The 60948-nt window shown below is 37.8% G+C and overlaps 4 protein-coding genes and 1 pseudogene across 17 annotated transcripts; 4 read left to right on the top strand and 1 right to left on the bottom strand.

Moving 5' to 3' along the window:
* Positions 1 to 476: 476 nt before the first annotated feature.
* LOC112290837 (uncharacterized) lies at positions 477 to 16345 on the top strand. 9 transcript variants are annotated; one of them, XR_016501870.1, is made up of 26 exons: positions 477 to 938; positions 1523 to 2705; positions 2814 to 2897; positions 3149 to 3268; positions 3537 to 3650; positions 3915 to 4097; positions 4256 to 4326; positions 4444 to 4518; positions 4653 to 4740; positions 4882 to 4940; positions 5070 to 5133; positions 5237 to 5302; positions 5381 to 5913; positions 6029 to 6098; positions 6204 to 6269; positions 6363 to 6442; positions 6559 to 9043; positions 9174 to 12191; positions 12322 to 12429; positions 12547 to 12719; positions 12867 to 13137; positions 13280 to 13401; positions 13680 to 14100; positions 14447 to 14496; positions 14867 to 15345; positions 15550 to 16345. XR_016501870.1 is itself a non-coding variant. In XM_090248427.1 (24 exons), the coding sequence occupies exons 3-24, from the start codon at positions 1728 to 1730 to the stop codon at positions 13969 to 13971; spliced, it is 9120 nt and encodes a 3039-aa protein (XP_090104553.1). In that variant the 5' UTR covers positions 477 to 938; positions 1101 to 1227; positions 1523 to 1727; the 3' UTR covers positions 13972 to 14377. The 9 variants fall into 9 exon arrangements, 5 of the variants coding, with proteins under 5 accessions (XP_090104553.1, XP_090104559.1, XP_090104565.1 ...); XR_016501871.1 differs by lacking the exon at positions 14447 to 14496; XR_016501869.1 differs by having other exon boundaries at positions 14447 to 15345.
* LOC112290894 (uncharacterized) lies at positions 14169 to 17724 on the bottom strand. The gene is made up of 9 exons (XM_090250739.1): positions 17636 to 17724; positions 17402 to 17551; positions 17207 to 17279; positions 16564 to 16776; positions 16111 to 16178; positions 15886 to 15992; positions 15530 to 15699; positions 15074 to 15313; positions 14169 to 14906 (listed from the first exon to the last, which is right to left on the bottom strand). The coding sequence occupies exons 1-9, from the start codon at positions 17722 to 17724 to the stop codon at positions 14598 to 14600; spliced, it is 1419 nt and encodes a 472-aa protein (XP_090106865.1). The 3' UTR covers positions 14169 to 14597.
* Positions 17350 to 20056, top strand: LOC112290885 (uncharacterized; annotated as a pseudogene). Its single transcript, XR_016501874.1, has one exon. The product of XR_016501874.1 is annotated as an uncharacterized LOC112290885 (transcript).
* Positions 20057 to 20162: 106 nt separating this feature from the next.
* LOC112290873 (dynamin-like protein ARC5) lies at positions 20163 to 30612 on the top strand. 3 transcript variants are annotated; one of them, XM_024537692.3, is made up of 20 exons: positions 20163 to 21287; positions 22764 to 23165; positions 23557 to 23928; positions 24035 to 24219; positions 24361 to 24525; positions 24658 to 24780; positions 25124 to 25345; positions 25459 to 25592; positions 25933 to 26025; positions 26402 to 26465; positions 26836 to 26884; positions 27077 to 27159; positions 27337 to 27494; positions 27809 to 27869; positions 28164 to 28226; positions 28566 to 28666; positions 28773 to 28830; positions 29166 to 29501; positions 29737 to 29901; positions 30115 to 30612. In XM_024537692.3, the coding sequence occupies exons 2-20, from the start codon at positions 22781 to 22783 to the stop codon at positions 30226 to 30228; spliced, it is 2931 nt and encodes a 976-aa protein (XP_024393460.1). In that variant the 5' UTR covers positions 20163 to 21287; positions 22764 to 22780; the 3' UTR covers positions 30229 to 30612. The 3 variants fall into 3 exon arrangements, with proteins under 3 accessions (XP_024393460.1, XP_024393452.1, XP_024393470.1); XM_024537684.3 differs by lacking the exon at positions 20163 to 21287 and adding an exon at positions 21379 to 21739; XM_024537702.3 differs by lacking the exon at positions 20163 to 21287 and adding an exon at positions 21776 to 21917.
* Positions 30613 to 43148: 12536 nt separating this feature from the next.
* LOC112285264 (bifunctional nuclease 2) lies at positions 43149 to 45403 on the top strand. 3 transcript variants are annotated; one of them, XR_016501860.1, is made up of 3 exons: positions 43149 to 44463; positions 44699 to 44735; positions 44886 to 45403. XR_016501860.1 is itself a non-coding variant. In XM_090248420.1 (2 exons), exon 1 carries the CDS (start codon positions 43431 to 43433, stop codon positions 44448 to 44450), a length of 1020 nt encoding a protein of 339 aa, XP_090104546.1. In that variant the 5' UTR covers positions 43149 to 43430; the 3' UTR covers positions 44451 to 44463; positions 44886 to 45403. The 3 variants fall into 3 exon arrangements, 2 of the variants coding, with proteins under 2 accessions (XP_090104546.1, XP_090104543.1); XM_090248420.1 differs by lacking the exon at positions 44699 to 44735; XM_090248417.1 differs by lacking the exon at positions 44886 to 45403 and having other exon boundaries at positions 44699 to 44882.
* The last annotated feature ends 15545 nt before the right edge of the window (positions 45404 to 60948 follow it).

Here is a 60948-nt window from a genome sequence, read left to right as displayed (position 1 = left end):
GACTACAGAACACGAAAACCAGCTTGGAATTTTCGAATAGAATGTGCAAAAAGTTCCGAATTGTTCAAGCATGCATTGACGCACTTGTTCTTATTTAAGTATCCGTTTGCCTTTGGACTCCTAGAACGCAGCCACGTTTTCGTGAAGGCCCAATTTATCCATTCTCAGTTCATGGATGAGTTGGCTCAATCGAAAGAGTGGAAGAAACGAGGCATATTGTTTCATGAAGGCGGCTGGTTGAAGAAAAAGTCTTCAAGCCTGCTTCTCCATATTTATTTCTGTTTTGGCAGGGAAAATGAATATCCATTATAAGAAAGCCCAAGCCTCTGATTCCGGCAACATTCCTTGGGAGCCGCGTTTGAGGGACAATATTGAATCCAGGTCCCGATACCTCAATCTCAGTAGATAAGATCTGGTTTAGGACATAGGACGTGGGAGTGCGAGCCTTGGGGTTTTCTGCGGGGGCTGGACTTGCAGAGCTAGCACCGGGTGACAGTATTGCAGAGGCAGGTCGTTCTTCTTCTGCTGCTCTCTCCATCTTCTGTCCATGTCCGCTTGTAACCGTTGGCTCGCCCTGTTTCTCAACGGTAGACTGTCCCTCCGATTCTCTCCCTAGGGACGAGCTATCAAAACTGTCGCACTGCGAGGATTCTGATTGTGTTACCGTCGCTATCTACTCAGAACGACTAAAGTTCTTGTGAGTGGAGCCTCAATTTCGTCTGGTTCGAGTCGGTGCCTAATCTTCAAATTTGGTTGTGTAGTTGTTTTCGATTGCTGCTCCGTTATGATGACGGAGGCGTGGTGTACCTACCTGTGTGAGAGCCGTGTTTCGACATTTATCATGGAACTCGTAATGTAGTCGGCGCATGTTTGAGTTTGTGTGATGTCCAGTCGGAGCAGCTGTGGAAAGTTTGATCGAATCCTCCGCGACTAATCCGGTAAGTGCTCGGTGAGCTTCCACTTCGAGATTTCCTACACCGACGTCCATGTCGCGGGCAGTGAGCACGTTATTTAGGTGCTGGAGTGTTCTGTCCGTGATGGAATGCTAGCATTCTGGCGAATCGTGCTGAGTTCAATGTAGCGCGTGTCTGTCAATCCAGACTAGCGGTGTGGTGTGGTTGTTGGAGGCCGAAGGATGAACCTGACGATGTCACGCGCATGGGATGCGTCTTGCTTGGGAACGGTCCCGTTTTAGCTTTTGCACTTCAACGCTGTAATGAACGAAAGGTTGGCGGTTAAGTCGCTCCACAGATTGGAAGCTTCACACTGGAGATTGCATTTTTGTCTTCTTTAGACCCTTTTCATCTCTAGAAATGGATTTTATCAAGCCGCAGGAGGTGAAGTTAAGCTTTCGAAGAGTGTACTGTATAATGTATCCTGAGACGTTGTGATAGCTGTCTGTCAATATTTGTTAGTTTTTCGACGAAGAGTCCGAAATGTTGAAGGCACGACAATCTGTGACCGTTCTCTGGTAGTGCCAGCGTTGCTTACGCCATTTTGTATACTTGGTGTAAATTTGCAGGCGTTCACATGATAGAGTGTCTTATATATCGTGATGAGTACCTTGGTTTAGCCATCTGAAGTGGGAAGAGGTCCATGGACACCGGTGGGTCGCCCAGCCTGCCAATTTCGGCCGCGAAGGTGGAACGAACATGTGGCTAAGGTGGTGATGCTATCAGTGTAGCTGAAACAGGGGGGAGGCGGAGCACTGAAGTTAGGAAGTCCAAATGGTGAAAGATACGCCAAGTGTTCGCTCCTCCCTCAACTTCAAGAACAAGTCTCCATCGAAGGTTAAGGAGGCGACAATGTATAGCATTTCCCCTGCGCGCCCTCCTTTCTCGGCCGTCTCTGTACTGGCACGAGATAATTTGAGTGCTGCGAACTTACCGTCAGTTCAGCCTGCTTCTAACACTTCAGCGAAGTTGCATAGGCGCAGTCCGCAAGCGAAGACTAGGGGAGGCTCCTCTCAATACATTTCTTATCCGCATTTGGAAAATGTTGATTCTAACATCGGATGCTCTTCGTGCGCCACTAGTTGCTCTGATAAGTTGAGCCCTTCTCATGGCACTCCATTGAAGAATAGTTCGAAGAGAAGGTCAAACAGCACACGTCTGCATTCGAATTTAAGTGATTTTGAAAGCGTGCAGGGAGAGTGCGTTTCATACACTTCCTCAGATGTCAGATCAGTGACATCTAGTAGCGATGAAGAAGCCACAACTACTGACGATTCTGATCCTTCCCTGACATCCGGAAGCGAATCTGAGAATGCTTGCCGTCTGAGACAAGCATCAGTAAGAAGACAAGAAGGGCTCAGAAGAATGTCGCTTGGTCCCAAAATTGAGGCTGCTGTTACCAAGCTAGAGAAAACACCCTCTAAACCAATTAGACCAGTAAGGATCAATGGAGCCAATCTTGCGAGCCCAGCCAGCCTACGAGCTGGCGTGCAGAGAGCACTCCCATTGCAGCCGAACATGAAGGATTCTAGCCAAGGTCAATATCATTTTGACCTTCAAGTGGATCCTTCCTTTTGGGACGATCACAATGTCCAGGTTGTGATTAGGTGTCGACCTCCAAGTAGCAAGGAGTCTGTGAAGCAATGCTTCACTAGATGCGTGAAGCAAGATGGACCTCAAGCCATCACATGGCTGGGCCAGCCCGAGACTCGCTTCACCTTCGATCACGTCGCTGGTGAAAACATTTCACAGGTTAGGACTTAGCGAAGCTCGAGAATATCATGTCTCTTAGCATCGGCAGAAACAGCGTGCAATCAACATTTGGTTTCATGCTGATGAGGTATCCATTGACTTGTGCAGGAAAAAATATTCCAAGCGGTTGGGTTGCCCATCGTCGAGAATTGTATGGCTGGCTACAACAGCTGCATGTTTGCTTACGGCCAGGTGAATGATTCATTGCTTCCAGGTTGAACAGTTGAAATTATCCCTAGGCATATGCGTGGAACTATGTTTGCTTTGCACAAATGAGCTTGGCGGTTTCGGAAGGTTATAAGTCCGTTCGTCGAGATGATGTTTCAGGTCCCTACTCTTTTTAGAGCTTGCACATGCTCAACCTTCTTCACAGACTAAGTGAAAAATAATGTGGTACGGAAACTTATTAATTGAAGGGGGTTGAATATATTTGCCTGCCTTAGACTGGGAGCGGCAAGACCCATACAATGCTTGGAGACATTTGCGACCTCGACGACCGGCCTAATGAAGACCGGGGGATAACACCTCGCATCTTTGAATATTTGTTTTCAAGGATTCAGAAGGTGATAAGACTTGCGCATTCATCTCTGTGGGTTTTGAGTCCTCTCCATTCTTGCACTAACCACCATGTTAAGGTTGTAGAACCAGTCAAAGCTCAACAACGTGGGGTATTACTGATGGTGTCTCCACTGGGTTATACTTGGGCACCCTGCAGTATGTTAGCATCACTGAATAGATCTCTACGCCTTTCGAAAGGTCCAAGTAGGGGGCATGCCTGCATTACTGGTGAAATTGATATTGTAGTAGCTGATCTAATTTGGGAAAACGCAGGAAGGACTAGCCCGGCAATTGGAGCAGCTAAGATATGTTTGCAAGTGTTCTTTTCTGGAAATCTACAATGAGCAGATTACAGATCTCTTGGAGCCTTCCTCATCAAATCTTCAAGTATGTTCTTTCCCTTCCGTGAGTTTAACATGTTAGGTACCGTTGAATTTTGCACATGGTCAAGCTTAGCTGTATTGCTGTTTCGTGTTGTACCTAAATATGTTCTTTGCGGACGTGCTAAGCAGAATTTGCACTTAAATTTTGGCACATATTCCCACTAAAATTTCTAAATTGTGTAAGATCAGCTCGAATCTGTTTCTTTTTCCATAAGATCGTGTATCATTGTTGATCATTTGCACCTCAATTTTTCTGTGCGATTGATAGATACGAGAAGACTCAAAGAAAGGTGTATACGTGGAGAATCTCACAGAAACGGCCGTTAGTAGCGTTCAAGATGTAGTCTCGCTGCTCTTGAAGGGAGCTGCCAACAGGAAAGTTGCCTCTACCAACATGAACCGAGAAAGTAGTCGGTCGCACAGTGTGTTCACTTGCACTATCGAAAGCAGAGTAAGTGATTTGCACTAGCACATCAAATTCACTCAAATCGTTTGAACTCCATCAATGGAGCTCATGTGCATCAATTTCAGTTTTATTTCCGTGTGCAGGACCTCCTGAATTTTTGCATCGACTAACATGGCTACTTGCACTGGATCATTTATTCGCAGTGGGAAATCAATTCACTAACAAACATGCGCTTCGGACGCTTAAATTTGGTGGACCTTGCAGGATCGGAACGGTAATAAATCAACCTGTGTACCGCAGCCTTACTATTCCCCTTGGAAGCATGTTTAGCTTCTAATTAGAGCTCTTAAACCTATGAATGACGTAGAGAGCTCGTTGGCTGGAATTGCAGACAGAAATCTTCAGGGGCTGAGGGGGATCGTCTCAAGGAAGCTGCCAGCATCAACAAGTCACTTTCCACTCTAGGGTAGGCTCACATGGTCGAAAGTGCGATTCAGTTATCTCTTCAGTTGCCTCTTAGGTCGAACAATAATGCATTTATGTAAAATCTCAGTATCACGAAACGTGTGTTCTGCTGATGAGCATAGTGTTATGTTACAGGTTGGTGATAATGATTTTGGTGGACGTTGCAAATGGAAAGCCGCGCCATGTGCCTTATCGTGACTCGAAGCTCACGTTCCTTTTGCAGGTAGGACTTGTCCCAGAGTCATTGCTTTGTTTCTGTGTGAAGTTGAACATTGCCCTCAATCAAGTCGCACCATCGCTTGTACTGTCGTGCGATCTATTAACAGCCTAATCCGTACAGCTTGAGTACCCGATTTGGTTGCAGGACTCTCTCGGAGGGAATTCCAAAACTGCTATTATTGCAACAATCAGTCCTTCAATTTGGTATGTTACATCAATCAGTCCCTTGAATTTCAGCTTGCCTCCTATTTTTTGAGGTATTTATCAGATCTGCGCTTGAAATGTACAGTGGGGGTGAATGGCATCTCACTGATTACCACTTTTCTGTGGCAGCTGCTCAATGGAGACCTTAAGTACACTCAAATTTGCGCAACGCGCCAAATTTATCCAGAACAATGTATGTCGATAGCCCTTGTAATTCGCTTCACTGGAGAAAAAGTTATTTCAGTTAGTTAAGGTCTTGAGAAAGAAAGAATTAATAACTAGCTAATTTTGTGCAGGCTGTTGTCAATGAAGATGCATCCGATGAAGTGCTGGCGTTAAGGCGTGAGATTGTGCATCTTAAGGCAAGCCCGAGACGTCACTTTGATTTTTGTTATTATTTGAGATTGAAACAATATCATTATACGATCTCTCAAACACAGCATGAATGTTGGGATGACATTGTGGAACAGGAGGAAGTGGCAAGATTGCGCTGCCAGGCAATCTCAAGCATTAGGAAGGAATGCCGACGAGAAAGCAATGAGTTTTTTCGGATGTCAGTGACTGGCAGGGATCTGTTTGATGCAGCAGAGAAGGAGTGTTCCGATGAGGGGGCCGACCTGAAGTCGACTGAATTACTTGAGAAGATCAAGGCTCTCGAAGCAGTCTTGGCTGGAGCGTTAAGACGGGAGCATATGGCGGAGACTGTTACGAAAAACATGTCCGCGGAGATTGTTAAGGCCAACAAAGTGATTGAGGAGCAATTTATCGAATTGCAGAACTATAAGAATCTCTTGCGAATGCATGCTGAAGAACAAGCTCGCCTTCAATCAGCTGAAGGAAAAGAGCCTTTATCCGACCCAGGGATGCATGCAACATTTGCAGAAAAGCTGAAATTTGCGGAAAGGCTTGAGCAGTATCCTACTGTCACTAAATTAGAATTGGAGAACGTCCGGCTTAGAGAGCAATTGCACAGGTAGTTGTCCTTAAGGCGTATCTCGCTTCTTGCCCGAACTTGCGCAAGCCAAATTCTTGAAACCTTATACCTCGTGGCCTGGGCTTTGTAACATTTTGAAGCGTGTGTTATGCAGTTACCAAGTATTTTTCGATTCTGGAGAGAAGGAAACAATGTCTACAGAAATTCAAGGTTTACGAGACCAGGTACTAATGGTCTTCAGCTCGCTTACTTCGTCTGTATTAGGGCTTGTTTCATGACTTGAAATCTGAAGTACCTTGCGTGGCTTTGTCCTGCTGACTTGTGCTTAGATTCTGGAACTTCTCGATCGTAAATTCTCTGCGTCGCAAGGCTCGCCATCTAAGACGATTGCAAAGGTGTGTACTTGGATTCGAAACCATACCAGCTCTGTTAATGAATCTGTAACTTGTTTGATATTTTTTTTTGACACTTACGTTTATGTGATGCAGAATGAGAGTGACCGCAAGGAGCTCGAAACATGCCGCAATGACTTGACCAAATGCTTAGAGGCCAGTGCTCAACTGCAAAAGTAAGTAACAGTATTTTCTTCAAGAGTTCACCTCGTTTCACTTTTCTATTTTTAAGATCCCCCTAAGGGAACGTTAACCTTTCGGGACTTTGATTATTTTGTTTGATGTGATGTAGGCAAGTAGATGAGTTACAGGGACTGGTCAATCAGTTAACGGAGCAATGCGCCGGGATGGAAAAATTTAAGGAAGAAAATAAATTCTCACAGACTAGGTGGGAGCATGCCTCCTCTCAGCTCTACCACGATCTTCTGGAAGGGGAGCGGGTACTTACCGAGGTGGTACTAGAGATGGACGAAATCCTTGGTGAGGATTGGTTGCTGAAAAACATGCAAGAAAAATCTGTGCGCTGGTCAATTGAGTCGAGTAAGTCACTAAAGGACGTGGATGTTGAGCACGACTTCTTTAAAAGGGGAGATTCGTGTTCTACGGATGATATATTCGGAGAGAAAAGAAACTCTCGGAGGAAGAAGAGCTCTGGCTTCACTCCAAGAGTGTCAATCATGGCTGATGAGAGGCTGAAGCTGGAGGGCATTGTTTCCCGCCTTGAGAAAGAGATTGAGGAGCACAAGAAACGGCTTCTGGAAGCAGACCAAGCGCAGGGGGACTTGAGGAGGCTGCAGGGAGAAAATCTCCGGCTCAAGGAGGAAGTGGAAGCATTGACTAAGAATTTTGTAATTGCATCCGAACTCTTTCAAGACAATGTGGCTGACCTCAAGGGTGAGATACAAGAGCTTCGAATTATGTCGCAAAAGGAGTTGGATGAATTTCGGAGAGATAAGTGTGAATTCATGGAAGATATCGAAGCTTTGACTTTGAATTCATTGGGGTTCTTCGAAGATAATGCTGACTTGAAGGGTGAGGCCCAAGAGCTTCGACTTCAGTTGCAAGAACAGAATGAGGCATTAGAGCTCTCGCGAGCACTGACTGTTGCTCTCGAGGAAAATCTTCATAAAGCAGAACAGGATCAGAAAAAGCTGGAGATAGAGGAGAGAGATAAGCTTGAGTTGAAGGAGCTCGAGGATTTTGCTAAGAATTGCGTGAAGGCATCAGAACTCCTTACAGGTAGTGTGACAGACCTCAAGGGTGAGATTCAAGAGCTTCAGCTTAAGTTGCGAGAGGAGTTTGAAGAAGTTCAGAGAGAAAAGAGTGAACTGAAGGAAGAAATGGAAGCTATGGTTAAGAATTCATTGGAGTTTTTCAACGATAATGCCGACTTGAAGGGTGAGGTTCATGAGCTTAAACTCAACTTGCGGGAACAGAGTGAGGCATTAGAGCTGTCGCAAGCACTGACAGCTGAGCTTGAGAAAAATTTGACTGATTTAGAGCAGGTAAAATCGCACCAAGCGGAGATCCTGGAATTGAAAGTTCAGGAAGCATCTCGTATTCAGGAGGAATGTCTCAAATTCCAGAAGGAAACCGTGCGTCTGTCTCTGGAATCTGAAGACTTCAAGAAATTTTTTGAGCAAACAGAACAAGCTCTTGTGAGCATGACACAGATCAACCTCGAGCTCACAGAGGAAAACGCTCAATTTAAGTTTCAAGCTGGCAAGGCTGGGGTTCTACAAACTACTCTTGTGGCGAAGAATGTAGAGCTCGAGGCTGTGCTCAAAACGTGTCAGCAGGAGATTTCAGAATTGGAGACGGAGATAGAACGACTGGAGCTTTCACTTCATGAGGTGGAATGCCGCTATCAGGAGCTTGAAACTACCTCGAAGGCTGACGAAGAGGCTATCGCAGCGGTTGAGTTTGCAAAGCAGAAACTTGACAGTGAAGTGAAAATGGTGAGTTCGAAGTTGACATCAACCGATGCGGTGCAAGAAGAGCTTCGCATGACTGTGAGCTTGCTTCATGTAGAGCTTGAGAAAAAGATTCAGAGAATAGGAGAATTGGAACTTCAATTAGAGTCCAAGGCAGAACTTCTAGCTGCTTATGTTAAAGAGTTAAAGTTAAGCGCCGCTGACCTAGAATCTCACCAAATGCGGATATTCGAGCTTGAGGAATCTCTTGAAAAGAAATCCAAAGCCATGGAGTTGTTGGAGGAGGCACTGACGAGTGCTACAGCAACTTGTGACGCTGTGAGGAGTGAGAGGGATGAAGCTCGAGTTTTAGCGGATCAGCTGCAACTTGAAGTCGACTCAAGTGGCGTAGAACTTCAGGAGCTTCGAGACAGAGTTGTTCTTAATTCCTTCGAGCTGGAAATCTTTATGGATGTGATGGAATCGGTCAGTAGTAACTTTCAGATCAGGTCTCAGACTCTGTCACAGGAGCTAGAGCATGAGCGTGTTGCTTTGGGAGAATTGCAGCATCATCTCCTTTCTTTGACCACTACTCTGGAGACGAACCATGCCGCATTGTGTGAGTCCCGAATCAAAGAACAAAATTTACTGGCGGACCTCCTAAGGGTAAGGGAACAACTGTCCAGTACTGAATCGGACGTACGCGAAGTATGCGAAGTCAAAACTATCCTTGAAGGAGAGGTATTGACGATTTCTGAAGCCTTGAAGAACAAGAACCTTGAAAATGACGTTATCAAGGGGGAAATTGCTGCGGTTCAAGCGCAGGTTTTAAATTACCAACGCATCACTACAGCCAATGAACTGGTGAGCACTTTGCCAACGGCGGTCTGACTCCTCAACATCTCAAGAAAATTATTTGTTGCTCCGTAGGGTTCTTTGTCGTTTTGCACGCGTCTGTTCAAGCGCTAATTCTCTAATATTTACCTTGTTACAGAGATTTGGAACTGATGCCCAGGCGATCACACTGTTAAATGAGACGATAGAACATTTAAGAGTTCAGCTTCAGAGGAAAGAGGATCTTCTACTAGGGCTTGAATTTGACATAAGTCTTCTTCAGGAGCACGCTGCGGAAGACACCGACCTCAAACAAGGGCTTCTTGAAGCGAATATTCAAGTCGGTGAGCTTCAAGGGAAGGTGCAGATCCAATGGGAGGAGCTGAAGGAACTGGCCTTGGCAAAGAGTAACATCGGGGAGCAGTTTGCTCGCCTTTCTGCGGACATGGAGCTTAAGAAGGACCAATTGTCAAGATCTGAAATGCTTGCTGCACTTAAGACTGAAGAAAGTCGAGCACTAACCTGCGAAGTTTCTCAGCTGCAAACTAGTTTGAGTTCTTTGGTAGCCGAAGTGGCCGAGAAAAATGAGGCACTGGGCTCCCTTGATAAGGAGTTGGCACTCACGAGGCTTGCATTAACGCACATGTCAGCGGAATGCGATCACAAGAATGAGTCACTGATGTCAGTCCAAAGTGAATTGCTAAGTGTATCAGCTGAAAAGGATGACTTAAGAGCACAGTGCTCGATTTTAGTGGAACAGGTAGGGTCCTTACAAGGTAAAACAGCGCATCAAGTTGCTGAAATGGAAGATATGCAAGGAAAGCTTTCATTATTCACTACGACAGAGACTTGCTTGCAAGAACTGAAGTTGGAGATACAGACAATGTCTTCGCACTCTAAGTCACAAGAAGCTGCGTATAAAGTTGAGCTGGCTCAAAGTAACGAAAGGATTCAGCAACTGAACTTATGGCTTTCGAATGCAAGCGAAAGAGCATTTGAACTTACACAGGAGCATGGCAAATTGGAAGCTTATATCGCTGAGTTGCAGACAGTCAAAGATAGCTTAGATGCTCAGCTGGCTCAAAGAAATGAAGCGGAGAAGTCATCGCTATCTCAGGTTTCAACGCCTTCAGAGAGTACCAACTTGTTTCTTGCTGAAAAAGAGGCCATGAAATGCGAGATCGATGACCTTCAGAGAGTGAACTGTAGCTTGAAGACGGGTTTGGCATTGAGGGTTGATGCCATGGTTCCTCTAGAAAGTGAAATTATGGTGACAAGGAACCGTCTTGCACAGTTAGAAGAGAAAGTAGCTGATCAGGAGTCTACCATCTCCGCCTTACAGGAGAAGCGCCATGATATGGAGATAGAAATTGCTCTCAAATCTGATGCTGTGAATTTAGTGGCAGCTGAGCTATCAGCAGCGCAAACTGTGATCAGGTCCTTAGTCCGAGACCTGGAGGACACGAAACAGCAGGTTGCTGCTTTTGGTACAGAACAAGTCACTCTGGAGGCCAAAATTGTGCAGGAAGATAAAGCAATACGCTCAATGAACGTCGAATTGACTGCGGCGAATGAGGCAAATTCTTGTCTAGAGTCGCTTAGATTGAAGCTTGCGGAGGTTGAAGTTCAGAAAGGTGCAATTGAGAAAGAACTCCGTACTGCCAACAGGCGACTAATCGAATTGCAGGATAAGTTCCAGGAAACGGAGAGTTTAGCTGCTTTGAAAACTGATACTGCCAGCCCAGTGACAGCTGAGTTGTCAGCAGCACTAGCTGTGAACAGCTCACTTGCTCAAAATTTGAAGGACGCTAACCAGAGGATTGTGACTCTTTTCACTGAAAACGAATGTCTGGCTACTAAAATCCTGCAGAAAGACGACGAAATTACATCCGTTAAAACTGAGTTGTCGGCAGCGAGTAACGCCGTCATGTGTCTGGAGTCTCTTAGATTAAAACTTGCGGATTTGGAACTACAGAAGGATTCAGTTACACAGCAGCTTGCAGAAACTGAAGAATCAAATAATAGTCTGACTTTAGAGCTTGCCGAAAAAATCAAAGCACTAAGCTCATTACAGGATGAGTTTAAGATAGCGCTAGAATCCTCCACTGCCAGCCGCAAAGTAATCAAGACAATGGAATCCGAGATCAATGCGTTGCTGTTGGAGAGAGATTCTTGGCAGACAGAACTTAACCTTCAATTATCGACAGTAATCTCTTTGCAGAGCGAGTTGGTTGAGGCAAGATCATCTGCACAGTCGTCGAAGGATAGTATTGCTGCCTTAGAGTCGAAAGTTGAAGCATTACAGACCGAAAGGGACAGCATGAAAATCCAGATGACAGGGTTTAACTGTGAGTTCACAGAGGCTCTGAATAGCCTTCAGCTCGTGGAGAATGATCTATCTGAATCTAGAAGAGTTTTGGATTGGGTCTCAGCCGAAAATGCTGCTCTGCAGGCTCAGGTTGTGGGGCTGCAGTCCGAGAAAGGAACCTTTGAAGAAGAGCTCTCGTTCAAAATAGCATTGATTATGTCGCTCGAGGCAGAATTAGTAGCAACAAGCTCATCTTGTATGGATTTAAGGAAAGCGCTGAACTCATCCGAATCGCAAGTTGCTGACCTCCAGACCATGAAGGCTGCTTTGGAACTAAAGCTTGCTGAGAACAGGGCTTCTATCAGTTTACGTGAAAGTGAGTTATTGTCAACGAACACTGTGACGATCTCCAAGGTCCAGGAGAGCGATGAGCTTATAACCCAGGTAAAAGCTTGGCAACAAAAGTGCCGCGATCTGGAATCTCAATTGGACAGCTTTAAGGCACAGGTTAAGCAGCAAGATCTGCAATTGGCTTCATTGGAGGAACTATTAGCTCGTGAATCTGAAGCTCTTCGGTACATGACTGACTCAGCGAACCATGCCACACAAGAATGTGACTCTTTAAAATCAGAGGTAGATGGTTTGAAGGAAATACTCTGCACGAACGACACTGCATTAAAGGAACAGGAGGCAGCGTTCAAGACCCTTGAGGGGCACCTTAATTCTGTCGGGAATGAAACTGAGAAGCTCCGGGCTTTAGGGTATGAAAGAGATCAGGCCCTCGTAGAGATCCAGGCCCTGCATGGCGAGCTCAGAGCAGCCCAAGCACTTGTGGCCAGTCACAAAGCCTCTGCGCTCGAGGCACAGAAGGTAGCGGTTGAGAGTGTGTATCTCTCAGTGGTCTAATACCTGATCCTCTTGATTGCATTGTGTTTAATTAGAGACGTTTCATCAAATGTGGTAGTTGATTGTAAACGTGGTGGTTCTGGTGTTGGTGCAGTTTGCAGAAGCTAATATTCTACGTGCCAGTGGGAAGGAGGAAGAAGCCAGAACACTAAGAGTGTCTGTCTCAGCGCTCAAGAATCAGAAAGACACTTTGGAAAAACAGGTAAAGAATCTTTGGTTTGAACCCTCTGCACGTTGGTCAATGCACGCTTACCAGGTGTGTTTGTTACTTGATGGGTGAGATTTATTGAAATGCTGAGAGGCAATGGTTCGTATGCAGTTGGAGGCCACGAAGAATGAAGCTGACAGACTTCGGCTAGCTCGTGACGAATTTGAGATGGAACTCCAGGGCATGAAGAACCGGATGACAATGCTGCAAGCCGTGCACAGCACTGGTTCACGAAACTTCAAGGGATTCCAAGCTGCACAAGCTGCGAGCCTTGATTTACAAAAGTAACACATTATTTCCAGCATTTTTCTATCATGCGTCTCTCATAAAAGCTTCATTAAAATCTTCGTATCGTCCAAGAAGCTTCGAATCTGTCAAATGCTGCCTGTTCGTCGACTCACTAGTTTCATGTTGCTTTATTACTTCGTCAGGAGGCTGGAGGAAAAAGAGGCGGAAGTGTCTCAGATGTACAAACGAATGACTGCACTTCGCAGCCAGAACGAGGCTCAATCAAGTCGGTTAGAGGAAATGGAGGCAGAACTTACTCACGTGCACCAGGAGCTTGACGATCTGCAGTCTCAATGTGAAGGCAAAGATGCCCAGCTGAAAGCCTTAAATGAGCAGCTCAAGGAAGCTGAGACGCTTACTCAAGATGTGATGCGAGACCTTCACAATGTGAAACTGGATATCAGTAATTATGCTGTGAGTACTACAACCAGATCAAGTTCCTGACCGAAAGTTCTGAAGCTCATTCTTTTTACTTGCAAGTATTGAACAATTCTTTCGGCATGTATTTGCTTGTTTGCCTTTACCTTATTCGAAGGAGTTGTAAATTATTATGCAGTCGCTTGTAAGTCAACAGCAGCTGGAATTAATCTCTGAAAGAGCTCGGCATTCTGACAATGCCCGTGAAAAGGATGAAGAGCTCTCCAACTTACAAACGCAGCTGAATCAAGAGCGTCAGAAGTAAGTTTCATCTACTGAATCCTTGCCATTTAATCCTATATCCCTGTTCTATTGCTGTTACTATTATCATTATTATTATGATTATTATGGTTATTATCATCACTGTTGTTATCATGGTTATTATCATCATTATTATGGTTATTGGAAATAATTTATGGATTTCTTAAAATAGGACAAGATAATTTGGTCAAGCTAGTATGTTAGCAACCATTGCGACGCTTCATAAGATTTTATGATATCGATCTTACTGACAGAACCTCGTGTTGTTTCTATGGTAGTTGGATGGTGGAAATGAATCACAAGCAGGCTGAGATTGTCGTTGCTCGTGTACTATCCGAGAAAATGAGGCAAAAGAACAAGACACTCGCCGCCGAATACAAAAGACTTAAAGTTGATTATCAGGGGAAGAAGAAAAAGCTCAAATTCCTAGAGCAACAGCTCACGCAGCTTACTACCGAGACTCGGAGATTTTCTATGGGTACGGAGAGCGAGGCCGACTTTGATGAGGTGCAACAATTCAAGGCCCTCCTTGCTCAGGCTAATGATCATGAACGTGCACAGCGAAATTAACTAGATTCAAACAAGCCACCAACATTTTACCTGAAATGTTCTCTTCTCAAAATCCAAGGGATTGAGCTCAGGCGGATCACGTCATGTGCCTCTCTCTGCTCCGAAACTCCAATCAAGAACATTCTTTCGGTACATTATCCGATCCTTACACCGATCAATGCACACCTACTGTTTCCCTCTCCACTTTTTACATTGCAATGTTTGAACTGTGCTTACCATCCTACTAGCAATGGATTGCAGGAATTGTATAGAAAGTAGAAGATCGAGATCTTCATTTGTACAACACGGCTGTCTTACAATACAGCCGATTTATGAGTATAAAGCTCATGATACATCCTCTTGGACTGTACGATTAAATATGTAACAAATGTCTCAAGAAATTTCAGTCAGCTTCATTCCTCTTCCATTCTTGAAGTGTTACACCTCTCTGTACATAACCCTATTCTTCTAACTCTCTTCTAATTTGTGCTGTAAGATGGCGTTCTGGGAACTTCGTTCTACTTGATATCAGGCTTGGAATTAGAGGTATTCACTTAAAGTTAATTGCTGCTCTCCGTCAAGAAAGGAAAACTTTAGGTCGGGATTGTAGCTGAAGATATAACTATCTTAATTTTTGTAACTCTTATTTATTTGTAATTGTTCTCATGTGGCTGAGTATCCTTGCAAGCTTTGTCAGTAGTCAACGCATACTTAGTGTCACTGCTGCTACACCCCCCACGGTCACTGAGTTTAGGGCGTGCAAAGATGTCATTACCTCTCAATTCGTGTGCTTTGGCATCACTGACCGGATGCCGGCATGGTCTATGTGTGTTAGACCTGTCATCGCTTATTAAGTCCGCTTTGTAACCTACAAGATCTTGGATCTTTTTTCTGTGATTTTGTCGTCCATCATCAGGATCGTTTCCAGCAACGCAGTGCGGAATAATCCTACGCTCCTGCAAGAATTACGGATTCTTAGAGCCCTATCCCTTCACTCCCTCAAATGTTAATATGAAAAGATAAAAACATCTGTCGGGAGAAAACAGAAGTGGCGGTCTCATCTCGAGTTGAGGATCGTATTGAGAACTAAGTGAGACCTAAAGACTTCAGTGCTGCGGAGTACCGGTGGGGGAGAAAAGGCCGGAGAGAATCGAGGGGGGATGCCGAATAGGTTTGTGTGGCCAGCCAGCTCTCTAGCTTTCAAATCCGATACAAGAGATACAGGAAGCCCATCTCCCTGCATCTCATCTATCACACTGCCGTACAACATCCTCTGCCTTGCCCATGACGATTCCGACTTTGGTCCCGGCGGGTCCAGGTACTCTGGTCCTCCAAGCGTGAAATGGCTCGCCAATTTCTGCGGCTGAGGAGAATGATTACCGTCAACAGTTTAATGTGAGTCCAGTTGCGTCTGATAGCTTCGTACTTTCAAATGATCAATAATGTTAGTGAGACTTAGCCTACATGGCACTGACAATATCGCTATAGGTCACCGAAATTGTAATATGTTTCTGTAACTTCAATAAGATAGGGGAGTAAACGCAGGACGATTTCTCTTTATTGAACGAAAATAACGTACATTCCTCCGTATCTTATCAGGCGGAAGACGAATCTCTTCAGGCAGATAGGGGGGCATTGGGGGCGGTGGGGATGGCTGAGAAGGATTTAAGAAGGCCCCGAATATGTTGTGGCCTTGGAGCTCGCTAGTTTTGGAACATGAAGAGGGCCGCTGAAGACAATCGTAATCTCCTGACCCCAAGTCATGTCAGTTCTCATGTTGCATGGTAGAAGGTAAACAAAATTGAAGCAAGTTCCTTACACTCGGAAATTAAAATGTTCGCAACGACAACTTCAGACACAAGTTGTAAGTAGCATCATTCAAATTAACAGTCCGTGGACATGCATAGTGAGGAGTTGCAACCGCAGGACAACGACCAGTTATATCAGACCCTGCACCGCCACAGTCCTGCTTCATTGGAAACTGTCCTCGAAATACGTCGTTGCTCGACAACTCTCTCATTTTACATTCCGAGCTTGGCCTCCTGCATCAACTCAAGCACGGTCAGTACGCACTGCTTATCTACTGCTGGCCTCGGGGCAAGTTCAACTGAAGTAACGCAAGCTGCCGTTATAGAGGCGCCCCGATCGGTATTAAGATACCGTTTGATCTTCGATAGTATTTCATAAGGTCGAGAGCTCCCGAATAGTTTAAGATTGTCTCCTCCAGGCTGCAGGATAAGAAATTCCTATCAACAATAGAATCCGATTTATTGTTCCACATCTCGTAGAGCTATTTATCTTGTAATATTTTGCACAGGGGTACTCTCTATGCTCGGAACGTAGCAAAACCTAAAATTTACATGTTCTCAATCAACACAAATTTTCTCCCGCTAAAGATCTCTGAATGGCCCAGCGCAGCTTTGGTGAATTCGCTTTAACGATCCAAAGATAGCGAATATCATGCAGTACCTGGTGATGGTGATGGTGATGGTGTCTTAGACACCTGCATTCTGGACGGGGATTGGCAGGCTTCAATCACCGATTGACATGGTGGTTACATACGGTGAATTATAACTGGCAATGATTGGTTGTGCCTGTGTCGAAAATGTCTACCTTCACAAAGTTTTTGTGACCACGTTGTTCGATAACCTGGTCACTCGGACAACTTGAATCTCCATCACAAGAAGCTAGCCCTATGTCGCTCTCCATCTCCTGTGGCGTACGACAACTGTGCCCGTGACAACACTTGTCTGGAAGTCTGGTGTTGCCCCTCTTGTTCCATGTTGATGAAGCAGAACAATCCTTGTGTTCAATGTTTTTGATTTTCTGCATCGCCAGGAACAGAGTAGGAGTTTATACTTCGCCGATGTCCTATTCACTTTTCCATACCAACCAGACCGTATCAAAAGATATTCTTTCGCAACTCATCTTCCCACATTTTAAATAGCGATTGAAATGACGGCGACGTTTTACTCTGGGTTCAATTCATCACATTTCCCAAAGCTCGAGAAAGAGTAAAGCAGGAGTAGAGTAAATCAGAGAGTAGATTCCAATGATCCCTTCTCAATGCTACTGTGGTGCGGTTAGATACCTCCACACCAACCACCTTCTTAAGTTATCTCAAACCTTCGCAACGGTACTCGAAACCCAATATCTCAGTCAAAAGATTAGTCACAGCCACATTGACCGACACTAACGACGCTTAACTCAAGGAGCTTTACAACTAAGCTCTGATAACCGATTACCGTAACCCTACAATGCAAACTGATTGTACACGCTCCAGCTGCCAATTCCCACAACTTATTCGCGCGCAATGTAAACAACAAACTCTGTCGGACGGTAATTCATTACCCTATTGTATGAGTGCTGATGAATACCCACGTGTCCGTTACGTAAAGATTGTACGCAAAACAGATTATCGTTTAAGATTCTCGAAAACACTGGCACACACTTCGCCAATACATTCGCAAGAATAGAGCGATGGTCCACAAACTGGCCACAACCCAGAAATTGGGACAGTGGGATTCGGTGATGCTCCAAAATAGGATCAGAATCGCCAAATATGAAGAGACTAGAAGTGCCCAGTGCTACCCACTGCCACCTGCCCTCACAGTGTTCAAAACGACAATTAATTATTGATATCCTCGGTGGGAACTCTTGAGCACGGCTTGCATCACCACTTCACATCTCGGGAGGCGCAATCATCATCCCACGATCACAAGCGTGGAATCCGAACTCCAAATCCATTCCAGAGTGACCCAACTCCGTCTTCATCCCTTCCGGCTCCCATTTCCAATCCAACTCACGCTATCTCACAGCCACCGCGCAGCCGTGGGTTGAACTCGAAAAAGGCCTCCGAAATAGGTTTTGGTAATGAGATGCGAGTCTTTCGATATGCGAAGATAGGAGAGAACGAGAAAAGCGTGAGGAGTGAGCGCTGGTAGGAGTATGGTGGAGGAGCGGAGGATTGGAGTTGTGGCTGCGGGAAAGAGCTAGGGCAGAAAAGTTGGGTGGTGTCAGCGATGGCGGGGAGGGAGGGAGAGAGTAAGAAGAGTAGGAAGGCGAGTGCGCAGAGCTGGGACAGTTGCGAGAGTAGCGATGTGTCGGAGTCGGAGGACGAGAGGAGCGAGGAGTATTGCGAAGGGGGCTACCACCCTATCCGCATTGGCGATTGCTTCGACCATGGCCGTTACGTTGTGCACCGCAAGCTCGGATGGGGCCATTTCTCCACCGTCTGGCTCGCCTGGGATTCCGACTCGAAGCAGTATGTCGCTCTGAAGGTGCAGAAGAGCGCGCAACATTACACGGAAGCGGCCATGGACGAGATCACAATTTTGAAGCAGGTTGCGGAGGGCGACTGGAACGGTCGAGGGGGCGTCGTAAAGCTATTGGATCACTTCAAGCATGGGGGACCAAATGGAACCCACGTGTGCATGGTTTTTGAGTATTTGGGGGACAATCTGTTGACGCTCATCAAAGCTTATAATTACAGGGGTATTCCGCTACCGATGGTGAAGAAACTTGCGAAGGGGATTCTGATTGGGCTCGACTACTTGCACCGCAAGCTCTCGATCATTCACACTGATTTGAAGCCAGAAAACATCCTGCTTCTCGCTCCTTTGGATCCCACCCAGGACCCTCGGAACTCCGATTACGTGCCCGTGGATTTACCCGCTTCGCCACTGCCATCTTCCAGCTTGGGGAGCTCCCCGAACCTCTCCAAGAATCAGAAGAAAAAAGTGAAACGAAAGGCAAAAAAAGCAAGTGGTAGTAGCAATGATAGGGATAGACAAAACGTTGATACATCTCCATGTCTGCGTGTGTCCGAGGTGAGCTACGAAGAACCCAGAAATGATGGGATTGTAGAAGAAACAGACAAACTGCTAAAAGATGAGAACGGCGAAGGCGTTTGTGAGGAGCAATCCACTGTGAGTGAGGTACCCAAGAGTGAGCACAGGTCGGCTCTTCCAGTAGATTTGGAGAATCTCGATTTGCGATGCAAGCTAGTTGATCTTGGAAATGCGTGCTGGACCTACAAGCAATTCACCGCAGATATTCAGACTCGCCAGTACCGCTGTCCCGAGGTCCTTTTGGGGTCAAGATACTCAACTCCAGCAGATATGTGGTCGTTCGCGTGCATAATTTTCGAGCTCGCCACAGGTGATGTACTCTTCGATCCACAGAGTGGAGAGGACTGCGACAGAGATGAGGATCATTTGGCGCTGATGATGGAATTGCTGGGCCGCATGCCTCGCAAGGTCGCTTTATCAGGAAAATACTCCAAAGACTTCTTTAATCGACACGGAGATTTACGCCACGTTCGGAAATTACGGTACTGGCCTCTGGATAAAGTGTTGATGGAGAAGTACGAATTTGATGAGGAAGACGCAGTGCAGTTTGCTAAATTTTTAGTGCCGCTACTGGATTTTGTACCGGAGAAGCGGCCCACGGCAGCGCAGTGCCTGAAGCAACCCTGGCTTGCGTCAGTTACCCCTTCGGCTGAGGAGGAGATGAGGAAAGCTGGCGACACTGTGCAGGCAGGGCTTCGCAATCTTGCAATAACTTGTGGTGGGATCGCAGAGACCACCTCTGATGCCACTAAATTGAAGACCACCTCTGATACCACTAAATTGAAGAAGGTTGTGCGTAGCGAAGGCAGTGGGAAATGAGGGTTGCCATTTCACGTATGAACCAGTTTACTGGTTTAGGGTTTCATTCTGAAAGGTATCTTCAAGTCGTTGCGCGTGAGTGCCATATTGAAGCATAGCTCTTTAAAACAAAGCATTTTGTATTGTGATCGTTGTGGTTGATTTTTCACTGCTGCAAGGAATAGCTATGCTGCGGGGACCTTTGATTAAGCGCCTACAAGCGCGAGTTGTGCGTTGCCTATTGGCTGTGTAGTCGGAAAACGTTCCGAACGAGCAAACTGTGCTCATATATTAGATGTACGTTAGGCTAACCTCAGTTTCCCAGCAAGATTTGGTTCTAAGATCTTGTTCTGGATCCCTCTGCAGAGCTCTGCAAGGATTGTTGACAAAGTTCCGTTAACAATTTTAAAGGATGAATCTAAAATGATTTTGCTTGCCTAGAAGGCAGATGACTCACACTAACGTTGTTCGGTTCCAGTGGAAGTGTTGATAAGATACAATCTTTCTACGAAATGGAGAGGAATTTTTTTGAAAACTTGCCATCACGAACGTTGTAAAGAGAAACCTTGACAAGAAACTGAGTGCTTCTTTTTCATTGGCACTGCTAAGTGTACATGAAGTGAAAGGAGTCTACACAACCACATTCAGTGGATTCAGTGGATAAAGAATTTTTATCAAGAACCTTGCTCATTTGGACATTGATATAGTCCAGCTCTGCGCAAATCCTCGTGTGGATAGACATCTACTCACAGGACATCTCCACGATACGAACCTGGGATGTCGTGTTGAAACCCAACCAATAAACTATCTTATGGTTTCAATGTATACTCGAATCCAAGGCTAAAAGACCAATTTCATTGGAGTGGCTCAAACAGCAAGACAAGTTGCACATAACAAGAACAAATCACAACCCAAGAGAACATGGGACTGAGGCCCTGAGGCACTTCTCCTGGTGGAATCTCTGCTGCTGCACCCTAGTCAATTGTCGCCCTTCCTGCAGCAATCGTTGGGTCAATCCCAGAAGGAGTAACCTTAGCACAAGGACAAGAATAATCAGTTTAGCTTAGATATCGCATCCTGCAAGTCATGCCCTCCGCATTCAGCAAATTTTGCACCCTTAAAAAAATACCCACAAGATAAGGTCACAGAATTTCAGGATGGTTGAAGGACCTCAAGATAAGGCCAGTTCAGCATCACCCACGCACACACGCGCCGGCGCGCGCAAACAATAGACTTCACATTGTTCATCCGAACAATCAGCACTAAGCCTCTAAACCATGAACCAACAACTGTTCCTGATTTTCTGAATTTCTGATTTTCTTCACAACAAGGATGCCCATGTTATCACATTGAGGTAGACAAGCTCGCTCATCCCATGATTCGAACTGGAAGAGAAGCAAAATTTTCGACTAAGCAATGCAATAAACGTGAACAAGAGCAAATCTGTGTCGACATGCACCCAAAATCATTGTCGGCATCGCATGCAATGCATCCCGGGCTGTCGCCTGCGAGCGACGCTGCCTAGTGTGCTGTTCAATCAATCAAATAAACAACAAACTAAGGGAAAAGGAACATGCGCCACAATTGGAGTGTTAAAACCGCGCCTTCTTCAGTCTGATGGGTGTGAAGGCACTAAGGTGTGGCAATTGAGGATTCGAGAGGCGAGTGTGTCAGCAGGGACGTTGTGAGGTGGGTTTGTGTGGCCGCGGCGGACGCGCTGAGGTGGACCTCGCCGTCGATGTATAGATTTTGGACGGAAAAACCTTTGTAGGGGAATGCTTTGATCAACCACTGTGACAGAACTCTCAGATGTGATTCTACGTTTATTGTCATCTCGCAAATCATTCCGCTTGTTTCCGAATCAACCGCCGGATTCAGATTTTGATCACGTGAGGTTTTCGGGACTGGCTGGATTGTATCCTGGCCCATGTGGTGTCTTTTAGGTTTTTTTTTTGGGGGGGGGGGGGGGGGGGTTGGATACAGAGTCGGTGAATGGCGAGGGTGTCTTCTTCCCTCGTTGTACTCAGCTGAGAGGGCATGAGAGGGATGGTTCGTGTTTGTACGTTGATAGTGAGGAGGTGATGGTGGGTTGAGTTTCCTCCGGGTTCCCGTTGGTGCAGTATTATCGGGCCTCCTTCAAGGTGGGTCGGGGCGGGGTTCTGCTCTATGTTGATTGTTTCGATCAATGGCAGCTGTCAAGCATGATTCTGGGTTCTTTGATGGTTTTGAGGTGCTTAAGATTTTGAAGAACTTGGAGTTTGAGGTGTCTGGAATGTGCTGGAGCGTTGTCGCAGTGATGCTAAGCTTTCCTCTTCTCCTGTGGGTTCTCCTTGTACTTCACCTGTCATTCTCCACTCTTCATCTTCGCATCAGCTTTTCATCACTGATCAAGTCTAGGTCCCGTTTCTCCGCATTTGTGTAGCCTGGGCTCATTCTTTTCTGTCGAGCTGAGCTTTTCTGCAGGTTCCTACCTTCTTTGAGCTCAATCTCATTCTCGTAATCTATTCCGAACATTCGTGTACTTAGTTCTTTTACGCTTTCTTTGTCTTTCTTGGATTTTACAATCCCGCTAGCATGTTGGGTGTGATTAAAGAAATTACCTGAGCATTGTTCAGTTGTGGAAGGAGTTTCGGAGAAACGCCGTTCGCGAATTGCCTCTGTTTCCAATCCCAGGTTGCTCTTAGGGTAATTATAAGTGTTTGAGAGAATGCTAACAGTATATCTTCACTTCTGTTGCGGTTATACTTACTTCCCTTGTCATTCGGATTTTTCTCCTCAAAATTCAATGACAATTGAACCTCATTTCTTGGAATCACGGAACAAAACTATTGTCCATGATTAGTCTTCTCGAGTTCAGGCCACCTCGTTTTTTTATTTTTTATTTTTTATTTTTATTTTGAATGTGTCGTCGCACTCGGTAGAACTGCAAACATATTGCCGTTCCTGTATGACTATTTTCGCGTGCTTTTGAATTCAAATGATCAAGGACTATCCTATGACAGTTTTTACACGCTAACAGCTTCAAATTGCGCGATCTTGTCCATAATTTTTAAATCCAACTGCAACTGTTCAAACTGAAAATTCAGTGCCTACTGCAACTGGATATATTTGCTCGATCTCTTGCATCGATGACTTATTGTGTCTCTATGTGACTGCCGGGATCAGGCTGAAATATACAATCTATGCACTACCGGGAGTTTGAAATGGACAACGCAGTAGGTGGCGACTTGCCACATACCCCTCCAAAGGAGACTAGAGCTGGTGTAGCGGAAAGATGGATTACCTCTCAAGCCAGCACAACGGCAACCTTCTCTCAGAGCAGCTCCGCAAAATCTTCCTCCGTGGAGAACTCGCCCAAGACGTCGTCTTCGTCGTGTGCAAACAAGATACCTCCACCTGTGTCCTTAGATCCACCAGGACAAACACAGCCTTCCATTTCCGCTGGATCTCTTTATAATTTCTCCTCTTCTGCTGGAGAGTCCTCATCTATGGGGCCCTTGTCCAATTTTGCAGGTCCATATCTGCATTCTTTTTCTTCAAACATCCACAGCGGGTCCATATCCTCAAGTCAGCTCCCTAACCCCTTGCTCTTTTGTTTATACATGCAATTCAATTGATTTGTGAACATTATTTTTAGCGCGAATCGATTTGTAGTCTTTCCACAAAGCTCCAGGCTATTTAGCTCGAAGTCCGTGACTTGAATATAGCCTGGAGGCTCTGAGACCATTGAATATAAAAATGTTTACAAGAAATGAAGAGCTCCGTCATACTAAGCTTCGCTTTTCATAGCACTTGTGTCCGGCGACCATGTTTTAGTTTCGCATGGAGCCTTGTGTTTCCAGCCGAGTGTAGTTTAAGTGGTCTGTTGTAACATCACTACCTTAATTTGGTGTATGGAACTTGCAATCGGATGTTCGATAATTTCACTAGTTCTTTTAACAGGTGACTTCCCTTGCAGGTTTTGACTTTGGATTTGGTATGCTCAATTCGTCTCCTAACACACTCTCGACATCAAGGATGTTATCGCCACAGCACAGCTTACAATCACCAAGTCATATTGGTCAAAACTTGACCCTGAAGCCCACCAAATCAAAAATTCCTGGGAACACGAATCTGCCAAATGGCTTGACCAAGCACCACCAACATTATCGTGGAGAACCGAAGGATGGATTTAAGGACTCCCTTCATGATATTTTTGCAGAAAACATTTATCCTTCTTGTGGCAACGAAAAGCTGTACGAGGCATATAACGAATTGCACAGTTTGGCACAAGATTTTCACAAACCGTTCGATGCTCCAGCGATTGTTGTTGTTGGACATCAGACTGATGGTATGATACCGTCACCGAGATTCGTGGTATTTGTCAATCGTTGCTTAACAACAGTGAAACCTATCTCTTTGCACTCGATCTCATTTTCAGATGCTTGATTTTGCAGGGAAGAGCGCCTTAGTGGAAGCCCTCATGGGGTTCCAATTTAACCATGTTGGTGGAGGAACAAAGACTCGCCGGCCCGTTACCTTACACATGAAGTACAACCAATCCTGTACTGAGCCTCGCTGTTACTTGATCACTGAGGACCGTCCACCGCGGGAGGAGGAGAATAGCCTAGAGGAACTGCAGGTAGGGTTCAAAATGGCAGCCGTGTTCGTTGCAGCATGCTTGACCTCAACTCATACTTCTGCTAGAATTTCAATGAACATCTGTCTAATTTTCATGTAAGAACTTCAAAAGTCAAATTGATTTAGTTTTGAGGTGCCTCAGGCTTACATAGAAGCGGAGAATTTGCGGCTCGAGCGTGAAGTCTGTCAGTTTTGGGAGAAAGAAATTATCCTCAAGATTGAGTACAAGTTCTGCCCAAATTTGACGATTATTGACACTCCTGGCCTAATCTCAGCAGCCCCCGGTCGAAAGCATCAGTCCCTTCAGGTAATTAGAAACTTTCCCTGTAGTTCTTTTTCTTCTTTTATTTTTATGTTTATTCTTTTATGCCCAAAATGGATTTCGAATTTTCATAGCAGAGCTGATCATTATTTGAGGTTGATTGGTGTGCTGTAACAGTCACAAGCCCAGGCTGTGGAGTCACTGGTGCGCACAAAGCTGCAGCACAAGGAGTTTATAATATTGTGCCTTGAAGATTCAAGTGATTGGAGCAATGCCACGACGCGGAGCATTGTTATGCAGGTATGCTACCGTGGTATCGATCATTCTAATGTTGAAAGGCAGTTTATAGAATCACATCCAGAATGCAAGGATGACTGTACCTGTATGTAACCTTTTATTCATGTCCATATTCTCAAAGGTGGTCACCATCGTATTTAAACTTAGTTACTTTTGTGGTTCTAATTGGACGAGGTCTACACCATTTTGACGAATGAAGCTTTTCCAAGATGACTTTGTGATTTACACCACATAGAAATTCAATATCTTGATTTAAGATAGGATTTGGACCTATGCATAAAGCTATGATTCAATTTAGTGTGTTGGCGTCCAATTAATGAATACTACGTGGTGTCATGATCTGCAGGTTGATCCAGAACTCTCTCGAACTGTCATTGTTTCAACAAAGCTAGATACTCGCATTCCACAATTCGCATGTCGCGCAGATGTGGAGCTTTTCTTGCGACCTTCCACGCGATTACTCGATGGCAACATCTTAAGTGGATCTCCTTTTTTTACTTCTGTTCCCTCAGGACGAGTTGGTGCTAGTCGTGATTGTGTGTACCGCTCAAATGAACATTTCCGCGAGGTAATTACTCATGTCGATAACTTGACACTGGTTGTTTGTTCTTGGATTGAATTCTCATTGCTTTTTCTTCTCGACCATGTATTTATAATTCGTGACACTTCAATTTTCTCCAGGCAGTAGCTTCACAAGAGGCAAAAGATACTGCTGTATTAGAGGAAAAGTTGGGCCGTCAATTGACGAAGGAAGAGCAGGCTCATGTTGGAGTTAGCCGTTTGAGACTGTTCCTTGAGCAATTACTTCAGCGACAGTGAGTGTATGCCTATTGGAATAGGCCGAACTGAACCACATGTGATAATGTTCTTACGTTCAGAATTGGTTTTGTTCTTTGTGTAAAAACATTTGCAACAGTCTACCTCAACGCACAAAATGTCTTGTTTTGATTTAGTTACATATTGGGCTCTCTAGAGCTTACATTCCTTCTGCAGTCTTGTTGTAGTGCACTCATTCTTTCTGACTAGCTCTAGAGAGCTAATTACTTCCTCAATATAACAGAGTCTGATGTCAAAATAGCCGAATGGATATCATTTCCGTATCTATAACTTTGCATTAGCTTATTGATAAGTAACGATTGTACTATGTGATTGAAGGTATCTGGACAGCGTGCCCACTATTGTTCCACTCCTGGATAGAGAATATCGAATTGCGTTACTTAAACTGCAACAGACAGTACAGGAGCTCAGGTATTGTTTAGAATTCAGGCATTGCCTCTAATGTTTTAGTTATCTCCAAGCTCCATTGCGTAAGGCAAGGTAACTGGAGGGCCTACAGGATGAATTCTCGTTTGGTATGCTTTGGAGTTCATGTATATCAGTCACTATCTATTTACAGGTAAAGCATGTTGTACACATTTTGCTATCAAAGCTGTTCTCAAGTGTATGGTATTGGCATTCTACATCCACCAACCTGTGACGACACAAGCAAGTGTTGGTAGGTGGTCTTGGAAGAGTTGAGAGGAATTTGCAATTAAGAGTAGAGGAAGACTCTCTGTCAACACTTTCTTTTAGTTCACTCTTCTATTGTCTATGCTTAGATCATCTTTTCATTATTTTCTTGCAGCAATCTGGACCATGTGAAACTTAAAGAGAGGGGTCGTATGTTTCGAGATTCTTTCCTCTCCAAGGTTTCTTCTCATACCTGAACTTTGGCTCTTGTTCGAATATAGGTTCTAAGCGATAAAGAGTGCTACAACATCAAAACCTGTCTTAGTCCAAGAGCTTCCTGGTGGCTGATCTGGAGCTTGAATTGCATCTTCAATTGTTTTGCTCTTGTTTTGTTGTCTTTGTTGAGGCGAAATGTTAATTTCGCCCTATATCGTGTTGGTAAAGATTTGTACGATTAATATGTTACAATTGTCTGAACATCATTTCTGTTGAGGAGGGTGCCAAACGTAGATGCTGACATTCCACGAGATGGTGGAACTACAGCACTAGCTTGATCACCTAGCATTACTGTACTGTATGTTCTGATGACAAATTTCTGTGTTTTTCTAGCTGTCTCTACTCCTCCGAGGGACTGTTGTTGCTCCAGTTGATAAATTTGGTAAGTGTGTTCCACTCTGTAAATGTGAAGCATATCTTACGCTCAATTTTCATTGACAATCGTCACTTGCATATTGCTGAGATACATTCGGATGTTGCTAGCATTACAAGACTATCCCTGCTTGATTCTGAAGACATCATACTCATGTCCTGAATTATGTGATCTGATTGCCGACACATATGGAATTTGCAGGTGAGTCACTGCAAGATGAGCGTGTCCGTGCTGGAGCGTTTGTGGCTATGGATGGTGTACAAATGCCGTATAAGCATATGCCGGTAGTGTGTTCCTCATCCTTGTCTTGACAACACTGAATGCTTAATATGAAGCGTGTACCAAACTGCAATATATTATAGTTGACTTTTAAATGATTTCCCAGGATCATAGAAGAGACATGTAAGGATTTTTGAATTGTTAAGTGTGCCACTGAGTTGCTAGTTTTCTACATGGATCAGAATGCAAATATGCGGCTATATGGAGGAGCACAATATCACAGAGCTATGGCGGAATTCCGGTTTGTTGTTGGGAATGTTAAGTGTCCTGTAATAAGTCGTGAAGAGATTGTAAATGCTTGCGGGGTTGAAGACATCCATGATGGCACAAACTACTTCAGGTATGCCGCACTTCAAGGGTTATGACAGTGTTTTCATATTGGTTTATTGTTTATTCGTTTTGTTCTCAAGACTTCTTACAGTTCTGAATTTGTCTTAAACCCTTGTTCCTGGTAGTTCAAAATGCTGCGTGTAAGGGTTTCTAGGATACTTCACAAAGTCGCACGGGATGTTTAGGATGTAGTTTATCAGTATTTTGACGAGTATCAAGTTCTGGGAAGAGGTCAACCGTGTATCTTTACTTAAGATGGGTGTAAGTAGATAGTCTGTGACTTACTTGCTTAAAGTTCTGAGAGGAAGATGTGGATTGAATCAGGACAGCATGTGTAATAGCAGTAGCCAAAGCTAGAGATGTTTTCGAACCATTTCTGCACCAAGTGAGTATTTCGACCCTAAAAACCTTTCACCTAGTTGACACTAGTATGACTCTTGCACTTTATTTGTTCTTTATTGGTCGTATAATCTCAATGTCCTCTGTTTCAAAGTTTTTCGTTAGGTAGAGTAATCGTAGAATGAGACTTCGCATTATTTTTTTGGTGACTTCTCAACTAAAGTGAATCCAAAGTAATATCTTATCTGAAGTGATCATGTCATAGAAATGAATGTTGAAAATCATTTAGATTAAGCTGAGCAGAAGATGGACTGATTATTTGAATCTGTATTGGACATAGTTGGGAACCAGGCTCTCGCATATAATTCGAAGACTTCTGCCAATCTCATTCTTCCTCCTTCAGGTCAGTCTCGTTTCCATTTTGAGAAATTTCATAATATTCATGAGGCGCAGGTTTTGGTCACGTAGATCTGGTGAATACCATAGCATCCCCTCACTAACACACCATTTTCGATTTTGAGATTAGTCAGTAATCCTTTGTCGAAATAGTTAAGTCAGGTTTAGATCTCGTAGATTACTGAAGTAATTTTGCCTTTGTTCTCTAATTTTTTCTCCTTTTATGAAGAAATCTCATCCCGAAGTTTTACTATCCCCAGCCTAAAAGTTGGTCGTATGTATCATTGGAATGTATTAAGATTGAGGAAGCGTGCTGTATCTTAACCCTCGATTGATTTTATTGCAGAAAGATCGAGAGTTTCTGAGTGGTCACGATATGTTTTTGAAGCATGTCGTAAATGCATTCCATATGTTTGTGGATTCTACTGAACGAAGTTGTCGAGAAAAGTAAGTTACTAGTGTGAAACTGCAACCAATTTTCTTTTTGTTTTTTTTTCTTTTTCCCTTTGCATTTTACTTTTCGTAATCTCTTCATTACTTTCTTTTGTGGCAGGTGCATGGAGGATCTAATGAGCACCACGCGGTATGTCACTTGGTCACTGCATAGTAAGGTAAAAAAAAATTATGTGTCTGCACATGCAGGGCGTTTCTCTTCACAACCAAGTTATAGACGTGGGCAGAGCCATATTCCGTTTCCATCTTTGTTTCTTGTAGCACACAAATTTTTGTCTCTGTTACCTTCCCCTGGATTTATCCAATAATTATTAATGTTATTTTATGAATTGTATTGCTACACAATCGCAAAATCATTTAACTTTTGCTCTCGCTCTTTCCTGTATCCTACATCTACTCCAGGGATTTACTAGGTTGTGATAGTATAGTATGGTTTATTTTCCTAGTACACAGATTTTCTGCTGTTCAATATGGTCCATATCATTGTGTGCAGAATCAGTCTGGACTTCGACAGTATCTGAGCACCCTCAGCTCAACAAATGATGTGTTACCAATCCCAACAATTATTACAGCAGCTGTGCCGACAGTTACGAACGAGGGACCAGCACCAGCAACCGGAAACAGCAACAAACAAGACAATAAAACCCGGCTGGAAAAGGCGGAGTCCTTGAGTAGCGGCCAATCGCCGCAAGCCCGACTTGTTGACCTGCTCGAGAGCACACTGTGGAACCGTCGCCTTGCGCCCACATCTGAAGAGATTGTGAATGCGCTGGTGTCACAAATTTTTGAAGGGATCCGCGATCATTGTGTTGCTTCTGCTGAAATGAAAGTATGTTCGAAACCTTTGCTCAATTGTATAAATTTCTTGTGGTAGTCGAGTACACAGAATTGATTCATTTCTAGCATAAGATAATTTCTAAACTGCGCCAGAAATTTTCGGTCAACATGAGACTGGCTCAATACTGTATATGAAACATATTTTATTTTTTGAAATCCTTGGAGAGCTATCACTTTGAAGCAGTGCTGAAATAATGAATGTTGGATGGCTTTCTTGTGCTCTACAGTTCAACTGTTTTTTCTTAATGCCCGTGGTAGACACCTTCCCATCATTGTTACGGGAAGACCTTGAAACTGCTTTTGAGCAAGATATCGACCATGTTTTCGATGTAACACAAGCACGACGCACTCTCTTTAAACAGAAGCAGGACTTGGAACTTGAGATTCGTCGGGTGTGTTAATTTCTTATGCTCAAGTCTTCACTGTGATATGTATCTACTTGCAGCTTCTTGTTAATAGTTGAATTTTTTTACGTAGTTGCTGTGCTTGACTTAATTTTGTAGGTGTTATCCCTGTTCTGATGGAATTTTATTATCCATTTCTTGATCCAACTACGCTACCCAAGCGTCTCTTCTCAAAGCATCATGGCTACTTTTATTTGACAGGTGGAGAGGATTCAAGAAAAATTTGCTGGAGTTCACCAATACCTGAATTCTTCCCAAGTGGCGCCAGTGAAAGACATTTCTGAAGAATTCTCCAGTGTACAACTTCAAGATTAGCAGATTATCATCTTCTGTATTTATGTTTGTTAGGTCTAAGCCAACGAACGTCCTGGTCACAGCTCGGCCTCTTTCTCCAGATTCCCTCAAATTGTACTTAATAGAGAGTATGTGTGTTAGAGATTCAAATTGCTTGTTCTTGCTGGCTCTTGGAACCGTAGCAATCAATTTTTACAGGATTAATATCTCCATCCTCTTTTGTTGAGGTTTGCTGATCAGATCCTCATCAGTAGATGGAAGCTGGAGCTAGCTGTATTTAGAGATGTTCCAAACTGCTATGAAGTGATTGCAGGACTTGTCAGAGCTTTTACATGCTCAACAGCAGATTACACTTGTAAACTATGGAAATGCTTAAAGCATTCTTCATTATTTTTTGGAATCTCACTCCCTGTGTGATGTACTTTAATCAGTTGATTGTTTGCAAAGAGTTGTGACAAGGACATGAAACTGGATTGTACCAACTGTGCCGTTTTCTCTTGTGATATCCCAAATATTAGTCTCAAGTGGACGAAGAAACTAAAATGTACAATGCATCATTCGTATCAACGCATTGCTGGTAGTGGAGATATGAAAAGGAAGTTTCTGAAACGAATCATGGGTATAAGGCTCTTAACAAGTACGAGAATATGCAACTCCTTCATTGCACTGAGTACCGAGTTTAATCTTACAAGCATGATACGCATGCGAGCAGTCCTCATTTACATTATATTCCTAGTCTATCAAGTGCCGCTTTCAACAATTGGCCCAATGAGCCATGGCTAGCTTATCAATCACCGCGCATCACTTTACAAGGTTCTCCTGATTGTAGCAGTTTTGCCCTCTACCGCCAAGAACAGCCGCGAAGACATTGACCCGTCCACCACAGGACAAGTTCCTGATCCAAAACCTGGGGCTGGGGGTCAAATAAAAGCCACCATAGCAGCTCCGCTTCCCATTCGACACGCAAGTAGTTGATCAGTGCAATTTTTCTCCGAACCCCAACACTCAGCTTCTCCTAATTCAGTTATCCATGATGCGCCCATCCACGAAGGCGGGCAAAATAATTATATACAACCAAAAATGACATGAGCCCATCACGACAATTGTTGAAGAGCGACCACTTCAAAGTCCTTCAGCGGGACGTACACCAGAGGCGCGCACTTAGTAGTCCGCGCTTGCGATCCTAGCACGATCGCCCCAGTCCCCAGCACCCGGTTCTTACTACACTGCAAGCTCTTGCAACCTTGTGCAAATAGAGGCGTCACAAGAGTCCACATCTCGACGACGACGACGACGACTCAAAAACAAACACTCACACACTCCCCTGGGGAATCAGCAGATCCAATGTCACAAATCCGACCTCCCAGGGGGCAGCGAATTCAGTGAAATGGTGAGAAGGGTAATTGCGAGAATGAGGTGAAGGAATGGGATCCGTGGTGAGCTTGAAGAATTGGAGCAATTAGTGAGGTGGGTCAGCGCAGAGTGCGGGAGGGGTTTATATATGTGTGCCGTGGTGGCGGAGGAGGAAGTGTGGATATGGCTGAGTCAGGAAAGCAGGGCGGGGATGACGAGGCAGGGCACAAACACTGTCACTCTCACCCCACTTGCCTGTGGAGTGACAATACATCATCATCCATCACTGTACCTGGAGGGCCTTCACTGTTGTCACCTTCGCTTATTACTCATGGCATCCGTGGTGGTGGTGTTCTGCTCACTGCTGACTCTTCCTCTTGGATTAGGGTTTCAGGGTCGGAGTGGGTGTGGGGATGATGATGATTTTTGCAAATTTGGGTGTTGGTTTTAGGTTTTCTTTGACATTGAATCTGTGGATTGAGAATGTGTTTCTAATGGGCAATTGTAGTGGACATTCATCTAATGTAGAGGTTTTACATGTATTTGGATTTATTTGTCTTGTTAGCCTTTAAGACCACAGAAATTGGGCTTAGGATGAGGATATATTTTTTTTCAAATAGAGAATTATATTTGGTGTAATAAAAATGAAGGAAGAGAAGTGGAATCACTAATTGTAGTTAGAGACAAAATTGAGACCTTTGTTACAATTCACTTATTTTTCACATGCACCATAATTTGTGGCTTATGAGAATTTTAAATTATATGTATTGGAAAAGATTTGTCTTTGTTTACTATTCCATGAGCATGAACATACTCAAGAAGGAGAATTTTTTACTTAAATGCTATTCTTTAGATAGTCATCTTTAATATAAAAGTTAGTAATAAATACAAGATTTTTCTTGTTTTTATACCAATATACTTTTAGAAAACATAGAAGATATTTGATAACCTCAAAACATGAGGTTGTCTTAATAATGACTTTTGTAGGGTTGAGATCTTTATCAACTATTTTTTTTTTTAATCTATATCATGTTTGAATGTTTATGAAAAAGATTGATTTTTTTTTATATTTTTTTAGATTAATTATAATGCATCAACTTAAATATACATCTTAGAAAAAAAAATAATACAAAAAAAATTATATAAGATATATATTTTTAAAATTACATTTGTATACAAAACAAAAGAACATGATAATTTGTTTCAAAAGAAGTAATTATACATTATGAATAGTTCAAATTTTATATCATTAATACTTCGTTTAAGTCTATTTTTTAATTTAATAAATCTAATTACTAAAAAATAAAGAAAAAAAAATCAAATTTATGATAATTTAAAATTTATAAATAAAAGTAGAAATAAAATAATTATATTTTTATAAGTAATTATAATTAATTGAAATAATTTTAAAATACAAAAATTATTTTTTAATAACTTTTTATAGTTATAATTTTTTAATATATTTCTATTAAATTAAATTAGTAAAATTAAAAAATAAAAAATAACCATTTTAAATTTTAATATTTTTTATAATAAATTATATTATTTCTAGATATTTATTAAATGCACTTCATATAATTTATATGCCTAATTTTAATACTACTTCCACTTCATTTAAGAAGTTGTTAGAGGTATTAAAGTTGCCCATTGTATCACGTCAATTCAAGTTTGTTTAATTTAATAATGAACTATGTATAATTATATTATCTTCTCTATTGACTACATTATTTATCATATTATATTGAACTTATTGATGATGTCACTTTTGGATATTTAATTCATAGTGTTGAATATGTAGTTCTTATCCACCCTACGCCACATATTGCTAGTGCATAGTAAATATTATAATTTATTTTTGAGAAGTCTTATTATAGACAACTCAACAACCATTTTAATTCAAGTGTTTGTTATTTTTTGAGGTTTGAAATTCTTATCATTCATCCAATAGTCTTAGTTGTAAGTAAGTATTTATGTAACTTTTAAAAGTTTGACATTGAATATTAATTCTATATTCTTCCTTCATTTAATTAAGTAATTTTACTTGAGCCAAGCATATGTTGATACTTATTGTAGTGAGTTTTTTGCAGTGCTTGTTCTAGTTTCTTATTTGAGGTCATCAAAGTAGCGTTTTGGTAATGGTATGTTCTCTCCAACAATAATAATGCCACTTCTTCTTTATATTGCAAATTGATTTTAAAGTTGTGAAGTATTACTAGAATATGTTTGTATATTATATTTGATCAAAGATATTTTGCTACCATCAAATATTCTAATATCAATTATTAATTATTAATAACTTGTGGAAAAAGTAGATACTACAAAAACTACTTTAATTTGATGAAAACCATATAGTTACAAAACACAACTTGACATTTGATTGATTATCCTTTTTGATTCATCTATAGCAAAAAAATCAACAGTCTGAGGCATCTCAAAGTTAAAAATAGAGATTACAACTACAATGCTTTGTAGGTGATATTTGGACATTTGATGTATTGTTAATTTGATGTAGAGAAGCTAAAACAAGTCCAAAAAATGTCAGCATTGAAAATTTGATTAACTCAAATCTTGACAATACTCTAAGAATATAATCCAAGCATTATAACAACCACTTAAATTATATATAATATAAAAAAGTCTAACAATAGATATTGAATACACAAACATCAATTCAAGTCCTTGTTTATAAAATTACAAAATGACAAATATGCACATCACATAGATTATGATGAAATTAGCTAAATCACTCATTTTTTTTTTTTTTTTTTTTTTTTTTTTACTAAAAAACTAGTAATTGAGGCAACCAAAAAAATAAAATAATAATATTGATAGGCTACATATACAAGACCAATAAGTTCAAATGTCATTGATCTATATAGTTAGCATAACACCATTTTTTCTTCATACTTTGTATTTGTACAATCAAAAATAGAAGAAGATTATAATTAGATTTTATGTCAAAATATGACCTTATGTATAAGGATTTTATATTTAAAATGATTGTAATAGATTGCAAGTTGATCTTGCTATTATATTTTAAAATACTCAATTGCTCCTATATATGTGATGTAATAGAATATAGATAAGATATTTGTATTATTAACACATAGTAATAGATAGTTAAAACCATTGAAGTTTGTAGAATTGAGGGTTAGATTAGTGGACCAAATAGGATCTACTATAGAACATTCTAAAAAGAGTTTAGGATTGTTATCTAAATATGGTCCACCATGGAATCTTCTAAAAAGAATTTAAGGTGGTTATCTAAGTGGGGTTCATCATCTTAGAACATTCTAGAAAGTCCAAGGTGGTAGAATAAAATATAAATAAGACTAACAAGGGCCTTTTAGAACATTTGGTCAAATATGGCTTCGGATCTTTTTTTTTAATACAATTGGATTTTATACCTTTCTGTTTTATTATGTTCTATTCTAACTCCGATTACTCAATTTTGTTAAGCTTTGTTAAGTTTTGTTTTGGTCCAGTTGTCCTGTCTTGTGATGAAGTTTTATATTATTGTAGATTAGAAGGATCTTAGATACTTGAGATAGACTGGTCTTGTTTTATTGGTATCTTAGCAAATATTAGATTGTTCTTTGGTAGTGTATCAATAGTCATCATGTAGTCTAAGATTAGTTTTTGTAGTCACACTAAATATTATGTTGAGACTACCATGAGCTATTCTTCAAAAGTCAATTGGGAAGTAAGAAGACATTATAATAGTAGAGTCTAATGGATAAATAATAGCATGGAAGATATAACAAAGCAATCCTAGATGGAGGCTCAAATATAACACCTCTTAAGCTAGATAGTTACTTTGCAAGAGCAAATAAAAGCCTGAAAGACAAGGAAGTCAATACTTGCTACTCTAAAATGGAATAAGCTTACGACATACTCTGGGACTTTAAGACAAGAAGATATATGTTAATGGCTCTTCAATATATAGAAATACCTCCAACTATTTGGGACAAATACCATTGAAGGAATTATGAATGCAACTAACTATTTGAGAGATGTAGCAACCATTTGGTAGTAACATTGAGTTCAAAGCTATGGAGTTCAAATTGGATTTTGTAATTGGGAGGAATTTGAGACCAAGTTTAAGAATCAATTTTGATCCATCAATGCGGAGAAGATAATATGCAATCAGTTGGTAAATCTTACACAATCTAAATTGATACAAGATTATGTCTCTTAATTTAAGTTCCTTTGTTTCGAAATTGACAATATTTATAGGCGGAGATGATGGATCAATTCCTACAAGGGTTGAAACTTGGCATCCAACAAGAGATGGAGCTAAAGGATCCATAAACATTCAAAGAGGCAATTTGGATTTTAGAGAGGATTGATGTTATAGATTTCAAAAATTATGGATTAAGACCTATAGTACGAAGTCTTATGCCGCTATCTAACACTATACTACAATAATCAATGCTAATGGAGATTGATGTCATACAACAATTATTGATACTATAAAGATGAAAAATATTGGTACAAAAGGGATTGTGTTTCTATTGTTGGGAGTCAGGCCAACAGATTGGAGGTTGTTGAAAACGTCAAAATTCAAGCACCAGAAAAATAAGGCTGGTTCAAAGTCTTGAAACTCATCAAGGCAATAATGAGATAGAGCAAAAAAATAGGGCTCCCTTGTAAAGGTGCTGAAAGCCAATATTGAAAATAGCTACTATCTCTTAAAAACAAGTGGCATGGCTTGAGATAACTATAAAAAAAGTTGACTGGTGTATCTAACAAGACTATTAAGAGGACAACCATGTTGAATGCTTATAGATTTTGGTTCTACAATAAATTATATTTCAACTGAAATTGCCAACCAATTTAGAATTAAAATTAAGAAAATCAAGAGAAGAAGCATATACCTTGTAGATGATTGAAAGAACATATTAAGTGAGACATATGAAGAAGAAACCTTGAGGTACACTGACAACTATATCTTAAGAAAAAAGTTCAAGATGTCAAAGCTAAGATATGATATTATCTTTGATATGTCATGGCTAAAGATGAAAAATAAACAAGTTTATTTTGGTAGCAAGAATAATCTCCTTTAAAGATGGTAGATGTAAGGTGAATCTTTGCACCTCCACATCAAGTGAAGAAGAAAGAAAATTTGTAACCAAAGACATACTCATAGGAACGACCTTTATAGAAAAAAAAAAAAAAAAAAAAAAAAAAAAAAAATACAACATAAAAAATCAATATATATGATAGTTCTAAATCTTGCAATAGTGATAGAAAAGATAGTCAAAGGAGTAGAATGAGCAGATCAACTCATACAAGAATATTAGAATATCTTTCCAATCAACCTACCTAGTTGTGTGCCTCTTAATCAAGATGCTTCCTTTCAAATAGAATTATTGCTTCAAGTCAAACCAACTAGTTGATCAATTTATCACCTAGTACCAAAAGAACTTGAAGAACTATAGAAGATATTGAACAAACTCTTGAGAAAGTATATCATCATAGGGAGCATATGTATTCTTTGCATTCAAGAAGGATGGTAGACTTTGGCTTTGCATGGACTATTGAGGTCTCAATAAGCAAACTATTAAGAACACATATCTACTTCTATGCATAGATGATCTTCTTGACCAACTTTAAGGTGTGACCACCTTTAGTAAATTGGATCTTTGAATCAGCTATTAATAGATACCTATTGGAAGAGAAGATGTAGAAAAGATGACATTTTGTACATACTACAGACATTTTAAATGGTTAGTTTACTTTTTGGCTTCACAAATGTTTCAATTTCTTTCATGGGTCACATGAACAGATTGTTTTGGAACCTTTTAGACAAGTATATAGTTGTTTTCATTGATGATATCCTCATATATAATAAAATTCCTAAAGAGCATGAACAACACCTATGAGAAGTATTATGTCAGCTACAAAATAATTGCTTCTATTGCAAGCAATCAAAATATGAACTTTAAAAGTCAAAATTTATTTTTTTGAGGCATGTGGTGTCTTCTAAAGGTGTATATATGGAGTAAGATAAGGTGAAAGCGATAGAGGATTGGCCAATTCCTAAAGATGCTTCTAAGGTCTACTCATTTTTAAGCCTTGTTGGATATTATTGTCATTTTGTTCAGCGATTTGTACACATTGTTGCCTCATTGATAAATCTGTTGGAGAAGGATGCCTCATTTAAATGAAAATTGGAGTAGCAAAGCACCTTTGATAGGTTGAAAGAAGTACTCATTATTATTCTGGTATTGTAGCCATGTAGTCTCAACCTTCATTGTATGCTAGACATTGATACTTCCGACTTTGCTATTGAAGTGATCCTTCAATAAATTTTTTGTAGGAGTCTTCAAGTCATGGTGTATGAATCACGGAAGCTTAGAAGGCTTTTTGATATTCAGCTTCAGTACAAGCAAGGATTATAACATATTATGCCAGATAACTTATTGTATAGACCAAACTTAAATGATAAATCAAGAGACAAGATAAAAGATGCTACCATTAGTAATATCATTTCAAATCTAACCAAAGACTCAAAATAGAAGGAAGCTACATATTGGAATGCTTATTTTAAGATGATTAGCGATCGATTGAAGGTAGATGATATATAATATCAAGATTATAGTATTAGTGATGGCTTACTCTATTTCAAGAAGCAAATTTATATATCCAACAATGCTATCTATTGAATGCACATATTACAAGAGGGATATGATATCTCAATATCTAGACATTTGGGACAAGAGAAGATTCTATAACAAATTTTAAGGGCATGGTTTGGATCATGATGTTTAAACTTTTGTACATTACTATGAATCATGTCAACATAATAAAATACATAACGTAGTATTCAAGCAAGTACCATTCATTCATCTATTGGGAGTAAATCGAGGATGTTTCATATTAGTGGAGGCGGATTAACTGTAACAAGTTATAGATAAGATATTTATATTATTTATACATAGGAATAGACAGTTAAAATCATGTTTGAGAAGTTATGGAAGTTTTTAGAATTGGGATTAGGTAAGTGGACTTGATAGGATCCACCATAGAATATTTTAGAAAGAATTTAAAATAATTATCTAGGTAGGACCCACTATAGAACCTTTTAGAAAGAATTTAAGGTGATTATCTAAGTATGATCTATCATTTAAGAATATTTTAGAAAGTCCAAGGTGATAGAATAAAATATAAATAGAACCAGCTAAGGCCTTTTGAGGCATGTGGTCACGTATAACTTTAGACCTTTTTTCTTAATATAATTGGATTTTGTATCTTTTTATTTTATTTTATTTAGTTTTAATTCCTGTTACTCAGTTTTATTTTATGTATTTTAATCTATTTAGTTTTTTTTAGTTTTGTTCTTGTTCAACTATCTTACTTTGAAATGAAGTTTTATATTGCTATGGATTAAAATGATCTTGGATACTTGAGATAGACTGGTCTTGTTTCATGTGGCATATCAAAAAAACAAATTGAGTAGTTATTAGAGTCATTTTGTCACAATAAATGATAGCATATTTTTTTATAAATGTTAGACTAATATAGTGCAGAAAAAGACTAAAGAAGCATTCCAAGATAACTCGCAACAACTTCAAATATAATTTGTAGGATATTATATACTTTCTTATCAAGAACAAAATTGGATTTGGTTCAAACAGCACTTTATATATATTTGAATAGACTACTATCATGATATAATATGGCTAATGAATGAAAGAGAGAAAAAAAATTATATTATAGAAGATCTTAATTTAAAATATTATAAAAAATATCTTAAAAAATACATAATAGTCAAAAAGATAGTAAAATTAAAAGATATTATTATTACCTTTTTACAAAATAGGCTTCTATTTACTTTATACGACAATAAATAAAGCAAAATAAAGTAGATTGAAAAATAAAATGACATAAGCATGTGTAAGAGGAAGTTTAGAATAGATTATAGCAAAAATTACCTCAAAAAGTCAAGAATTGATATCCGGAGAGGACCAGTTGTCAACTTGGGTCAAAATCAGATATTGAGGCACAAAACCATACACCTACAATGACTCTAGGGTTCTTTGGCAAATTAGAGAGTGGAATTTGAGAGAAACTTAATAGGATTTCTATGACTATTAGTTTTTAGTGATTTGGATTTGTAATGACTTTGTAAGAGCTTTATAAAGTCAAGGTTATTTTGCATGACTTGGATTTTTGTGAAATAAAATAAGATTGACTTTTTGGACAAATTTGAAAGTTTTGTAGTAGATCTATAGGTATAATTTTATAAGTTGGTGAATATAATTGTATTTGATGTGTGTTGTGAATTTAAGGTCAATCAAATAATTAGATCAAAGTGAAAAAGTTTTTGTGGGTTAAGGTTTCAAAAATTAGAATTTGAGTGTTAGTGAATATTTTTAAGATCTTTAGCAATCTATTGATTGAATTGAAATAATTTTTTTTTATATGGAGACTATACCTGATTTCTCATAGTTTAATTGAAATTTGGAAGAAAATGAATAGTTCAAATGAGAGATATTGGTACTAGAAGTTCAATATTTAGATTGGAATAAGAGTCTGGCCAACACTTGAATGGACTTTAGGATTTTTCTTCAATTTCATAAAATAAATTATCTTCAAATTTGTTGTACTAGCATTTAACTTAGAGGTTGAGAGGTGTGTAAAGTTTTAAGCAAGATCAGCAATTTAATCAATAGATATTGACGTTCTAATCTCTCATAGGATTTGTCTAAGGTTTAATTTAGAGTTTAGGATTTATTTATGATTTGATTTAGGATTTAGTGTGTGTCTAGGATTTGATTTAGGATTTAGGATTTATCTAAGGTTTGATTTAAGATTTAAAGTTTATCTAGGATTTGATTTAGGATTAGGGTGCAACTTAGGATTTGGTTAAAGACCATTAAGGTTTTAATTAAGATTAAAGTAGGATTTTGTTAAGATTTATTTAAGATTTATTTAAGATTTCTTTGATATTTTTTAAAAATTTCTTTTGGATTTGTTTAAAGCTTGATTAGCATTATTAAGGTTTAATTGGAGTTTATTTATGATTTTTTATTAGAATTGTTAGTATCTTTTTGTTGTAATTTTCATTCTACCTTCCTCAACTAAATATCCAATGCATTCTTAAGCAAGACTTCACAAAATACAACACTGCATTGTACATTTAGGCAATATAATAATTTTAAGGATAGAGAAGGCACATACACCCATCAAATAATAATTACAATTTTTGATTGGTAATTTGCATGTGGTATATCAACAACTTGAGCAAACTTTATAAAATTAGGCAAAAGAAATAGTAACAAAGATAGAATCTGACAAGTTCCAAATTCCTTATATTGTGAATGATCTTTTCTTTCACAATGTTATTGGCTAAGTTTTAACTTTTGATGTAATGAAGATAGATATGTAATACTTGAAGACAAACGAAGTTAATGATGAAGATTCTTTGGATGTTTGCTTTAATTTTTTTACAAGCAATTGAGGACAAATTTATTGTATTTCTACTCTAATTAAAAAAGATTTTACAAGTAGATGAAAAAATAAAAAAAAAAGAAAAGAAAAAAAGAATATATATTTGATTCAATATGATTGTTAAGCTATCTAGACTAAAACTTCTCAAAAAAGAATTATGATGTCTATCATATATTAAGAATATACAACTTGATGTAGATAAGAATTACACCATAATTTTAAAGGTTAATTATTAGTTAGAAATTATTTACAAACCATTTTTATTTTTATGCCTTACAACAACAAAACTATAAAATAAAAAAAATACTTATTATTTATTTAGTTTTATAAATAATATATTATAATCTCAAGTAGTTGTTGCTACAACCATATCTATGAATTTTACACTTAAGTTGCATCAAATTACTTTAATTTCAATTTTAAATATAAAATTAGTAGATTTGTTAATTTTTCAACATATAATTTTGCAACATTCACAATAAAGTCAATTTTTCTTTGACCTTAAAGACTTAACTTTGTCTTTTAAATGCCTAAAATTGAATTTCTTTTGTATACACATTATAGAAGTTTGTGATGCAACTAGAAAAGAAACCTAAAAACTAATTATGAAAATGAACATGAAATTTGAAATAATAATAAAAAAATTATGTTTTAATGATTTGGTCATTCCATCAACTTTGATATCAACAAATCAAATCCTCGTCAAGGGATTGCATGTCTAGTTGATCAATTTGATTGTAAAAAAATATGTGTAAGACTTTTAAGAACAAATTCATGAGTTCAAACCAGAACAGAAAAAACCCTACAATGCCTTCATATCACCTTACAGAAATTGAAAAAGAAAATACCAGGCAGAAAAAAATGAGCTCTAAAAACAATTCATTATGCTGAAATAGACTTGCAATGGCAAATTATGCTCACCGTGTCAAATGCTTCTGATGATTCCAGGTCGTCGAACTCCCCTTGCTGGAACGCGAGTCAGGAATTTCTACGCGTCAGATGGGAAAGGCCACGTCTACACCGTTGCCAGTTCTTCGACCTCTTCCCAAAACGCCGCACACTATGAAACGTCACCGACACGAGAACAGGCTGCCTTAGACAGCCTCGTCAGTGTCGCAACATCCCCAAGGGCAGCCGCTATCAACACTACGTCCGAAACAAGCTTCCGCCAACGTCCACAGATCGCTAGCACGCACTTCGAATCCTGTCAGAGACGACGACGCAATGGATCACAATAGCGCTGCTTCATGGGACGCGAGGTAAACAAAAACCTTCCTCAAGCAAGGAGACACCACCATAATCGAGAACCGCTTTCAAATATTGATACCCGACGGGTACGCCAAAAACACACGAAGTTCCTTGCGAAGAATGCTATCTCCGCGGACTCACAGAACCCTGGAGGATAAGGACGTGATCGAAAGCTCGCTATTAGGCGTCCGTGCCCATGCATTGGCATCGTCAGCAGAGATAATCTCCTCGCTGACTCCACCGTGCCAAGTGGAGATGCATCGAATCACTGTTCTGGATAGGTTGATGAGCTGATGCAACGTTCACAAATTCTTTCCATCATCTCACGATGCTAACCAAAAAATCGGAAGCACATCCAAATCGATCACTGATCCTCGTCACACTCTGCCGTCGATCACAACCGCGATGAACTTTCACATCCTCCCCTCCCCTCGACTCATCTTACAACACCATCCCTGGTGCACACAAAGTTACAAATCCCCTTCGTCACACTAACAGAATAGACCATTCTCCAGTAATATCGATGTGAAACAAACCGTCCGAGGCATCTAAAAATTGGCTATAGCCTGGCCATCGTCGTGGACGGTAAGAATTACAGTTATACTCTCGCGGCAGAGGTAACGAATTCGGCTCAGATAGTCGCGAACAACACGATGCTGAAACAAAAATTAACGAGTAGAAACCTACTCGGCCATGGAAAAACACAACGACAGAGAAGATGGTGCCATAGACTAGTTTAGTCTAATCTAATAACGAGAAGATGTATTCCACGATGGCGAACGAACGAACACGTTCATCGCCATAGTGGGGGCGTGGTGATGGGCGTGGAGTGAGTGCCCGCGTGCATGTGTACTTGCCATGAAGGAAAGGGGGTCCTTGATCGCAGCGGGAATCTCCACAGCTCCTCCTTCATAGCCGATCGCGTGAACGCTGCAGCCAATTCCATTCCGCACCTTCTTAACTATTTGTACAATTGGTATTTCTAATGGTTTTTGTTTCAGGGTGCGGGTCATTGTTGGTTGGTGTGGTGGAATGAAGTGGAGTGAAGGAAGGAATCGGAGTGAGGGAAGGATTTAATCAATCGGGAGAAGTTTTGCCTTTCGTGTTGCGGGAACGAACGAGAGAGAGAGAGAGAGAGAGAGAGTTGGAGCTTGTTTTTATCGTACATGGAGACTTTACAAGCTGTGCATCATGTGGTTGGAGTGAAGGTCGGCGGTGCGGGTGCAGTTCGATCTGAGGTGGTTGAATGCAATTCGGTGCAGCGTTGCGGGACGAGGGTTGCCTTTCGTGGGGTTTCACGTCGGTTGAGGTACGAGGGGGCTGTGTGGGGTGGTATCGGTGAGGCGAGGAGGGTGAAGAAGAGGAGTGCAGTGAATGCGGCGTACGAGAGCTCGAGCGGTGGGAATAGCCATGTCGAAGGAGGGGACAACGGCGGAGGTAACAGTACGAGTGAGTATCTAGAAGCGCAAGTGATGGATGCTGTGAGCATGGTGCCATTCCATGGCAAGCTGCTTATGACACTGGGAAATGGAATGGAGATGGAAGTTGATCATATCAACCCTGCCAAGGGGCGTTTGCTTTACAAATCCAGTACTCCGACGATCTTTTTGAAGGTCACAGATGGGTCGAACTTGATGCTGCCGATTGTTGTGGGCGAAGCCGCAGTGAGCATGCTCATGAGGGCCTTGCACGACGACGAGCATGCCAGTCGTCCCAATTACTATGTCCTCATGCGTGATATGGTGGAGAGTTTGCATTATGAGCCCAGGATGGTGAGGATTACCGACCGAGTTGTGGATACTTACTACGCCAGAATTTACTTGGGCAAGCCTGGTGAGGAAGAGCTTGTGAGTGTGGATGCAAGGCCATCGGATGCGATCAACTATGCGGTTCGTTGCAAGGTTCCAATTTATGTGAATAGCAGCATCATCAGGGCGGATGCCGTGCGTCCTGTGACGGAGGTTGAACTCACAAGGAGGGTGGAGCTCAACATCCCGAGGAAAAGAAGTTCTATTTTGGCAGAATCTTTTAATTCGTATGAACCCGATGTTTTCCAAGACGAGATGGCTATGGTGATGTGCATGCTCGTTGCCGCTAAGCAGGAGCGCTACGGTGATGCGATTCGATGGCGGGACGAACTTGCAAGACTTCGGGCAGAATTCAAACAGAAGCTGCGGCGACTCTAAACGAGTACCTGGAGTAAGATTTTGTGGAGGCAAATTCTTGATAAGATTTGGTCTTAAGTATTGGACCTCCTATTGATGTACATATAGATCTTGCCAAATTGGGATAACTCGTGTGAATGGTGTGATACAAAAGGCGACAGGGAACTTAAATAATGTTAATGTATTATGTGTCCTTCCTATGTAAACTACTTGTGCTCCGTTTGTCTTTCACAGTTCTGACATACATGCTGATCGCCTCTGATATTCAGTGACAGCTACTTCAAACAGTCTACCGGTACTTGCATAGTGAGTGCTCGTTATCTGTGTTTGGTTGTTAAGGCTGCTGTGCCGATTCCACAAAGCTTTTGGAAACAAGTTTTCAGATCAATTGGTGACTCCATGTAAGGCCTTTTGTCCAGCTTTGAAAGATAATTTGTTATTTCTTGCTTGTTACAGCATGTCTGTTCGCAACCGAAAAATCCAATCAGTCTTACATTCCAGCAAAGCAGAACTTGAATGAGACTTCTCAGGTCCATTTCTTTCTCGACCTGGCACTCTTCTCTTCCTATTTACGCAAGTCCGATTTTCTTTGGATGTCATGATTCATTCACCCTTTGTTTTGTACTCACGGGTGTCAGATCTTTTCTGAGAGCTACAGATGTACAGAACAACTACGTTTTTGAGATGCAATGCTTTACCGTTATCCCACAGTTTCACTTTCTACTTTCCATCCATTTTTAATCCTTAACGGTGAGCTTAACATAGTTATGAGGGAAGTTCTCTTTTATTCCAGCATGACCCAACTGGAAGAATGGAACTATTCCTCGTTTAAGTATTTCTATTATGGCAGCGAACTCGTGGAATGAGAGCAGCACTGAGACAATTACTCGTGGCACAAAGTACATGGGGATCTAAGATCCAGGTCCAATGTAATTATCTGGTTTTTTGGCCCTTCAGAGCTAATCAGTTCAGGATACAGCTGTGATGCCACATAATGAGGTGTTGTTGGATTTGAACTTTAAAATAATTTTCATGAATGTTAAAAATGCTTCAATGGTTTTTCATAAACAGTAAAAAAACAAAAAGACCAAAAAAAAAAAAAAAAAAACAAAACAAAAACAAAACAAAAAACAAACTAATAACTACTACTTGTAAGCCACGAAGGTGAATTATTATTCTATTTTAATCTGTTGACATCAGTTTAACTTCTGAAATCTCAAAAGACTACATCACTAAGGTTTCTTTTCTAAAAATGGATTTTTTCATCAAAATATATCATTTATATTGGAATATCCTTTAATTTACAAATGCTTTTATTCTATCATGATATTCTACGATATTCATGAAAAATATTTGAATAATAGTAAACAAAGTATTGATCTAGCAGGTGATTATGGATCACTTTTAAGTCTCAAAGGAAAAAACAAATTGTTTTCTATTGTTATTTTTATTGAAATTTCGTATAAATATTTACATTATATATATATATATATATATATATACAGGTGTTTATATTATTCTCAAAAACCTCAAGTGCTCCTCTTTAGTTGATTAAAAGCCTCTTAAGTCAACTAGGACGACAAAACACAAATCATTGAAGATGAATGACACAATGATGTTATTGCCAAACTGTATTCTTTCAAACTAATATTGTAGCAGTTAGACTACCAAAGTGTCTAACATACATAATAGAAGAAATCTTCAATCCTTATCAAGAGATGTGGTATGGCTAGAAGACTTTTCATAATAAAAAAAAAAAAAAAAAAAATCCAATCTCCTAAAGAGAGAGTTGAAAGAGATAGTATCAAATATGCCATATGCCACCTACATTGGCATTGATCACACAAAAGCATGGTAGTAGCTCTTTTCTTGTTACCATATACAAAACAAAGAAGACTAATTGGCACAACTACCAATTCAAGATGTATAAAGGCATCAATAGGAAGATGACAAGGAGCATAATTTTTTGAATGTTCTCAACACTCTTATCCATCCTTGCCTTCCAATAACAAAATACAACTAGAAAATACATCTTTTATACATATAATTGTATACCTTGTCATAATATTAAGTGTTATAAGTACTTCATATTGTAAATATACATAATCTCTTTTAGAAAATTTATGTAATTAAGATCGATAAGCTTTACTATGATTATGAATATATCATAAAGTATTACAATATTGAGCAATAGATAAATTCTCCATAGCCATAAGCATAGTTTGTTTAAAGAACTCTGCTCGGTCATGTAGACATTAGAATCATCTAAGTCTACAACTCAAATTAGCTTCTCATGTATTAAACTAGATAGAATTGGCTTCTATCTATACAATAATTTGATAAGAACTATAAGATGCCAAAAATACTTGTCTACTAAAGCAATAATCCATTGCAATCTATGACAACATCAAGTCCAAATCACAATGGTTGCTAAGAAGTAATCCATACTTTTGTAACCCACATTTGACAACCTAAACAATCTGCTCAGTTAGTCCATCTATCTCAAGATGATTTTTAGATGTGGTATAACAATCTATTAAAGCTTTAGTATATAAAGCTTCAAAACTTTCAAAAAACTCTCTTCTTTGATTTATTAAGACTTCACGAGGTGCTCCAAAATATGCCAATATTTGATCAAGAAAAGCTATAGTTGCCAATTTTAAAGAATTTTGTGGTAAAACTACAAGTTCAATCTACTTGCTAAAATATTCTACCATCACTAATATGTATTTAGCTTCACGTGAGGTAACAAGTGGTCCAAAAAAGTCTAAAGATCAATAATAATACAAATTCATAATAGGTAACAGTTTCAACTAAGATATTAAGGTGTTAAAGCTTAATTTAAATTGATAACATACTTCATATCAAAAAATATATATTGCCACTTATAGATGCATACTAATCTACCAATATTCATTATGTAATATAGAATATGTCTTATACATCTTAAAATTTTCATGTTCTTCATATACTTGTCGTACTAAGGAAGCTCTCTAATGTAGCTTTTAAACTATGCACCTAGCTCTATTAAGCCACATACAAAATAAAAAATTATTTTTTCAACAAAATCTTATTATTTGGTGATTAATCTTATCTCTTTTTATGTTAGAGATAGCTAAAAGAAATTTTCTTTAACAAAGCTTATGCAAGACCACAAGATCTTTTTATATATTGCTAATTACTTGTTTCTTGTTCAATTCTTCATCCAAATTTTGATTAAAATCCATGGTTGTAGAACTTGACAATAAAGTCAAATACATGGCTATATGTCATGTAAGAAATGCTTCTTAATTATAATTTTTATGCCACCAAGCTCCAATTAAGTCTTTTTTTTGAAGGATATGGATTACAAAAAAATCCATTAATATCCAAATTGATAATGTCTACCTAATGTACAACCTCAAAGTTGTATTCTTGAATCAAAAAAGTCTACCTTGCAAGCTTGCTAATAAGCTTCTTTAATTCCATAAACCACTTCAAAGATTGATGGTTAGTTACCAATATTAAAAATTATTCATACAAGTAAGATTAAAAGTAAGCAATGGTCAAAACTGCTGCTAAAACTTCTTCTCTACAAGATGAACTATTTGATTTTACATTTTCATTACTTCTAAAAGTAAATATAATAATATATTCTCATCTTACATCATCTTTCTATATCAAGATTACTCCCAATCTTACTGCATTCCAATCTATATGTAATTGAAAAGGTCTACTGGCATCTAGACGTCCAAGTACTACATTTGAACCCAACTTTTGCTTCAATGTGTCTAATACATGTTATTGCTTACAATTCCAAGTCCATAATTGATCTTTATCTATGAGAATATTTAAAGGCTTGGCAATGATACTAAAATTTTTAGCAAACCTTTAATAATAGTTTGCTAATCTTAAAAAAGCCCAAAGTCATGAAACATCACTTGATATTGGGATTTTTTGTAAGGCATCTATCTTTACTTGTTGTATGCCAAGACCTCTTAGGATAATCATGTGATCCAAGCATGATAATCATTCATGGAAGAATTTATACTTTTGATGATGTAAGCGCAATCTTTATTGCCATGATCATTCAAATACTACTTATAAATGCCTCATATGATCTTATGCGGTGTTATTAAAAATAATAATATTATCAATATAGCATCTAATAAATGATATGTTAGATAAAACCTAGTCCATCATCCATCAAAACTCAGTTGGTGCATTTTTAAGACCAAATGTAAGGAACTTTTAATAATAGAATTGATCTTTGTCATCTTAATCAACCCTTCAAAAATTTTTCTTCATCCATTCTTCAATAAATAATGATAATTGGTAATAACCAGATCTTAAATCCAAAGTGCTGAATATTTGAAAGAATTCTATTGAATCAAATAATTCTTCTGATATTGACATTGGATATTAATCAAACTTAGTCTTATAATTAATTAGAAGGTATTCTCTACTCATCTGCTTCTTTGTCCAATTGCCAAAAACATCCTTCTTCAAAAGCATAATTGTGGCTTAAATATATCCACAATTAGAAAGCTCAATTAATCCTATAGCCAATAGCTCTTGGCAACGAGCTTAAATACGAGCTTCTTCTAAGGCACTAAGCTTGTACAATTGTTAAAAGATCGAGTAATCATCTTCCAATTGGATATGAATAGGTTTATCTTTATAATCTTCAAGATCTTTAAGATTAAAGGCAAAACCATTACAATACAAGTAGATGAAAGCTTGTACCATTTGTGCTTTGGTATCAATAAGATGTGGCCCTAATTCAAATGGCCAATCATCAAACTTTTTAGTTTTTTTTTTTCACCAATGGAGCACCACTAAATGCCAACATGGTCTTCAACTACTAATCTATTGAACAAACAACTCTTATGCCTTCAATATCATCACTTTTAATCAAATGAAGGACTTCATCACGAAAATGTTTGTATGAATAAAAAATATTAGTAGAACATAGAGAGTCTTCAAAAAAAAAAAAAATTGTAACAGAGTCTCTTAAGCATTTGTTTTTTCTAAATCTTAAGCTAAAACTACAAAGTTATGTTGAGCTTATAGCTCATCAGTTGCATGTTTTTGTAAACAAAAAAATAACTTTGATTTGTCAACTTTAATAAGTTTAAGATCGATTACTCGTTGATCATTATTCTTTGACCTTAGAATAGTAATGTGGTTATGAAAATGCTTTTGAATAGTAAGGCATATGCCAAAAATCTATATTAAAGTATTGAGGTCCATAGCTTTGCTTAGAAAAAAATAGTATTATCCTTCAATGAAATCATAAGCAATTGTGGTGCTACTTAAACAATCCATAGTATGCTCTTTTTTTTATTGATATTAGGTTCTTCATAGGTTTATAAATTGATATCTCAAATCACACCAAGTCCATTTACTTAAAATGCAAATGATATTGAAAATATTACAAATGTAGAAAATATGCCACAAGGTGCTTCTATCTTATTAACTACGGCAAAAAGAAGTTCATTAGCTTTAGTAGAAACAAAAGAAATTTGATTATTATTCAAGATATCATCAAAATGGCATCTAAGAGGTCATTTAACTTTAAAATGTATTGTTGTAAGCACATGACATAATTCCAAGTTAGTCTAAATTCAACAAAGTAGATGGATACAAGAATCCAAAGTCCTAACATCCATATAGGTTGGAGGAATAAATAGTTGATTTATATATTGATAAGACTCCAATACTTGTATTTGAATATCATCCAATAATGGTACATTTTCAAAAATATACCTAAGTAGTATAATTTTATGCATAAACTACCATTATTTAAATTACATCAAATCTATAAATAAACTAAATTGATGATTATTAAATCCTTAATCTACTCTAACATGTGAATGATCTTAACAATGCCATCTAATAATAAATAAGTCTATATTGCCTAATTTCTTCAAATCCTCATCACTAATGACGGTGACATCATAAGGGAGTTAGCTAAAATAATTAAGAATGGTAGGAGGTTGTAGTTATTTAGGATACATAATCAACAATCTTTGGAGATGATATCACGCTGCTTAATTAGATGCAATTCTAGTATCTATATGAATATATTGTCAAACAATAAGTCTAAGATCCAATACTATTACTAAATATATATATCAATATATGCAAAAAGTTCAACAAATATAATACCTTTATTTGGTAGATGCCAATAAATAGGTAAGGTAAAGATAGGTAATAAAAAAAAATTATATTTTCAATTTATCTAATGAAGATACAATCTTTTTACATTGATAGAAAATTCAAGCATGTATTTTTTAAGGAGATGGATCCTTATAGTATTTTACATGAACTTCTAAAGTAACTGGATTAGATGGTCTTATAAAATAAAATATAAATGTTAGTATCTCTTTTTATAGAACTGCTCTACAAGATAAGTCAAATGTCAATGCACCACAACCAAATAAGATTTTTGTTGATATATTCATAATAATTGTTGCAAATATAACTAGAATGAATTTTTTCCTTCCATCACTACTAGACCATCTTGATTGAATCCATGCTTCTCATGTCTAATTATCTAGGCTAAAATCAAATGGATAAAGGGCTTATTGATCCACTAAAGTATCATAGTTGGTGGCATTAGCCTCTACACACTTTAGAAGTAAGTGTGAATAAAGTGGAAAAAATCTTGTGCAAAATATCAATTGTAAAAATTACTTAGTATAACTAGTAGCTTACTCTGTGCCTTCTATTGAAATAATAATGGTGAAAAGATAAGGTTCTAAGTTTGTATGAGTGAAATTTAATTCTTAAGTAAGCCACTTATCAATCATAACTGACTAAGTCTCTGAATCGTATATAAAGTACAAAGGTGTAGCATGAGTAATATTGTCACTTGTATGCCTAACATCTAGCACACCATTGTTGTTAACCAATTTTATAATTTTTAGGTATAAATTTTGAGGTTCTCGAGCAAGTCTAGTTGCAACATCAGATAAAAATTCTATCTTTGTAGGTACTGGCACCTAACTTGAAGGATTTATATTTATAGCCTTTGAGCAACCTTCATCAATTATGGCAATAGCTTCAATTACAAGCTTTGCTTATAACTTGGCTAAATTATCATATATTGAAGGCTTTGTAAATGATTAAGCTTTATATAATAATATCATAGGCACTTTTCTTTTCAATATTTTATCAATTAATTTAAAGATCTATATTGATTGAAATTTTAAAGCTAATAAGTCAATACTAGATAATACAAGCATATTCAATACTTTGTAAGCTAATATATATATATATATATATATATATATATATATATATATTTTTAATACTAATATCTTTATTTATATTGAAGTTGAAATAGAAGATTTTGCTATAAAATTAATATTTGCAAGGCCAAATGATAAAAGCAATTACTCATGAGTATTAAAATCTCTATAATTGTTTAAATAGCCAAACAAAGATTCTAATACCTCACTTATAGTAGGTGCCATATTTCTAATTGTTATTTGAGTACATGTGGCAATTACAACCGTTATTTGTCTTGATGCCCCAAACATATAATTTTTTAGAAAAAAAATATATATTATACTTTTAAAAGTTACATGAGATTTAGTGACTTAGTATAATGAAGCCATACTATTGAATCTCTTCTTTAATTCAGCAATTTTAGCTTCTAATGTTTTTTCCTTATCTAAAGTAAGTTTTTTGTGTGAATGTAATATGAAGCAATTATCTTCATTGTAGTTAAGCTTATGACAATGATTACACTTCAATTATTTCTTTTTAGATTTATTTCTTATTTTAGCCATTTCATCTTTTAGCTTAGACTTCTCCATTTTTAAGGATTGCTTCTTTTTCTTTAAATAATTGGAATTATTCTTTGTATGACGAAATTCACTATACTCTTAAGAATGCATAATCTTTTCAAGTTGAGTTTTTACTAAGCTATTTATGGCAGTTGCAACTTTCTTAAGTTTGGACATATCCATCATTTATATTATAATGTCAATAGCATCATATTAACAAAGCACCTTATTTTATTTCTTAACTTCAAAAAATTCTTGTGCCAAGGTTGCTTTGCCATCATAGTTGAGAATAATTCTTTGTGTGGCTAAATCCAAGAGTCTCTTGTCAATCTTAGATAAGAAATTTTTAATAAGTTGGCTATCAAAAAATATGAATTGACCCTTGATTCCACTGCAAACCAAGTCAAATTAATATACATCATGTGTAAAGAATCTTCTTTTTTATGGCAACAGGCTTCAATGTTTTACATTTGATCATGCCTAAAATCTCTCTACTCATACTTTAAATGATTAAGAAGCATTGAAAGAGGTTCAAATGATGGTGGCTCTCTTATTGCAAATAAAGTTGTCTTCATTGCTCAAGCCATGCAAAATAAAGTAATTAAAGTGTTAGTTAAGGAAGTAGCTATTTTTTTTTTTATTTAGTATATTATAAAGATATATCAATTTTTTTTTTTGGATTAGATATTCTTCTTTCACCATAGGCATAAAGCTTAAAATAACAACCTCTTTAAGAACTAAAATAAGCTCTATGCATGCCTTTTAATAATACTCTACTTCATGCAATTTAAGTGAGTGTTCTGCACTCCATTTTCTATAGGTTTGGGGTAACTTATGCTCCAAAAGTTGTATTAAAAGCTCAAAGGCATATCATTCATTGAAAGTGGAAAAACTTTTACACTTTTCTTTCATCTATATTTGAATTTTGAATCTTCAATCTAGCAAAAAAATGCTTCTAATTCTTCTTAAAAATCTATCTTTTATTATAGTATGAAGATCGTCTTCCATCTTATAAAATGAATCTGTTTGAGGGACCCAAAATCTTTGAGTGGTATCCAACCCTAAAATAGACTATAAAAACTAATTAATATCCATCAATGGCATAAAGTCCTTAATGTGGTGACTATCCAAGTAATTTGGTAATGAAGATTAATAATATTGATTTCTAGTATGTACCATAAAAAGAAACTACTTAAGTACTTGCAACTATGTAAAGGCAAAAAAAATACCCGCTCTTGTAAAACCACCAAGCTTTGTAATTCATGTGCAATCACTTTTGGATCATGATAAGTCCAACATACTCGCAAACAAAAAGTATTAGGGATAAGAATCTCAAAGAAAGAGAATCCTCCATACTTTCTTGTGTTATTGAAGAGAACTAAAAAGTCATTCATAAGGTAATGTAATATTAACTAGAATGGCTATAGCCAAAAACAAGAAGATTAAAAAGTCTTGAAACAAGACTAATGACTAGAATGGCATTGACAAGAGTGAAGAAGGCTTCATTCTTGCTTCTATATATACTCTTAACTAGGAGCTATGTAGCGATGTCTTATAGGACCTCCAAAACATGTTGACTTTGCTAGTCACATGTTTTAACTTAAAAGGCAAGTTATTTATGTATGCGCCATATAGTTAGCTTATTCCACAAGCTATTATACAAAGTTAACTTATTCCAGAAGCTACCAACATGTAGTTAACTTATTGGCTAAGTTTCTGACCTACAAATACATCTAAAGTCAAAACCACATCTATGAAGCTTTTAAGAAGCTTCTCTAAAAGACTTTATAAAATAAATCTATATTTATCTAGTTCTACTTAATTATATAAGTAATTATTAAAATAAATATATATATCCATGATGTTATCTCTCTTTCTACAGATGAGTTCCACGAGGAGCAGACTTCATATATTTAGGAAGTCCTAGATATAGCAAATTATATTTGTCACATACTTTGATCTTTACTTTCTTTGAAGATGGTTGATAGGCCCTCTCAACCATTGATAGTGTCCCAAAGTAGGGCAAAAAGACCACCCTATTATTTGGTGATTGTTGATACCTTCGTAACTTCCTTCAAATAAAATATTTGGAACATGGTTAGGAGTTGTTCCTACTTCTTATAAAATCACTAAACAATAGGAGTCTCTTTCAAGGTCGTGATACCAAACACGTTGTAACTTTCCATCTATTTGAAGAAAGACATGTCATTCTTAAGGATCTTCATCTCGATTTCATCATCTTAAAGGTTGTGACAATTGCAATGTCTCATCTCATAAATCCACAAAATGAAAATTCTTGAATTGAATTTGTTGATTGTTGGTTCTCCATTTTCTTAGTGTCACAAATATAAACAAGCTACAAAAAAAGATAGAAGGTAGAATATTATCTTTTTTTGATCTTGTTTCTTTTATAGCAAAGATTTACTATTCTTCATCTTAGTTTTGATGGATTTTGTTGATGAAAAGCTTTAACTTTCTTTGCTATATTTGCAAGATTCTTTGATGGCTCCTATGTGCGTTTACTAATATCATATCCATATCAATGAATAAGATATTCCAAATTATTTTGGTGTTGCCTTGAGTCTAAGACTTCTTTCACCTCGAACTCTTGATTATTATCTACTTCTATAGGAAGAGGTGGCATTTGTCTTCTTTTCAAAATATTCATTGTCTTATATGACTCAAAAAAAGATACTTGAAATATAGGGTGAATCTTCATAGACTACAATAGATATAATCGATAAGCAACATGATTGATTTATTCACAAATAGAAAAAGGTTCTAGCCTATGATAGTCCAACTTATCACAAAGATGAGTAGTCTTGATATTGCAATGAAGTAACCATACCTTGTCATCTATGTTGAATTATCGTTGCTCTTTAAGATAGGCATCCACATTGGTCTTTTTCCATCCTTGAGCTTTTTTTAATTGTATCTTCATTGTTGCATGTAGCTCTAACAAATAATTTGCTAAATCTTTCACTACAAGATTATCAACTTTTGAAAAGTTAAAAGTATCAAGTGATGGATGATAACCATAATTAGCAAAGAAAGATATTTATTGAGTAGAAGAATGTACTGAATTATTATATGTAAACTTTGCTAATGGCTAAAAAATTATCCAATCATCTTGATGATAGTTGATAGTACACCTCAAATATTGTTTCAAATTTGATTCACTTGTTCCGTTTGTCTATCAGTTTGAGGATAAAAAGTCGAAGAAAGCTTTATATCCACCTTAAGAATCTTAAATAAGGTTCTTCAAAATCTTAATACAAATTGAGTCTCTTTATCTGATATAATTATCAAAGACAAAAACTAAAAGTTGATGTATAAACTAATAAAATTCATATCAAAGAAAGAGTGACAAAATAGAAATAAAGAGGTACATATATAAAAAAGAAACTAGAATGGCTTATTTTCAAAAGACAAGAAAACTTGAGACTCTTGAAACTAGACTAGAAGTAAGAAAGGAGTTGACAAGAGTGAAGAAGACTTCACTCTTGTCTCTACATATACTATCTAACTAGGGGCTACATGGCAATATTTTGTATGATCTCCAATATGTGTTGACTTTGTAAGATACATGCCTTGACTTACAAGGCAAGTTTTTCTACATGTGGGCTTTATAATTAGCTTGGTCTTCAAACTAACAACATGTATAGTACATGGCCAACTTATTGATTATTTTTCTAATCCAAAAAATCAATTATAGATACCTATAAAGTCAAAGTAATATCTATGAAGCTTCTAGAAAACTTCCATAGAAGGTATTATAGAATAAATTTACTTTTACCTACTTCTACTTATTTTTATTTATTTATATAAGTAATTATTGGCTTATATGTGTATGTCCATGATATTACCCTCTCTTCTAGAGATAAGTTCTATAAGGATCGATCGTCATATATTGAGAAAATCTATGATACAATGAAATATATTTGTCACATACTTAGAGCTTTGTTTTTTTCAAAGATGGTTGATAGGGCCTTTCAACCATCTATATTAGGGCAAAAAGACCACCTTGTTATTTGGTCGTTGTTGAGGCCTTCATAACTTCTTTCAAATAAAATATTTAGAACAACATCAAGAGTTGTTCCTACCTCTAATAAAATTACCAAACATCGAGAGTCTCTTCCAAGGTCATGATATCAAATGCATTGTATCTTACTATCTATTTGAGGAAAAACATGTCATTCTTGAGGATCTTTATCTCGATTGTATAATCTTGAAGGTTATAATAATTGTAATGTCTCATCCAACACGTCAGCAAATAAAGGCTCTTCAGTTGAATCCATTGGTTGTTGGTTTTCTATCTCTTTAGTATCACAAATACAAAGAACCTACAAACAAGGATTAAAAGTAGAATGTTATCTTGCCTAGATCTTGTTTCTTTTATACGAAAGGTTTTCATTTTGATTTTGATGGATGTTGTCAATGAAAAGCCTCCATTGCCTTTGTTGCATTTGCAAGATTCTTTACTAACTTCCAAGTGTATTCATTAATATCATATCCACAACAATGGACAAGATATTTTAATTTATTTTGATGCAGCCTTAAATCTAAGACTTCTTCTATTTTGAATTCTTTATTATTGTCGAATTCTATAAGAAGAGGTGGAGCTTGTCTTCTTTTAGGTATATCCACTATCTTGTATGATTCAAAAAGAAACACTTGAAATATTAGATGGATTTTCATTAACTGCGATAGGTATAAACAATATGCAATAGATAGATTTGTACAAAAATAGGAAATAGTCCAAGCCTACGATAGTCCAACTTATCACAAAGATGAGTAGTCTTGATATTACGATGAAGTAACTATACCTTGTCACCTATGTGAAATGGTGGTTATTCTTTTGGATAGATATCCGCATTGATCTTTTCTTGTTCTTGAGCTTCTTTTAATTACGCCTTCATTGTTGCCTGTAACTTTGACAAATGATTTACCAAATCTTTTGCCACATGATTATCAGCTTTTGAAAAGTCAAAAGTATCAAGTCATAGATGATAATCATAATTGATAAAGAAAAGAGTTTATTTTTTAGAAGAATATATTATATTATTATAAGCAAACTTTACCAATGGCAAAAAAATTATCCAATCAACTTATTAGTAGTTGATAGTACATCTTAAATACTATTCCAAAACTTGATTAGCACGCTCTATTTATCCATTAGTTTGAGGATGGAATGTCAAAGATAGTTTTATATCTACTTTTAGAATCTTAATAAGAGTTCGCAAAAATCTTGATACAAACTGAGTTCCCCTATCAAATATAATATATTTAGATAATCCATGATAGCGATAGATGTTATCAAGAAAGAGTTTAGTTGTTTCTTCACTTGTGATAGATTTTATACATGGTACAAAATGTGCCATATTAGTAAAATGATCTACTATCACAAATATAGAGTCATAAGAACGTGAGATTGAAAAATTTATGATAAAATCCATAGAAATAGAAGACCATGGTTGTTCTGAAATAGGTAATGGTTAAAAAAGTCCGTAAGATTGATGATGAGGAGTTTTTGATCTTGAACAAACATTGTATGACTAAATAAAGTCTTTCACATCTTTCTATACTTATAGCCACCAAAAATCTTTGGATATAAGTTCCAAAGTCTTGTTATATTCAAAATGTCCTGATCTTGGAAAGTCTTGATATGCTTGGAGAATACATAATCGTGCTTCTCTTTTTAGAACATATAATTGACCTTTGAAATAGAGTAGGTTGTTTTTTAACTCAAACTTAGAAGTATCTTGAGACTTAGAAGAAAGATTATTGATATTGTGAAGAAGAGGATCAGAAGACATACTTGATTGGATTTGTTTCACAAGACTCAAATCAATAGTCAACATTGATTTCATTACTCAAAGATGAAAATCTTTTAGCTTCAAGAGAATTATTCTTTGTTAATCAAAAGAAGCATCTCTTTCTTTTGGTACAAGATAAGAACATCTAGAAAGGACTTCTGACAAACCTTATTATTTTTTGGGTCAGTATGTAATCTTGAAATCAAATCTTGATAAGAACATGCTCCAATGGGCTTGGCAATGATTTAAAATACGTGTTGACATGAAATACTCAAGATTCTTATGATCCATATATATGGTGATTAGATTAAAAGTACCTTCTAAATGATGATGCCATTCTTGAAATGAATCCATGATTACAAGAAGCTCTTTATTATAGACTTCATAGTTAGTTTTGGCTGTTGAAATATTTTTGGAATAAAAAGATATTGGGTGAAGTTTATTATCTATTCCCATTTGTGATAATACGACATCCAAAGCAAAGTTTGATGCGTCTATTTCTATAAAATATGCCTTAAAAAAGTTGATGTGATACAAGATTGGTGTAGAAATAAAGGCTGATTTCAAAGTTTCAAAAGATGCTTCAACTTCTTTGTTTCATTCAAATTTGTCTTTGTAAGTCAAATACATAAGTGGAGCTGCAACTCAAGAGAAGTCTTTGATGAAGATTTGATAATAATTGGCAAAGTCCAAAAAATATTAGACACCTTTTACTATTTTTGGAATCTTTCAATCCATAATTATTTGAACTTTCTTAGAATCTATCATAAGTCCATCATTTGAAATGATATATCCTAAGAAGTCGACTTAAGTAGTGTAGAATATATATATATATATATATATATATATATATATATATAAATATATCTTTATCTTGGCATAGAGTCCCACATCTCTTAATTTTTGTAACACATAACAAATACAAAATTCATGTTCATCTGTCATCCAGATAATAGACAACAAAATTGTCTAAAATTCTTAAAAAATATCATTCATTAGTTGTTGAAAAGCTGCCTGTGTATTTGTAAGTCCAAAAGGTATGACATTGTATTCAAAATGCCCATATCTAGTTTGAAATGTAGTCTTCTATTCATCTCCTTCTTTAATACATACTAGATTGTATGCTCTTCGTAGATCTATTATTGTATAGATCTTAGCTTGATTCAATTGATCAAAAAGTTTAGATATCAAAAATAAAAGGTACTTATTTTTTATGGTGATCTTGTTGAGTCCTTGATAATCAATATACATCTACAATGACCCATCTTTTTTCTTCACAAATAAGATTGGAGCTCCTATCGGTGATTTGGAATGGCATATGAAATTCTTGACTAGATTTTCTTCAATATATTCCTTGAATTTAGCTAATTCATTTTGTGATAAACTATAGATTGGTCCAAATGGCAGTTGTGCTCTTTCTCAAAGGTCAATTGAGCAATCATAGGAACAATGTTTTAGAAGAATATCTGCATTCTTCTTCTCAAATAGATCTTAAAATTCTTGATATTGTCTAGAAATGCCACTAGAAGTCTTGACATCATTAGAAATAGATGTGGCGTAAATGACACAAGGTGATCCTTCTTTTACAGCATGCAAGAAAGCTCTTACACCTATAAACATAGGTTTGATTGCACTAGACTTATGACTTTCTACTGGATTAATTTTACTCTTAATTATGCTTTTAGAAAAGTCAAAGATACGAGAAATTCAATCTATGCAAGAATTATATTTTTTTAACCATGATAAATCTAAAATGACTGGATTAGAGGGAGATCTAGATATATTAAAGATTACGCAACTATTATGACCATTTATTGCTACATCTATAGGAAGTATTTTATAAATAATATCTCCAAAAGACAATGGATGACCATCTATGACTTCTACATGAACAAGTTTTGGTTTTTTGTACTAATGGTATTTTATGACTTTAATAAATTCTACATCTAAGAAACAAGTTGAGGCTCTTGAATCTATTAAAGTAGATGCTTTATAATTATTAGATCCTAAATACACAATTATTATAAAACAAAGAGAAGGTTTTGATAAGAGGATAGGACCTTCATTAAAAATTATACAAGATTTCAACCGCACAGTTCCTATTGTAGCTAAACAAATTTATTTTCTGACATATTATCTTCTTTCATAGATATGCTCCTAATTTTATGATTTTGTCACTTCTTTGAATAATATTGAATAGTATATTTAGGTTCTCTATAATATAAGCACAATCCTTTTTGACGACGACGAGTTTTTTCTTGTTTGGTAAGAGATTTAAAACGTACCACATCAATTTGCATATTCTCTACTTCTGAATGTATGTGTTGAGAAGATGTTGGTGTTGCCATTGAATTATAGTAATGTTGAGGCCCATTTGTCCAACTCTCAAATCAAAATTTAAAAATTCAATTGTTGCATTTCATAACAAAGTTAATTGCTTGACTCAATGTTTGAAGATCAAGTAAATTGAGCATCAATTTTTTTACTTCATATTGTAATCCATAGAAAAATTGGCTAATAAATGCAATATCATCTTATTTAATATTAGTTGCAAGTTGTCAAAACTGTGAAGCATATAACATTATAGGTCAATTTTCTTGTTGTAAAATATGGATCTTATTGGTTACAACACGAATTGCATCATATTTTCCATACATGGACCAAAATTCTACCAAAAATGCCTCCAGATTATCCAATATTGGATCTCATTGTTCAAGAAAAGATAAAAACTACGATAGTATTGAATCTGAAAGAAGTGTACTAATGAATCTAACTTGTGATTCTGCAATTGGATAACTTTGAGGTTGAAGTTCAATCACAAGTTGTACTTAATTGATAAATCCTTGAAATTTAAATCTTGTACTACCAAAATTCTCGAGCAAAAAAACTCTTGGTTCTCTAATACTTGAAAGATGTTCTATTAAGGAT

The sequence above is a fragment of the Physcomitrium patens genome, chromosome 1 (assembly GCF_059467195.1).
Source record: "Physcomitrium patens ecotype Gransden chromosome 1, ASM5946719v1, whole genome shotgun sequence".
NCBI classification, from domain to species: Eukaryota; Viridiplantae; Streptophyta; class Bryopsida; order Funariales; family Funariaceae; genus Physcomitrium; species Physcomitrium patens.
Note: the sequence above shows the minus strand (reverse complement) of the source record. Positions and strands in the feature narration are given on the sequence as shown.

Excerpts from the sequence above, each read along its gene's own strand:
- LOC112290873 (XM_024537692.3), top strand. The coding sequence starts at position 22,781 with ATGCACTACCGGGAGTTTGAAATGGACAACGCAGTAGGTGGCGACTTG. Across the intron at positions 23,929-24,034 it reads TGTTGGACATCAGACTGATG|GGAAGAGCGCCTTAGTGGAA; the intron begins GTATGATACCGT and ends TTGATTTTGCAG. Across the intron at positions 24,220-24,360 it reads ATAGCCTAGAGGAACTGCAG|GCTTACATAGAAGCGGAGAA; the intron begins GTAGGGTTCAAA and ends GAGGTGCCTCAG.
- LOC112290894 (XM_090250739.1), bottom strand. The coding sequence starts at position 17,724 with ATGAAGACGGAGTTGGGTCACTCTGGAATGGATTTGGAGTTCGGATTC. Across the intron at positions 16,179-16,563 it reads GTCACAAAAACTTTGTGAAG|CCTGGAGGAGACAATCTTAA; the intron begins GTAGACATTTTC and ends CTTATCCTGCAG. Across the intron at positions 15,700-15,885 it reads TGCAGGGTCTGATATAACTG|GAGATTACGATTGTCTTCAG; the intron begins GTCGTTGTCCTG and ends ACTTGGGGTCAG.
- LOC112290837 (XM_090248433.1), top strand. The coding sequence starts at position 1,728 with ATGGTGAAAGATACGCCAAGTGTTCGCTCCTCCCTCAACTTCAAGAAC. Across the intron at positions 3,269-3,536 it reads TGTTTTCAAGGATTCAGAAG|GAAGGACTAGCCCGGCAATT; the intron begins GTGATAAGACTT and ends GGGAAAACGCAG. Across the intron at positions 6,099-6,203 it reads TTCAAGGTTTACGAGACCAG|ATTCTGGAACTTCTCGATCG; the intron begins GTACTAATGGTC and ends ACTTGTGCTTAG.
- LOC112285264 (XM_090248420.1), top strand. The coding sequence starts at position 43,431 with ATGGAGACTTTACAAGCTGTGCATCATGTGGTTGGAGTGAAGGTCGGC.